Source organism: Colius striatus, chromosome 15 (genome assembly GCF_028858725.1).
Source record: "Colius striatus isolate bColStr4 chromosome 15, bColStr4.1.hap1, whole genome shotgun sequence".
Classification (NCBI taxonomy): domain Eukaryota; kingdom Metazoa; phylum Chordata; class Aves; order Coliiformes; family Coliidae; genus Colius; species Colius striatus.
The window spans coordinates 1,235,061-1,307,149 of NC_084773.1; the positions used below are offsets into that span (position 1 = coordinate 1,235,061).

The 72,089-nt window shown below is 42.8% G+C and overlaps 1 protein-coding gene across 1 annotated transcript; it reads left to right on the plus strand.

Annotated features, from left to right (window-relative positions):
* The first annotated feature begins 15,418 nt into the window (after nt 1-15,418).
* SLC6A1 (solute carrier family 6 member 1) lies at nt 15,419-34,248 on the plus strand. Its single transcript, XM_062008026.1, has 14 exons — nt 15,419-15,653; nt 16,393-16,524; nt 17,934-18,034; nt 20,245-20,354; nt 20,475-20,607; nt 21,853-21,987; nt 22,105-22,208; nt 22,950-23,074; nt 25,324-25,436; nt 27,488-27,619; nt 28,189-28,291; nt 29,500-29,600; nt 31,360-31,527; nt 33,877-34,248. Exons 1-14 carry the CDS (start codon nt 15,419-15,421, stop codon nt 33,979-33,981), a joined length of 1,797 nt encoding a protein of 598 aa, XP_061864010.1. The 3' UTR covers nt 33,982-34,248.
* Nucleotides 34,249-72,089: the final 37,841 nt, after the last annotated feature.

A 72,089-nucleotide genomic window follows, 5' to 3' on the forward strand; every position in this document is an offset into this window, starting at 1 on the left:
TCCAGTGTCCTCTCTGCCAGCTCAGAGCAGAGCTTTGGGATGGGCATATTTTACAGGTGGTGGTTAAGAGCAGGATTTCCAGATGTGCTTCAAGATCACACCTGAAACTGAATTATTTCTGATTGTGGAGAGTTATTGGCTTAAATACCATCTGTAGCTCTGACCCAAAGCAATGTTAAAACCCAGAATTGAGAGCTGCAGAACCGTCGTTGTTGGGTCACACTGGGGGCTTTTGATTATTTCCCTTACAAATACAAGTCTCATCTACATATGTGGTTTTTATCTGGGTTGGAATTCAATAATTTTAAATAGGAACAGTAAAAAATGTGGTTTCTAGGGTGAATCTGAAGCAGACTCCACTGATTAAGTACATGGCTTCTTACTTCTTCTGTTGTAAGGGGAAGCTTAAGTGATTGCTGCCTTAAACTGAGAGTTAGGCTGCAAGTGGAGTTCTTGGAGCAGTCCAGCTAGGAGGAGAGGTTTGAGCTGTGGTTTTATTACTGTTCATTTCATTAGTAGTAGAGTTGTTGTTTGGGAAGAGCCTAAACCCTTGAACCACAAGCTTTAAGTGCTTCAGCTGAAAGGTGCTTTTATTTACTCTGAGAATGTATTCATCGACATAACTTGCATTTCAGAGATTTTAATGTTGTTTTTATACATGCTTACAGTCATTAGTTTGCAAATGATGATTGAATTAGCAAATTGGAGTCTTTCACCCATGATAAGTGCCACAAACCTTGCAATTGCTGTAAATTACCTTGCTGTAGGGGGAGAATAAGCAGTTTCCAAAAAGGGAGAAAAGAGCCCCCACCAAATTGTTTGCTGCAGCAAATAAGATTTTGTCTGATATAATCAAAGATAGATAACTTTTTTTCTTTTGTCCTAGACAGTCAAATGGAATTAAAGAAGTTTCCAGTATTAACATTCCAATCCCCAGTGTGGATCTGGAAACAAGTTTTCTAATGTGAGGGTGAGGGAGCCCTGGCACAGGCTGCCCAAAGGAGTTGTGGAGGCTCCTTCCTTGGAGGACTTCAAGACCCACCTGGACATGTTCCTATGTGACCTGATGTAGGTGAACCTCCTTCTGCAGGGAGGTTGGACTAGATGATCTCTAAAGGTCCCTTCCAACCCCTACCGTTCTATTCTATTCTATTCTATTCTATTCTATTCTATTCTATTCTATTCTATTCTATTCCATTCCACTCCATTCCATTCCACTCCATTCCATTCCACTCCATTCCACTCCACTCCATTCCACTCCATTCTGTTGTTGTTCAGGTCAGGCAGCTGGAAATAAGACTGTCAGTCATGCAGATCAATGCAGGCTCATCCATTTTGAGAGCTAGGTAAGCCACAAGTGCACTCTTACCTGATATGAAAGCACATCTTTCATTTTTAAACTTCTTCCTGATGAACTGTGTACCTTTAGAAAAGGGCAAGCTTATCCTAATCTTCTCCAGGGAAAAATCAGCAAAGCTCGTGTCTCGTGTGTATACTGTGGGAGCTCAGGTGGCTTACTATTCCAATAAATAGAGAGGAAAAGGATAACCCTCTCCTTTGCCTCCTTGAGAAAGGTTTTTGCCTTCTAAGTCTTCAGCTTGGACTTGAAACTGAATAAATACCCCTCTTGAGACCGAGAAAAATGTGACTTGTGGTGACTGATAGTAAGTAATTACATTTTGAGCTGTCATCTTAGAAAATAAATGGTCAGTGGACTGAAACTGAAGGTTTAACACACTCTTTTTGACAAGGCCTGACACATTACTAACAAGGGTTTCTCAAGCACCTGCACTGTCTCAAAATGGCCCATTTGTGTGGTCCTTGTGAACAAAGAGCCTGGTACCTTTCTTACCCAGATGGAGGTTTTCTTGTTCTCTTGCTTGTTGGTCTGGGCTCATGATTAGCTTAATTATCCCAGTTAAGTACTAATCTAGTGTTGCTGTATCAGTATGACTAACAGAGGTCTTGCAGACCTGGCATGCACAAGTTCTGAGCCATAGACTTTAAGGGGAAATCATCCCAGATATTGACTGTGGGTTTCAGGTTGCAGCATTAGCCTTTGCTTCCAAACTGTCTTGTGTTTTCCTTGATGTGCTGATGTTCACCAGATGGTGTCTTACCTCTCCCTTTGCTAAAGGTAGCAGATTGATTCCTGACAGAAAGAAACACTTGGTGTTCTGTGGCTTTGTGACCCTCTCAGTTGGCCTTCAGTTATGAGTAACATCTGTGTTGGCACATGGGGGTCTTCTGGTAGCTGCACTGTAAATAAAAAAACCCATCACAAATAATTCCTCCATGAGGTAGAAAACTCAGCTTGTGTTTATACTGCAGTAAGTAAAGTGGCTGTTTTGTCTTATATTTAAAATGAGTGGCTTTGTGTGAGACTTAATGGTCCCAAACAAGAAGAATTATTAGTGGATATACAGGGGATGCCTAAGAAAATTCTTCAATCAGTTCACCTTGACCAAAGCAGCAAAACTTTGAAGCTTCTTAGTAACTAGAAAGCTAGAGATGGGTAAAAGCAAAATTAGTCATTGGTTTACATTGCCCATCTTCCATAATGGAAACCTTTGTACAATGTCTCAATATATTGAAAATAATCCCATGCTGAAAGCTGTTTAAAATCATCATTGTGGCCAGAAGGTGAAGAACACCCAGTTTTGCTATTAGAGTTATAAATGAAATGCCACACCATACAGCTATGACTGCCCTAGACTAAAGGAACTTAGGCAAGGGATCTCAAGTTCTCCCAGCTCAGGGTCTGCAGATGGCATGCCAACAAGATGCACAAGAAACATATATATGAGTACCAGCTGCACCCAGAACTTCAGGCTTGGTACTTTGCTAGGTCCAAATATGAGCCTCATTGTCATGTCTAGAAAGTCTAGTGCTGTGAGGGTATGGGGAATATGAGAGGAGATCACTTAAAAGACTCTTAATCACTTAAAGGATACTTAATTACAGAAAGCTGAGTTTGAGATGCCAGTGAATTGTTGTGAAGGGAGCTAGGGCTTAGACACAGAGCTGCAAGGTACACAACATTTCTTCAGAGCAATGCCAGTGGTTCAGAACAGACTCTGACCCCACTGCTTGTCTTGAGACAGGCTTTCAATGCAGGCTCAAAATCATTTGGGACAAGGATGAAACCTTGCCCCATTGGTACTGTAATGCAACAGAGCCATCAGTTAAACCCCACAATGGCTGGTTTGAAAACCTGAAGGTACTGAGCTTGCAGGATTCTCAAATTCATCTTGAACTTTTCAGTTTTACTTTTTAAGTGAAATGAAAGCAAATTGTTCCATTTATCTGCCACCTTCAGAGCGAGCTTCCTGATTGTCCTTATCACTTCAAGCCAGAGACTTTTACAGATGTGCTGGGCACCTCGGTGTTACAGCTTCAAGCTCATGATTTGGCAGGAGGGGAGAATTTCTTGATTCCATTTAAACAGTTTTCAGTTCAGAATGAAATCCCATTTCAACTTAAAGGCTCGGATTTAAGTTTGAGGATCAAAGGAAATAGAACAGAAAGATGTGGCTTTAGCTTGGAGCTGTATCTGAAAAGAGGGACCTCAGATTCAAGGCTTTTCTTTCTCCCTCTCTGCACCCCCTGCCAAAAGGGTATGTTTCTTCTAGTCTCTGCTGAAAGAGGCTTAACTCTATTAACATGTGCATGTGTCTGCAGCCTTTTGTTTGTTTGATTGGCTGGTTTGCTTAGCAGTATATGATAACTGCGTGTGAAAATCACAACTGTAGAGTCTTCCCTTATTCAGAAAATGGAGCTATTTAAAATAAGCCATGATCTGAAATGTAGAGGCAGCACCAAAATTAGAATCATTTGGAATTAGCAGTGTTGGCAGCTGCTATTGTCAGTCGATAGGCTTGTAAGCTAGGAAACAGAGCATCTGCCATAGCTGCCTCCCCTCCACCAGGCTTGGGGAACTTCAGGTCTGTGTTATGGATGGCTGCCAAAATGGGATCAGGGTTTTGTGGGGGCGTGGGAGAGGGTACAATGGATTGCAATAGTGAGAGAAATTGAAGGAAGCTTGGCTTGCATGAGGATAGCATACCCAGCCTCTAAAAATGAGGACCATTAGTTCTCTGCTTGTCAAAATGTATTTGTAGCATCGAATCTGATGCTTGGAGCTTTGTGGATCCTGTCTGTTGGGTGAGCCTCTAAGCTTGAGACAACATCCCACTCTGGATGTCATCTAAAGTGACTTGCCCAGTCACACAGAGCAAATATGATCTCAGATATGCCAAGATGTTATCATGTGAGGAATAACTTGGCCGTGGCACTTTTAGGCAGTTTCTTCAGATTCAAGAAAAACCCAGATGTCCCAAAATTAGAAGCTGAGGGTGGCAGAAGGAGTGCATTAAACAATGGAAACATCCAGCACAAAAGTGATTGGGTTTTCTTTGCCCAAACTCTCTTGTTTTCTTCAAGTGTGTTTCTTCAAGTTGTCTTCATCATCATTTTACAGAAATTGTTTTTCTAGTCCTTTTTCACTTCACAATAGAGCATCAAATTGAAACTTGTGTGGTATTTTTGAGGCTAATTAAAAGAACTGCAAACACTGTTTATTTCTCTCTCCCCCCACACCCCAATGGTGAAGGTGCATCTTTTCAACTGTTAGTTAACAGCAGACTTTTCAGCTTAAATATCCATTTTAAGATGCTATCTGGAGCTAAATTTTAAGATGCTATCTGAGCTAAATTAGGTACTGGGGATCACATGGAAAATTATGTCTGTGTGTTGCATTTAGTGAAGTGCTGGGTGTTTGGATCAGATCTTGTGAAGTTTACCTTTGAAAGCTTGGTCAGGGCATACACCTTGCAGGAAGCAGCGTTGCCTTTGCAGCTCCCTCCTTCAACCAGTAGGCTTCTTGTTGCAGTGCACCATTGTGAATGTTGGTATAAAACAGGAGACATTTGCAGGCTCCTGAGCAATAGTTGGTGCATGCATGAAATGTGGGGAAGTTCAGACTGGAACCATACCTTTCTGATGTATCCTGGCATGTGGAGCAGCATGTTTCTAACTCTTCTTGTCCAAAACAGCAACACTTCCAAAAGAAATGTACACAGTGACAGATGGGAGCTGCTTACAGACCTCAAACAAACCACAATCCTCAGAGACTCCATCAGCACATGCAGAAGGCAGGTGGAGGGGGTTGTGTTGTTTTCACAGCGTGTTGCCACCAAAGGGAAAATGTAGGTCTTCAGGGATGTAGCAGCTCCTTGTGAATTAGGCAATGTGTCTATTTTCATAGGCTTGTAATGTCAGTAACCTCCACATGATGGCTACCCCATGATGGTGTGCCAGACTTGGCCTGAGCTAAGGGCCACTGGCCTGATAGACCAGTTTTGTACAGTTAGTTCTTCCTCCTTTGTCCAGCAGCCTGTGCTAGCTGCAGACACCTAGCTGTCTTTCAACAAGCAGTTCTAGCAGCTCTCTGGTCTCACTAAGAAGGATGCTGCCATGCTCCAGTCCAACCTGTGCAGTGACATCCTTCCAGCAGCACTGCAGGGTGACCTCCCCCGTCTCTTTCACTAGTGGAAGGCCACCTGCTAGCAAATGGGGCTGTATCATATCAAGGTATTCTCTGGGAAGAGAAACAACATGCACTCCCCTAGACTAGTAAGAATTAAATAACCAGTTACTTACACAGAGATTTTCTTTCTCATGCATAGAGGGAAATTGTGATTTTTACTGTAGCTTTTATGTGCCTTTCTTTTCCTTCACAAGGCAAACAGTCTTTCACACCTAATTGTTTGTACATACTGGAAATTAAAAGTGTTGCAGAATCACAGAGTCTTGAGGGTTGGAAGGGACCTCAAAAGTTCATCCAGTCCAGCTCTCACTGCCAGAGCAGGACCACCTAGAGCAGGGCACACAGGAACTCATCCAGGTGGGTTTTGAATGTCCCCAGAGAAGGAGACTCAAGAAGCTTTAAAGAAGTGTAGGAATACTGAAGGTTAGAGGATTGCACTGGCACTCAAAGAAGCTCTGCTCTAAATTCTGTCCCAGCCTACTGCTTGGGCAAATTACTTTGCATTTCTGTTGTATTTGCTGCTCTCTTTTTCTATGCAGGCTTCCTGCATTGGTGTGTCTCCAAGGTCTGGTCTTTGTGCATCTCTCTGAGCCAGCAGAAGCTCAATGCTTTGAAGGCAGGAAGTCAGAACTGCCCAACTCCTGCCTGCAGCAGCACCCTGGAACTGCTCTGGCCAAAGCAGAAGCTATTAGGAAAACTGTGTCACAAATATCAAATAAGGATGCAGTGAGGAAAAAGGAGCCAGGGAAAAAAAAAGTAGATGAATGGGCTGTTTTACCACCCTCATCTCCTCTCAGTCAAAGGGGAGAGGGGTGGACAGGAGAGGGGGGTATGTAAGGGAAATAAGTCTGTGATTGGCAGTTCCTGTAAGTGAGAATCCTGATTGATTTCTGCAGTTCTGAGCAGGACAGTAAACCCACTGCTCCTCGACTCTATTGGGTTGGTCTTGCATCTGTGGCCAGGAAGGACCTGGTACGTTGGATTATTTCCTGGATGTCAGCAAGGGAGTGCTGGGATCTGCCTGAGCATTAACTAGAATGCTGCCATGACTTCTTGTGAACCTCTCCATGCCCCCTACAAGTTGCATTTTCTACACTGAAGGCAATGTGCTCTGAGGGAAGGCCTTTGGGTTTGCACAACACAGGTGTTTTGTGCCAATAATGGCTAAGGAATGATACCCAGCTCATGTGAAGGACAACTGGCAAAACCATTTTTACAGAGCAGTAACTTAGCTTGTTACCCTGCTCTATAAAATTTCAGATGAATGGGAGTACAACCAGTAGAAGAGTCCAAGAAAGTATGAGAATGCTGTCCTTAGCTAGACAGCTTCTCTAGAGCAAGTCTTATAGGTGAAGCTAGAAGTGAACACGTGGTTGCAGTGGATGGCAATGATTATGTTTTGTTGCAGTAGTCAGTCTAGGAGCTCATAACAGAAATTGTGACAAAGTCTTTATTGCAAAGAAATATAACAGCAGAAAAAACCAGAGCATTCAATAAGGTGGGAGTCACCAAAGTGTCAAAACAAGCAGGTACCTCACTGTAAGAGCCATTTGGTTCTGTTGGAAACATAAAGTTTGTCCCAGAATGTTTTTGATGTGTAAACATGGAGTAGTAGGAGAAGATTGTGCTAATGTGAGCCGAGCAATGATAATCAAACAATAGATAACTACCCACAGCCTTGTTAAAATTACCAGGATTGATTGGGAAGCAGTGTTAGTACAAAAGCCTTCTAAGAGACTGATTATTGGTTTCTCAGTTTTGATGTAATTCCATGATGGGTGGAAAAAGTTTCTCTATCCTTGCATCTCCCTCCACCAGTCTATTAAATAAAAATGATACAGGGTCCAAATGGGATTATCATTGCAGGCTTGTAAGAAAACGCTGCCATTTTTGAAACAGACTTCAAGCAGACTCCCAAGATTGTCAGGATAACTTTGTGCTGGTGGTGGAAGTGCTTTGCCATATCTTTACCCTGATGTTAACACGAAGAACAAAATTTGTTGCCTTTCCAAAATAGCCTTGCTATGGGCTCTATGGCCAGAACTTCTCATCATGTTTTTTCATCTTATATATCTTGTTTATCTTTTTTTTCAATTTTATTGTGGGTTTTTCTGGGTAAATAAAGGCTCCTTTATAGTGACAAAGAAATAGGAAACATTTTTTTGAGGAGAGTTGAGCAGTAAGTATTTACTTAAGGATCTGACCATAATATGTCCTGCTAGCAATTCTGTATAAGGCAAAGTCTTTCTGCCAGTTAGACCTTCAAATCTTTTACATCAAGAGTGAGTTCCACACCAGGAGATCTCCATGCACTACAGAAGATAGATGTAAATATGGTTAGTGAGCTGAAGCTGGACTTAGGGAGTACCTTGTTGTGCTTTGGACTCACAAGTATGCAGGTATCTCAGCCCAGATCTCTGTTAGCTACAGAAACCTGAACAGTCCTGGTGATGTTTGGCTTTTGGTTTTCATCTCTCTTTCTGAAGTGCTGAAGACTGGAAAACTGAGAAGTTGCTGGTTTTCCTTCTTGGTAGTGATGTGGCTCTCTTCAAGCTGTGGTTATACATGATATCCTTGTTGCTGCTTTGGACTGTTGTGATGACTTGTGTATCCCATGAGAGACAGAGAAGTGCTATAGAAATGTTAGCACAACTTAAGGAGAGACAAGGATACTATTTTACTTCTTTCCATCACATTCAGGCTCTACTGGGCAGCTAGAGTGGATTCTTTTCCTTTAAGAGTAGCTAGAATTTGGAGAAAGGAGATGGGGTGTCATGTCGTGTGTAAGAGCCCAAAGAGGTGTCAGCACGTTTCTTCAGGACTGGCAAGATCCATGTGTAAATGTTTACAAATGGGCAATGCAATGAAGCTCCTACCCCTTCCATGCCATTTCCCATTCCCTCCTCCAAACTGATGCCTTCCAGGCATGCATTCTAGACAGAGATGTGAGACATTGATATTTTAGTGGTACTGAAGGTGGTGCAAACCTACAGCTTGCATCTAAGGAAGCAAGGTGTATAAAATCATTTGACAGCCTGTTGCCTGCTGCTTTGCTCCCAATAGCTTCCAAACCTGATGAGCAGCGTGAGCTATGTTTGACAGTGAAGAATCCAACATTATAAAGACTTCTCCTTATAAGTTTCATAAAGTCAATCAGAGGCCAGAGATGGAAGTCAGTCCATTTCCTGAAAAGTTGCCATGTAGAAGCTTGTATTAAACAGCAGAGAAATCACATAAGAGCATGTCCCAAGACCAAGAAAATAAACCAGCAAATATCAGTCATACTGGATCCCACTGCAAGGTGCAAACTTGCCCAATGCTTAAAAGCATTCAAAACTGCTTCCTTTAAATGTATTCTTTGAGATACCTTCTTACTGATTTGATCAAAAGCCCATTGGGGTTTTTTTTGGCCACTCCTGCCTCTTGTTACATCCAATAAGTGATGTGACAGTATTTCTTTTTAGTTGTGTTACTGTATTTAAAACCCCTCCAGTCCAAGCAGCATTTTCAGGTAACCTTTTTGAAGTGGAAGTGGAGGAGGAATGTTGGCATACAGGACATGTTTGCCTCTGGAATACACTGTAAGTACATCTTACTGAAGCTTGGTTTGGAATCTTTTATTCAACCAAGGGTTCTTTCTTTTTTCTTCCCACCCAAAACAGAGCACCATTCATAAAATAAGGCCTTTTTACTGCAGCATGTAGCTTTTTCATGCATCTTTTTTATGCTTTTATACACCTTCTAAAGATTTTCCAGCACACAGCTCACCTCCTCTCAGCTGACAATGACACATCAGTTGACACCACCTGCAGATGCAGCAGCTTTTGTGGATCACCATTTCATATTTAAGCATGCCTAACTTTCTAAAATACCTCAGCAAGGTAAATAGATGGTGTATAAACAGTTAAGAAGAAAAGAGTAGAGAGATGCATAGGATGTCTATGTATAGCTCATGCAACCAGGTGTTCAGAGGATGCTGTTGTCAATGGTGAATATCAAATTTAGTCAGGCAGATGCCTGGATCTGTGGCACTCTTACTCCTGTGTATCAGATTTTGTTGATATTATTTGAAATAAAAAGGAAGATTATACTGAAGTGTAAATGTAGACTTCTAGAGAGACAAAGGAAGCTTTTAATTTGAGAAAAGTTGCTATGGACAAGCAACCAATCTCATTTAGATGCTACATACCCTCTGTGGTTTTGAGCCAAGTTCCAGCTAAGGTCCTTCACTTGTTGCTATATTATCTTTGGAACACCTAATCTTCTTCACTGATTGAGGTGGGAATTGGGGTGAAATTCTATCATGTTTTATTAGCCTCTACTGATTTTATGCAAACTGAACACAAGAAAGCTGTTACAGACAGGCTCATGCCATTAAATTCACTAAAATCCAGCAGTATTTTTCAGACAAGGTGCTGTTACTCCCAAGTTTTTTCACAAATAGGCATTTGCCCCAAACCTAGACCTTTTGTAGTTCCTTCAGGTAAAATCAAAGGGAAAATATGGACAGTATTTAATTACCACTATTTAAAGTTTGAAATTTTTTTGTGGCAAAAGTAAAATTGCCTGTAGTTCATCTTCTGGAAAAGTTATGCTTTTCCTGCCCACATTTGTCTTGTCTCTGATCATTCTTGCTGCAGTTATTAATTCATATTGCAAATTATCTGGCTGTGCTGCCAGTCAGTGGGATCTCGACCAGCTGGAGAGTTGGGCAGAGAGGAACCTCCTGAGGTTCAACAAGGACAAGTGCAGAGTCCTGCAGCTGGGAAGGAACAACCCCCTGCACCAGGACAGGCTGGGGGTTGAACTGCTGAAGAGCAGCTCTGCAGAGAGAGACCTGGGAGTCCTGATTGATAATAAGGTAAATATGAGCCAGCAATGTGCCCTCATGGCCAAGAAGCCAGTGGCAGCCTGGGGGCATCAAGCAGAGTGTGGCCAGCAGATTGAGGGAGGTTCTTCTCCCTGTCTGCTCTGCCCTGCTGAGGCCTCATCTGGAGTCCTGTGTCCAGTTCTGGGCTCCTCAGCTCAAGAAGAACAGGGAACTGCTGGAGAGAGGCCAGTGCAGGGACACCAAGATGCTCAGGGGATGGAACATCTTTCATACAAGAAAAGGCTGTGGGACCTGGGGCTGTTTAATCTGGAGAAGAGGAGACTGAGGGGGGATCTCATTAACATTTATAAATATCTAAAGGGTGGGTGTCAGGAGGTTGGGACATCCCTCTTTTCTATAGTAGCCAGCAACAGGGCAAGGGGTGATGGGATGAAGCTGGAACACAAAAAGTTCCACTTAAACATAAGAACAAACTGTTTCAGTGTTTCAGTGAGGGAGCCCTGGCCCAGGCTGCCCAGAGGGGCTGTGGAGGCTCCTTCCTTGGAGATTTTCAAGACCCACCTGGACATGTTCCTATGTGACCTGATCTAGGTGACCCTGCTTCTGCAGGGGGGTTGGACTGGGTGATCTCTAAAGGTCCCTTTCAACCCCTACCATTCTATGATTCTATCTAGTCAGCTTTGGTTTCCATTTGCTCAGGGGGGTTTGCCACAGCTCTATGGAGCACTCAGCTCAAGAACCAGGCGCTGGTGCAGACACAACTGGCATCATTGCTTTTGTCACAGTGATGCCAGATCCCACATATCCATCTTAAGAAATCAGAGAGCTGGACAAGCCCTATGAAACAGTTCTAGAATTGTGATGGCTTTTCATGAACAGCAGAGACTACAAGGAAGTTCATAAGAGGTGAACCAAAAGAAAAAGAAATTAACCTGGTTTGTCTCTTTGCAGGTTACATTTTTATTGATTGTTTGGGGTAGGGCTTTTTTTTAACCTGGACCATCTGTTTCAATGTGCAATTCAGCCATTGGACATAAAGGAAAATTCTCTGCTCATTAAGGAACCAAATGTTGTGTGGTGGCTGGTTGGTCCAATGAGTATTGCATAAAGTATTAAATCAAAATGAACACTTTGCAGAAGTCTGCATAACTGAGCTAGATTTTTTCCAAGAGACCTGAAGTACCAGTAGGAGAAGTTCACAGCAACATTCTTCAATGCACACGGGTTCCTGCTATATATATATATATGGTAGAACAGTCTCTGTGGTGTCAGCTGGTGTGCACACTATTTTGCTTATTACTTACAAACACTATCCCTCCTGTAAAAGAGTAATAAAACAAAGCTCTCCTTGTGGACATCTCAGGATGGAAGTCCAATGAGCTCAGCAGTCCTCCTTTTACGCTTTCTATATTTGAATCCCATTCCCTACGCCCCAGGACACTGCTGACATGGGGTATATATTTTGCTATGAAGCACAGCTTTCTCCTGACCTTATTGCCCAATACAAATAGCATCACATGTGCAAATAACAGTGTGCTCAACTGGGATCCCCCACAGGTTAGAGGAGTAATCCCAGTTTTACAAAGCCAGTGTGGCATTTTATATAACCACATTTCTTCAGCATTTCTTGAATGGAGCTGCCATGCTCTTGCTTTGTGTGGAAGCCTTGGAGCTGCTGCTCTCTGGGGAGGAGGAAACACAATTGGAGGGGAGGGAGTAGTAAACTCTGTACATAACAGAGGTTGAACATTTAAAGGAGGTAGGGTTTCCTGCTGTTTGTGTGCTTTTGAGCTGTTCTTTGGTATCACTTGCAAAAGATGATAGTAATATTGCTGTTCGTTTTCATGTGATGCAGCCAGTTCTAAACTCCTCAAATCCACTTTTATTGCAGACGAGGCAAGTGAAAAATGCTTTTATCAATTAAGTGGCACTCTCTTTGTTCCAGTTTCCCTGGCTGTGCTTATTACCTTGGCTGCTATGTGTGCTTGGCTCTCTTGAGTCATTCTTCTCTGATGTGGTGGTGATGCGGGACAACCACATGGTATCCAAACCCCTTTTTTAGAGGGCTTTCTCCTCTTGGCTGAGCAACCCTAGTAACCGAAGTCAAGGAAGCTCTATTGTGCACTGAGGAATGTGGTGGGAAGCTGCTGTGCCCTTCCTAGCACACTCAGTGTTGGCATGAAGCAACCGGGGGAGCAAAGACCAACTTATTAAAGAGATCTCTCCATCTCCTTCCCACAAAGCACAACGCTGCATGGTGAGTGTCATACCTGGCTCTGCTGGCTGACAGCTATAGTTTGTATTTCATTTGGCCTAAGCTGACCCACAGAGCTTACATAAGTGTCTTTCTGTCCCATTCCATGACCAATTTTAATTGAAAATCCCAGTGCTGTGAGATATTCCTTAATCAGATTTGACAGCACATAGCAAGTACCTTTACTGCTGCATCACCAGTCCTTCTAGACTGTCATAAGGAAGTCATAGCTTCTGCAGTATTACTGTGTGTTAAGAGTGTGGATTGGAGGTTAGAGGCTGCTTCTGTTGCTGTAATTTGTTATGGTTATTATAAAAGGCTTGGGGAAAATTATTTTTCATAGCATGGAAAAAACCACCTACTTTGAAGTCTCTGGAATGGAAGCATTTTTCCACTGTCAGATGCTGATGTGCTGTATCACCATATAGGCACAAATGTCCTTGCACTGACACCTCTGCCAGTAAAATCTCCAGCATGGTCTCTGAACAGAGTAATGGCATCAGGAGTAGTAGGGCAGGATGGAAGCAAACTGGTCAGTCTTCACCTCCATTCTCTCAAAACAAGACTGTGCTGAGTCTTAGGGCTTGCTGCTGCCCGTGGTTGCTGAGTACTTGTAGTGAGTGCGATGAGCTGTTTACCAGGGGTTGTGCTGTATGACAAACAGATAAGCACATCTCCTGTCTGGGGTGGTTTGAATTGCTTTCAGTCTCTTTGAATATCAAAAGCATGAGTTTGCCTGCCAAACCTCCCTCATCCTGGACACAGCCGTGTGCATGGCTGCTGAGTGTATTGCAAAGTTACAGCCTTACAGGCAGCATTACAGTAGTACTGGAACAGATCTGGGCACCTTCCCCTAGGAGGACTCACAAACTCACACATTCTTTGCTGTATTCATGAAGATTTTGTAACAAGCCCTCTGGTTTGTCTTTGTCATGGGCTCTTACACTGGATTAAATGACTCATTTTACTCAACAGAGGCTTTGGTGCATCCCCAAACCTCTCCAGGGCAAGCTCTGTGCCCTGTGTGCCCCTGCAGAGCCTGGTTATAGGTGTGAGGGAGGGAACTCATCTTCCTCTTGGCTTGATTGTTCAGTTTGGAGAGTCAGCACAAATCCTTGCCTGGAGTGTCAGCTGTGAGGATGAGTTTCTCCCTCTTTATGAGCCAAGCAAGAGCTACGCATACATATATCTATGTAGTGTTTTGTTTGGGAGGGGGTTATGTTTACTTGAGTTTCTTTTCCCACTCATCCTCCACACACTCAGCCTCTTCCACTACTTGGAAGCTCCTGCCAGAGATAATGCACAGCCTAAATGTAAACTGCAGCAACAACAATCTAATCTAGTACAGGACCTATGTGTAAAATAAGTAGAACACCGAGATGATCGGTCACTTTGTTGGCTGAAAAAAAGCACTTTCAGTTCTGTGTCTTCATCAGCAGGTGGTGCTGGCAAACTGCACATTGCAGCTGCAGACACCACTGACTGGAACCGAGTAGTGTGGGGTGGTGGAAGTGCCAACACGCTGCCCCAGTGGCCTGTGTTCCCTTGGGCAGAAGGGAGTGCGTTACCTGAACTACTCGAGTTCCTGACTACAGCCAGAAATGACATTTATTGTAAATAAAGCTGGACAGGAGTGGACTGAAATATGGAAAACTAAGTTCATGTTTTCATGAAAGGGAGAGATCTGTGTACAGGATGAATTGTGAGGATGCGAAGGTACACGGATGGAGTTTCTCTCTTTGAGTCCCATCTTGAAGTGGAACAGAGAGGAGCATTGCAAAGCACAGTCCTTGTTTCTCACCTCACCCCAACATACCTACAGCTGATTCTTCTTCAGCTTCCAGTTGGAAACTTTTCTCTTTGATTGTTAGATGTGTCCTTATAATAAATGTTGGCTTACAGTGCTTATAATTTAAGCTTAGTGAAATATGGGTGTGATTAACAGATCATTACAAACACATGTGAAAACACCATTACCCAGGACTGAGTTGATCACTGCTTGATCTGGTTTGCTGTTTAATTCCTTTGGGAATATTCCAGAGAGAGGTGGTTTAGATAAGTGCACACAGTCTACAAGTTTTAAAATTCACTATTAGAGGTAGCAAGTGCTATTTCTTGACAGTCACAACTTCTAGTAAATAAAGGAACTTGCCAATCATGGGGATTCCCCTTATTAAATGCAGAACAATTGAATGGAATAGTTTCCTTGCCCAAGTTTTGGGCTTTTATATCTATACTGTATACTGGGCTATTAAATGGAAAACTCATTACTGTCTCTTCTTATATATCTCCATCTTACCTGGGCACTACACTGTGTACAGTACAATGCTGCACTTTAGTGTGATTTTGTTTCTGTACTTCTATAGGGGGACAAAGTGGATGATCATGGCTCAGACCTTGTTTTGGGGGACTATTTTAGTTGTGCCCTGCTTCCCATTGAGGCAACAGGAACAAAGCCAAAAGGCAGAGCCAAGTTCTTGGGTCACAGCCACACTGTGGGCAGCGAGGTCTCTGCTCACTGTATGTTTTCAAGTTGCCAGAGGTGAATCTGAATCCTGCAATCTCGTGTTTTACAGATCAGTCCATCCAGAAGCTGGTGCAAGGTCTCACGTAGCTCACAAAGCATCCCGGCGCTGGGGGGGCTTGGAGGGGGTCGTGTGTTTCCTGCCGAGGCCGTCACTCCCCGGTTGGGTCCCCATCAGCCGCAAAGCTGCTGTCCACGTGGACTGGGGCCGACATCTCCCGCCCGGCTGCTGCCAGAGCCTCTCCCGCCAAACCCCGAGACATGGCCACCAACGGAACCAAAGTGGCAGATGGACAGATCTCCACGGAGCTTGATGCTTCCATCACCAATGACAAGCCTAAAACCTTGGTAGTCAAGGTGCAGAAGAAGAAGACAGACCTTCCAGACCGAGACACTTGGAAAGGAAAATTCGACTTCCTTATGTCCTGTGTAGGTTATGCCATTGGCTTAGGGAATGTGTGGAGGTTCCCATACCTTTGTGGCAAGAATGGTGGAGGTATGTTTGCCATTTCATTCTTACAGCCCTTCATACATTTGTATATTGGAATACACCATAAACACTGTCTGTAAAACAGAACTTGGCTTTAATGGCTTTCTTCTGCCCAGGGAGGGTGTGGAGGCTCCTTCCTTGGAGGTCTTCAAGACCCACCTGGACATGTTCCTATGTGACCTTATCTAGGTGACCCTGCTTCTGCAGGGAGGTTGGACTGGATGATCTCTAAAGGTCCCTTCCAACCCCCACCATTCTATGATTCTTATCTGTAGAGGTGTTTGGTTTGTTTTAGGAGTTACTTTTTACACGTGTCTCAGGGGGTTTGAACCATTTGGGAGTGTGATACTCTGCTTTGAGGTCTGCTCTGGAGTTTATTTTAACTTCTGGTTGGCAGATACTCTTGAAAGACCATAGCAAACGTTACCCTCCAACCCTTCAGAACCCTCTCTTTTGGTTTGAGTTTTTGAAACATGAAGGCAACACAATAAACAGTCTTTTGCATTTTAGGTTTTTACTGAAACAGAAAATACTTAAATGATGAGAGGATACATTTTTCCCCTCATTTTCACCCCTTGAAAAACTGGTTCAGAAGTGTACATGTGCTTCCCACTAACTTTTTCTTTAAGTTACACTTAAGAGGAACAAAAGTGAGTTAATTTTCATATATAATAGGGTTGGAAACAATGGAATCTCAGCAGTGGCTTTTTCCCTCTGTAACACACTTTTCGCTATTTCTCTTTAGGGGCGTTCCTGATTCCCTACTTCCTTACTTTAATTTTTGCTGGAGTGCCACTGTTTCTTTTGGAGTGTTCTCTTGGTCAGTATACATCTATAGGAGGCCTTGGAGTGTGGAAGCTTGCTCCCATGTTCAAAGGTACAGTATAAATTTGGATTACTTTCCTTTTGTTTCTCAGTTGCACGAGTTGCACCAAGTGATAGGAAAAGAAGGTTTTTGATGCCTTCATGTTTTTACTTAATCAGTAATTTTCCACAGAAAAGCCTAAATTTATGAGGTGTAAACAACAGTTTTGAAACTCACCAGGGTATTATTTATTCTCCATTTAAAATAGCAAGAGTTAGCCATTAGAATCTCAACAAACCTATTGTTTAACTTCAAAACTATTCAATTTTTGGTTAAGAACATGTGAGGACTCTCCAAAATAGCATTTTAAAGCTACCATAACTTGTCCAAGCAGTTATGGAACTATCTTCACAGCAATTTGGTAAATATTGTTTCTAGTTGAGGTCACAGGGATTTGCATCTCTTGTTCTTTATTGAAATTCAAAGGCCAGACTCTTCAAAGCTGGCAATTGCATACTGAATTGCTTGAGAGAAGTTCACTCCACTCTTAGATTTGTAGCTAGTTTGAGGGGTTTTACGTTGGTAGAACCTCAAGGGTTTGGTCTGGATTCTGCACAGACCAACAAACCTTACAAACTGTACTTTTCACTCTCTGGTCCAAAATCCTTGTACACTTCAGAGCTCTTGAGCTGACTCCTGGGCCAGAAGAGGAGCACATGGCTACACTTTGAGTTATCAATTGCTTCTTTGTTTAGAGTGGATTTTGTTCTGGGAGATTTTGAGCTGGGAAGACCCAGAGAGATGAAAATGTTTCTCACAGATAAGCATATGAACTTTGCTGGAGTTACTGATGTTGGTAGGAGGCACAATGCAAAGTACAGATTCTGCTTTGCCTTATACTGATTGTTTTGAGCAGTTGCTCATGTTGAATGTCATGTGGCAACTGACAACAGCCTGAATGTTTTCAAATAGTCCTGGAGCCTCCATGTGGAGTAGAAGACAATGCACCCTCATTGTGGAACCCTACTACTCTGAGAATAGATAATAACATTATCCTAAGCATCAAGAGCTTAGGTCAGTGTACTGAATGGCCAGCTGGTCTTATAACTCACGCTCCATTTGCATGCATCTGCCAGAAGTTTGTGGGACTGCTGTTTCAAGGAATGAGCTGATTTAGCTCTTCTTAGAAGTAAAATAAAACGCCTGTAAAATCTCAGAGGCAGCAGCAGATGTGACTGTTTACTGCAACACACAGAGAACTGGACACTGTGATTAAATTTGTACGTGACTGAGCTGTCACCCAAATTCGTGACCATTTTATAATGGTACCTCTGAAATTTTGACTTGGCTTCTACACAATTCAGGACATGGTGTCTGCCCCATGTGTTGTATTTGACCTTCTGAACTGCAGCTCTTCAGCTGACACATAAAAACCTTACTAAAAGTTGCCTTCTTTCTGTTTCTCTTTGTTGTCTTTGCAGGTGTGGGACTAGCTGCTGCAGTCCTTTCCTTTTGGCTAAATATTTACTACATTGTGATTATTTCGTGGGCCATATACTACCTGTATAATTCCTTTACCACTGTAAGTGGGGGGAGGGGAACTGTTTGTTGAATGTAAAGCAAAGTGATATATAGAGAGCTGATTAATATGTCTCACTGTGCAGGTTTGTTAACACATCTGTAGAATCAGAGAATCCAAGAATTGTTACGATTGAAAAAGATCTTGAAGATCATCCAGTCCAACCACTCACCTCACACTGCCAGTCTTAGCACTAAACTAACCTCAGTACTTCATCTACATGTCTTTTGAATATCTCCAGGGATGGGGACTCCACCACCTCCCTGAGCAGCCCCTTCCAATGCTTAACAACCCTCTTGGTGAACAAGTTTTTCCTCATCTCCTATCTAAACCTCTCTTGGCACAACTTGTATCATTCATAATTGGAGAGAAGAGACTGACCTCTACCTCACTACAACTCCTCTTCAGGTAGCTGTAGAGAGGGCTCAGCCTTCTCTTCTCTAGGCTAAACATCCCCAGCTCCCTCAGCTGCTCCCCATCAGACCTGTTCTCCAGACCCTTCACCAACTTTGCTGCCTGTCTCTGGACAAGCTCCAGCACCTCAGTGTCCTTCTAGTAGTGAGGGGCCCAGAACTGGACACAGTGTTTGAGATGCAGCTTATTGAGGACAAGCCATTTCTGACTAAAGGGAAACTGTTTTGTAAACATCTCTCCTTTATTTTTTTTCCCCACATGAAATATAGAATAGAAAACTGTGAGGAAAATACTCTGTTCCAAGAATGCCAGGGTAAAACATAATAATAGGTTATTTTGGAGCCAGAGGCTTCTCTTTCTTACCAATTTGTTTAGATTTCCTCATCTTAATCTTCAGAGCAACAGCTCTTGCATCTGCACCCTTTAGTTTCACTCATTCTCTGTCTCTGCCCTTTCATCACAAGCATGTCTGCCTACCTGCCAGGCAGCTGCAAGTCATGCTCTGGCTTTAGACAACTTGTCCTGGCAATGAGAACAAGAGCAGTGCAACCCTTTTGCCTTTGAGCCTACAGGCCAGTCTATCCCCTGACAAATATTGTAGTGTACAACTGGTTATTTTGTCTTCAATAGCAGCCACAGAAGTGTTAGTTCTTTGGGAAATAGTATCATTACAATGTGGTTTAATGGTGGAGGGGCTTCTTAAAGGCATCCCCATGGAGTGGAAGGTCTGTGATTTGGTCAGTTCTGAACTTCCATTGTCATTTTTGCTTTATTTTCTTTCAGCTTTATTTTTAGCTGCCTTTTTTCCCCCCCTCAAGGATGATTCATCAGCTGAGTAGGTCTTGTCTGCTTTGTGGGTTTTGGCCATCAGAGCAAGCATTCTTACATAAGTCTCAATAAGTAATGCGTTATTGTTGGTTAGTTGTTGCCTCTCTCACACATTTTGTTCACACTTGTACGTTCCTGGCTTTAAAGAATTGTCTCTTGACCAAATTTGCTTTAATTTCTGCCTAAGAGTGACATGATCAGTTCTTGTTTTTCTTTTGTTTCTGTTGTCCTGAGATTTGTTATTGATGTGGAAGGTCAGTCACAGCCTAGAAATGGTGCACTGGCCCTACTAGATGACTAAACTGGTGCACTGGCCATATTAGATGAGTATTGACTTCCAATTCCCTTGAAACCTCTTATCCTTGTATTTAAAACATGCAATTCCCTGATACAATGTTTTCTGGGAGAAGAGTTTCCAAGAGTGGCCATCAGAAGACTATATCGGAATTGAGACTCATTCTAATGAACATCATGTGGAAACGGGTTCTGTTTCTCAGAACATCTGAAGGATAAAGTAATGGACACATGTAGAAAACAGAAAGTTTACATTTTTCTATTTATCCCCTGACCCAAGAGGAAAATGGAAATCTCTGATCAATAACCATCACAGTTTTATTCCCTCTAGTGCAACACGAGGCAACAGGACCTCTAGGAGGTCCCTTATGTTGCCCTTGTTTCTTTTAGCACACTCAACATAGTCTCACATGCTGAGAGACATGTCAGACTCCAAAGTCTTTGTGCTGATATATTAAAGAAAGGAAGAAATGTTTTCACAATTGATATGAAGTTAGATAACTTCTGTGGCAGACACACACCCCAGGGTGCCCTGCAGAACTCCAGCTATATTAGTTCTTCACTCGTCATTTCTAGTAAAGAGAGATACCTGAGGTAAGGCTTACTTAAGAAGTAAGGAGGTCTTACTTAGGAAGTGTCTGATTGTTGAGGCTTTTTTCTCTCTCTTTCTCAAACAGACTCTTCCTTGGAAACACTGTGAGAATCCCTGGAACACAGACCGCTGCTTCTCCAATTATACCTTAGCAAACACCACCAACATGACAAGTGCCGTGGTCGAGTTCTGGGAGTAAGCTCCTAACTTTTCCCTATATCATTCCTGTGCATATGCAAGGATCAGCTTGTTATCATTCAAATACTGCCTTCTGAATTAGCTGTCCAACACACCAATTCTGTTGGCTTATTCTAGACGCAACATGCACCAAATGACCGATGGATTGGAAAAACCAGGGCAAATCCGATGGCCGCTGGCAATTACTCTAGCAATTGCCTGGATTCTGGTGTATTTTTGTATCTGGAAGGGGGTAGGCTGGACTGGAAAGGTAAGATTTAAAAGTACTGTAAATACCTTTCAATTTCAAAATGCCCTTTTTACTCAAATGTTCTGAAAATTCTTGAGGTAAGAGGCACCGGGGACAGCTTTGCTGGAATAGCTCTGTGAAGTGTTTCATTTCTAGCTGTCAGCACCATGTTTTTGAAAGAATTGGCTCCTCTGTAGCTAGGTCTGACCACTGTCTTACATAGTGTGTTCACTTATAGACTTCTTGTCTTTGCCAGGTACAACATTGCCTAAAAAATATGTCTACTTGTTCCTGGGATGAGTATTCTAGCTAGTTTGCATAGCAGTAGGGTGAGGATGCAATGTTTTGGCTTCAGTGAGAGAGGTCAGTGGTTCTTGCCACAGGCATGCTTGCATGCTGTGCTTCTTGGAGTCTGGCTGGTTTACAGAATTCACTAATGAGCTGAAGGAAATTAAACTATTGACAGACCTTTCTCCTGGAATGAAAGGGCCACAGCATCTGATATCGGTATATACCTTTCCCTCTCCTCAAAATGGCAGGAGAAACCCTTAGGGAAATGAAAAGATGCATCCATGAGGCTTGGTGACAACTGAGGGCTTGGGTTAAAAGTCTAGTGTAGAGGACTAGGATTTCTTCACACTGAAAGAAGGAGTTGTTAACTTTAACCAGATGGTTGTAACTGCGACCCACTTCCAGCTGCATGTTGAACACAGCCCAGCTGAGCTCAGATCAAAGCATTTTATTTCTCCTATCTGCAAAGAAAGTGGCAAAAAGAGGGCTCACTTTCTTTGCAGTCTGACTTCATACTGTCTTTTTTTATAGAGCTTTTGAAAAGGCAAGAGAGTAGGACCTCACATGTCATAACATAGAGGAGGGCAGATCATGAAAAGCACAACAGCAGCTGGGAGGTGAAATGAACTAACAATGTTCTACAAGCAGGGGGGTGGTGCCATGAACCTTGTGGTTTTGGGTGCTGTTGAATACAAAAGAAGGAAAATACGAGTCCCTCATGCAATAATATCATAGTCCACTCTATTGCACCTTCAGGAAAAGCTGCAACAGCCACCTGCCTTGTAGACATGGTATGTAGGGAATTCTGCAGTGGGCACTCTCCACACCAAGCTTTTGCATTGGTAAATGCTTCCATTTAAAAGCCAGCCTCAGCTGCTGCTACAGCGTTTTTAGGGAGCAAATATTTTCTGAAGTGTTAACAAGCACAGATCATTCTTCCTTCCCCACTTACAATGTCTTGTTTCTTCACATCAGGTGGTATATTTCTCTGCTACTTATCCCTATGTTATGCTGCTTATCTTGTTCTTCCGTGGTGTGACACTGCCTGGAGCAAAGGAAGGCATTTTATTCTATATAACTCCCAACTTCAGTAAGCTTTCAGACTCTGAGGTAAATATCACATCCTTGGAAACAGAAGTTTCACTGCTAACTGTTCACCTCTCAGACATATGAGCTGCTCCTCAAGTGCAGAAACAGATTTTTAAAACCATTATTTCCTGCAATCAGGTTTGGCTGGATGCTGCCACACAGATTTTCTTCTCCTATGGCTTGGGTCTTGGCTCACTGATTGCCCTTGGAAGTTACAACCCTTTCCACAATAATGTTTACAGGTAAGCAGACAACTGCAACTGTTGCAGTGGCACTTTCCTCTCTCAGCTGGGGCTGGATTCTGTTTTTATGTGTACTATGCCATTGAAATAAAATGTAGTGTCACATCTCAGTATTAAATGTTACAGCTCAAGAGGGACAGGGAACTGCTGGAGAGAGGCCAGTGCAGGGCCACTAAGGTGATCAGGGGAATGGAACATCTTTCATATGAGGAAAGGCTGCGGGACCTGGGGCTGTTTAGTCTGGAGAAGAGGAGACTGAGGGGGGATCTTATTAACATTTATAAATATCTAAAGGCTGGGTGTCAGGAGGTTGGGACATCCCTCTTCTCTATAGTAGCTAGTAACAGGACAATGGGATGAAGCTGGAACACAAACAGTTCCATTTAAACATAAGAAAAAACTGTTTCAGTGTTTGAGTGAGGGAGCCCTGGCACAGGCTGCCCAGAGGGGGTGTGGAGGCTCCTTCCTTGGAGGGCTTCAAGACCCACCTGGACACATTCCTATGTGACCTGATCTAGGTGACCCTGCTTCTGCAGGGGGGTTGCACTGGATGATCTCTAAAGGTCCCTCCCAACCCCTAGCATTCTAAAACTAAATTCTAAATTAAACTATGACTTGTCCAGTGTGAAGAGAACCCCAAATGGTGAAATCCTAACTCATGAAATCTTTTCTAAGGAGAAAAAGGCTGATGAAGGTAACATTGCTTTACCTACTGCTTAAAGCACCTTACCTTTGTTGCAGGGACTCCATCATAGTGTGCTGCATAAACTCATGCACAAGCATGTTTGCTGGTTTTGTCATCTTCTCCATTGTTGGATTCATGGCTAATGTCACAAAGAGGCCTATTGCAGATGTTGCAGCATCAGGTATCCAAGCTACTTTTCTCTAAGCTTTTTGATGGCATTAATTTGTTTCTGTTTGTAGGTTGTATGGGACTGCTTCTTGTAGTTGCTTAAAACCCCTCCCCCAAGACATTGCTCAGCCTCCTGCTGTTTCAGTGGCCCTTACCTCTTGCAAAAGCAGAGCATTATTTCAAACCTCTCAAGGCAGCATTAGCAACATTGCTCCCTGTGGAGCAGAGTGCCTGCCTGCCCAGTGCTCCCAGACCTTTGGTGTGGAGAGTGGTTGGCCAGACACTCAGCTTGGACTGGCACAAGGAACAGAATGAACACCACTTACAAGGGATGTGTCTACAGGAGGTGGCAGCACAGTTTGCTGCTTCACTGACATCAGATTATGAGTCTCTTGCCACTGAAATCCTTACCAGCAAACTGAAGGGTGGTCATTATGTTTCTGGAACCCATACTGTCAGATTCAATTAGGGTTTGAAATTCTCTTCACTGTTTCTGGAGATTAAGCCCTTGGAGGCAGATCCATTTCAGGCATGTTCAGACCTACAGCTATCAGACAATGGTTTGGGACCCCTTATTATGAAAGTCCTTTTACTTAGGGCAGTAAGATGTCCATGGGAGAATTCTGCTGTTCTTTGCAATTCCTCATCTTTCTTCCAGATGAAAAAGCTTAAAGTAGCAGAGCAGATGGTTACCCTAACCCAGCTGGTGTACCAGATCCTCATTTAGCAGCTCTGGCCACAGGGAGGGATCTGATAACTGAGAGCTTGGTTGGAAGTTGCTGGTGGACAAAATATGTCTTACTATACTAGCAAACATATCCCATTGATGAAATATTTCCTTAGTTAGAAAAGTAGAGAATTTAAGCCCTCAAAATGACTTTTAATGAATTATATATACAAGGAAATTAGGAAAGGAGTTATGATGGCATACACTGTTGTCAAAAACTGCTCTGGAAAGTGGGTGCATGAAATGAGCATCTTGGATTTATGAGTTTGGTATAGATGTCACTGGATATGGTATTAAGCTCCTAAAGACATTTTGAGGAGCCTAAGAGAATGGACTGCTGAAAGATGCACATGGCCTCCCGTGGCCACTAATTGCAATGGACATTTGGAAATCTGGCCTTTTAATTAAGGCTTCTATTTGTCCTAGCAAGGTCAGAAGCTGATGCTTTATTTTAGCACCCTGAGCCATGTTGTTTTGCGATCTCTTGTACAGCTTTGTAAAACAAACAGTGTTATGAAAAGCTGTAGGTGCAGTGTAGTGGAATGTGTAACAGAGTAAAATTAAACAATATCTTTATATTTAGTTTCTTTTGCTTTTGCTCCTGCCATTGGGAAGGCATTCCTATCATACCTGCTATTGCAGGCAAGTAATTGCTTCAAAACCTGTGAGGCATTTACTTTGACCATTGGGTTGTCTCATGCCCATCTTTGCTTCACTGATTCAAAAGCCAGAGGTGCCCAGACTTAATGAAAACTGAAAAATCAGATACCCACTTAGGTGAGGCACACTCATTTTACTTCTGTGATTGTTCAGTTTGCTACAGGTTTCCCCTTTTAAGCTGAAGTCAGCTGGCTTCCAGCCATGCTATGTCAACAAAGAGCTCCTTCCTTATCAACAGGATTTATATTCTCCTAACACTATGCCCCTCATCAGCAATTAGTAGGAACACAAATGAAAAGCTTTGCCTATTCACAACTATGTAGTTTATTAAGATGTGTGATTTGAGATAATTCATGGAGTGGAATAGCAAGCAGGAATACTATAAATGCTGGAAAGTGTCTTCTCCATTTCTGAGCTGTCTTTGTTTCTCTTCTGACCTACTTGGTGAAAAGCAGAAGACTACAGCTATCAGTAACTACTTGAGAGGAGAGAAAGCCAATCAGTACCTGAAGATGTAATCCTAGCCAAGGATAACATTCCCTGTCTTTGCTACACAAAGGTGTCTCTCGGGAGCAGCTTCTGAACCATGTCCAGTATTTTGCTTGTTTGCTTGGTTTTGGGGATTTGGGGTTGGTTATCTTTGTTTGTTTGTTTATTTGTTGGGTTTTGTTGTTGCTTGTTTTGGTTGTTTTGTTTTAAAAGCAAGATACATGCACTGACTTCTCTGTCAGTGAACACTAATCTGAAATCTCTGGTCAGATGCTGCATCTGTGGAGGAATCATTCAAATAAACCTAAATCCTGCATCAGCAGGAACAAATGATCCTGACATCCAATCAATCTCCTTGACATTTTCTCTCCTGTTTCTCCTACCAGGCCCTGGACTGGCATTTCTAGCTTATCCAGAAGCAGTGACACAGTTACCAATTTCTCCTCTGTGGGCAATACTGTTCTTCTCCATGTTGCTTATGCTGGGAATTGACAGTCAGGTAAAACTGATGTAAAAAGTAATAACAAAGACAAGTTTCCTGCAACTGTGTGGTATGAGGTTGGCCCCATTCTGTGTGTTCCACACTGCCAGCCTGCTAGTGGTGCAGACTGGTTTCTGGGATGAGCAGATAAATAACAGGAGGTACAAAGGAGAAGAAAGATGCAGAGGTTCAAGGAGCCTGGGATAAAAAACTAAGACACTTGCTTTTTCATAAACTGTTGGAAGCACATACAAAATGAGCAGGAGATTTACCCTGCAGACTAAGAACTGCTCAATCACAATATTAAAAACACCTTTGCAGCCTTCATCAATGTAGGAGATGCTGGCATATGCTTCACAAGATTTAGATGCCACAAATATTTCTGAAAAGCAACTTTCAAGCTCATCCCATGGAGCAAAAAAGATGCACCACACATTTCATTGTAAGCATATGAGTGTCAGGAGCAAAATCAAGAGGCAGTAGGCTCATTGCTGAGGACATTCTGCATCTTAGTGTGTTCTGAAATCACTTCCCAATCGTAAGGATGAAGACTTTGATGGTTCAGGCCTTAGCTGAGAGTTCTAGATGGTCTCTGATGACTGGAAAGGAATGGGAAGGCACAACTTAGAAGTTTTGCACATCCAAATAAGATATACTCCAGATTAAATAATGATTTAATTAGGTCATGCAATCATTAGAGAAAATAAAGTTTCTTGCACAATGAACAAAAAAGCCCCTAGAGCAAGAAGAAAGTACTTTACATGCTAGAAAGGACTATGTCCCACAAAGGCTTTTATCATTAGGTATCAATTTGAATACAGTTAGCAATTGTATTGTAAGCACCAAAGAAAGCACCCTCTTATTTGGCACAGCATACTCTGAGGACTAAGTCCCTTCTGCCTGCTGGAACCTTTGGTCACCTGTTTATACCAGTCGTAGGCAGATATGTTCATCTACAGTTGGTTGCAGTTGTTAAACCAGCATCTCACAGTTATTAGCAGCATCTTCATGTCACATAAAGGAACATGAGAATTACTAGCTTAATACTCTACTAGTCTTTGAGGAGATAGAAATCCATCATTTTTCTGTAAATCCAAGCTGCCTTCAGCCTGCAAGCCAAAATACAAAGAGACCAAGAGGGCATTTTACCCTGCAACATGAAAGGAAGCTGAAAACGTGGTTTTTCTATTTCTTTGTTTTCCAATAAGCTTCAGGCTTGACATTAAAACCTATTTCTCATTCTGGGGGGAAACACTGTGAAATTAATTGGGTCAAAAATATTCCTGAAAGAACTTGTCTCTAGGCAACTAACATCTGAGGAAGGTAGTGTAATGTTATCCAAAAGGAGTACATATACACAGGCTGTCTTGCTTTCCTCGTTTTCTGCCTGTCAGGGAAACATTTCATAGGCTTTAATTCATAGGCACTGTGACAGTTAAATTCTGGTTGTATGGCTGGAAATTCATAAAACTTGGCAGACTTTCTGGTTTTCATTATTTCAGCCACCATACAATAACATTTCTTTTTAATATGTACATAGAGACAAAAGCCAGAGTATGGCCATGCTCTGTGTTGGAAGACCACATCCCCAGCAAAAACCTTTTTCTGGGGATACAGAAAGTATTTGATTTATTCCATACAAGAATCAATCTTGTGTCTCTAAGCTGCACCCTGAAGCACTAAGCTGGTTTTCTGTGTCTGTTGGTGTTCACCTATGTGAGTAAATCACAGAGAGGAGACGTGTAAGTTTTTGAGGGATCCAGGGGTCAAAGCCTTTAATTGTGAGTGCATTGTCTTCTATCACAAGAACAAGCCCTTTATACTGTAGTTCATAGTTTGGAATTTGGAGTATTTTTCTTTAGCTGGAAACCTTTTTGCACAGCCCTTTTTAGACAGAAACAAAGATATTCAGAAACATTGCTTCCATTGAAGCCAAGTGAAACTTCGTTTATTGTTTAATGGATGCAGCCTTAGGCCAGTGATGGGGTACCATTGAGACCTCCTCCCCTAAATGTAATCCTGCTGTTGTAGTGCCTTGCATTGTGTTTTGTTTCCAACTGTACTTGCAGTTCTGCACTGTGGAAGGATTCATAACAGCTTTGGTGGATGAATTTCCAAAGTTACTGCGCAACCGAAGAGAAATCTTCATTGCTGTTGTGTGCATTGTTTCCTATCTGATAGGGCTGTCCAATATTACTCAGGTATGTCCTATAGCACAGTGTCACCTCATGTCTGATATTCAGCATCTCTTTTACTTCTCCCTTCCCCAGCTACAACCAGGAATCACTGCAAACCACTGAAGGGGTGGGTGAGCATCTATCAACACTAAGGGCTTCAGGCAGCAACCTTAACCTCAAAGTATAAAATGCCTGTAGTGCTTGGATGCAGTTTGTCCTACTTCATGGATCCAGTGACACAAAGATAAAGATCCCTACAGTCAGTCTGGTAGCCCACAAAGTGTTAGCTAGGGTTGTTCTCCATTGCTCCCTGTGATCTACTTAATTGCAAACTATTTGAGGGATATGGTTGAATTATTGAACAACAACAAAACAAAAGAGCAAAGTGAAATTAAAGCCCTTAATGGGATTCTGGCTTTTTTTGTCATTATTGACCTCAAGCACTGCAAGACTCTAACCTCTTAGCTTTAATTCGTTTGCATTAATTCGTCTCTGACCTATTTGCCACTGTTAGATTAAAATGCAAACTACAAACTATCTCGAAATTGGAGCCCTTGCTATTTATTTTAACACTTCTTTTTTCTATGTTTTAGGGTGGAATCTATGTGTTTAAGCTTTTTGACTACTACTCTGCCAGTGGAATGAGTCTCTTGTTCCTTGTATTCTTTGAGTGCATCTCAATATCCTGGTGCTATGGTAAACAACGGGTTTATTTTTACCTCAGTTTTGCACATCGTAAGGAGGCTTCATCTGTGATTTGTTCTTTTGTGTGTGCACATGCTGAGGGTAGAACTGAGATTAGCCTTTTACATGCATATAATTCCACTGAGGACTCGGAGTTGGATTCTGGAAGATACTTCTGCTGCTAAAACACCCTGTGTACACTCCTGGGAGGCACTAGATGATAAGTGTTTCAGGAATGCTTAAATAGGTGACATTCCTCATTTTCTCCCCATCCTCCTTCCTGGGTCTTTATTGCTGTTAGGTACTGCTGTCCTCAACATCTTGACTTAGCTCTTTTGTAGTGTTTTGCTTCCAGAAGTGACTGTCAGTGTTGGATCTTGCAGCGAGAGCCAGGTTCCTTGGGCTGCTGCATCTTGCATAATTGCCCTAAAATATCCAGAAGTCTGGACTGGAAAGATCTGGGTATAAAGATTGAAGAATATGTGTCATATTCTTGCCAGAATATTTGTGCATTTGACCTTAGTTCTGTGTTACCAGGGACCTACTCCCATGGTTACTAAGGCAGTTAGCTTATAGCACAAAACTGATTGAGAGAGATAACTGGAGTCTTTCTGCTGCCTTTTAATGGGTTTGGGAGGAGGGAACTGGGTTTTGTAGCGTAGAGAGATGCTGCACATGAATGCACCAAACAGGAATGGAAAAATACAGCAGCTAAATGAAGAAAACAGTTATAAATAATATGGTAGACATACCTTTTAGAAGATACTGGTGTGTTGGTATGTAACAGCAGCAGCAGAAGGGCTACTCTTTGCTTCCTGTGCAGTTTATCCATGTGTACATCCACGTGGAGTGAAGCTGGTTCACACTAGGATGGGGGTGTGTGGGGGGGTTAATTCAATTTGTAAAATACCATTCTAAATCACTTGTCTTAAAAAGAGAGTTGGAATTAACCAAAGACATTTGCTGCATCTGACCTTCAGGTGCAACAGCCTTCCTCAGCCTTTACATGGCAATAATTAGTTAATTATGATGTGGAAGAATGAGAACAAATGATGTCTGGTGCTTCTGAGCTTGAACATTTCTTTCCCATTCAGATAGGTGAAAAGTTCTGCTGGGGTCTGTGTACATCTTCCAAATGTACCTCGTCATTCATGACAGTGTCTCTCCAAGCCACTGAGCTTTTGATTGCATTTTCTACTGTTTCTTTTTTCTATATTTAGGTGTTAATAGATTTTATGACAACATCCAAGAGATGGTGGGATACAGACCCTGCATCTGGTGGAAGCTCTGCTGGTCATTTTTCACACCTATCATTGTGGCAGTAAGGAACTAACTTTTATTCTATGATTCAAAGGACGTAAACGAGTTGGCCTCATGTACTGCAGAGCTATCATTTCTACCCCCACAGGTTCCTGTTAACTCTGACCTCTTCCCTTTTTAAAGACCTCAGCAATATCATTGAAGGCACTAAGCAAAACCTAGTGTCATTAGGGAAGCCTGTGCCTAGGAGGAGCCCCTTGCCCGATTTCAAGATTTGTATTAGTTGTCTGGAAATGGTAACCAGTCAAGAGTTCAACTGGCAGGGATAGAAAACTGTAAGGAACAAAGTCCAATCCTTTCCTGTATTCACAGGTAAAGTTTAGCAATCTCTCTGATGTCTGTGTTTTCCATATACACAAAAATGCCCACATTTAGTAAACAGAATTGCTTCACTGTTCTGGCAACAGCAATGTAAATCTACCACACATAACATAGCCAACCCAGATGCAACATGAAAAACTGTAATCAAGTGGACAGTATTACCCATGACACAATGCATTTAACTGCTATTTCTCTCACATTGCCATGGAAGTAGCCATAGCAAAGCAGAGCACTCAAGAGAGGCACAGAAATGTGTTTGCATTGAGGGTTCCTTGACTCATCTGCCAAATGAAGGCACTTTTCGTACTTCTGAAAACAAGTATTCAGGAAGGCATTAAAAAAAAAAGCCTTTGGTTTATTTTAGTGGTATGGTAGGAAGAGGACCAACATTGTATGTGAAACTTCCCAGATATTTCCTGTCTTGCAAACGCTTCAATAGAATTTGTTGCCCGGTGCAAGTTCAGAGGTGGTGATGATGTGCTAATAGAAATCCACCCCTCTTCATTCTCCTCTCTGGGAATATGTTCTGCACAAAGCCTGGACCTGGGACTGGAATGAGCTTCTTTTTGTGCTGGTTCAGTTTAGCAGATTTCCCTGAGAGAGGCTGTTTTAGACACTTGAAAGGAGTCTTCCTTGGGAACTTAAAGGAAACAAATCATATTCACAGGTCATGTGTTTGAACTCAACACAAAAGCAACCCATGAGTGCTGCTGATCAATGGCACAGTATCCAGTGTGTGCAGGTGGTGTTCCCCAGGACCTCTATCTCTCCCAATAGCCTCCTTCCCTGTGATTTGGTGCTTGTGATCTGAGCCCTGCACCAGCATACCTGGATAATCTGAGGTGCTGGTTACATATGTTGAAGATATTGTGTTAATTTGAAACATCAGGTTTAGATAAAGAAGCTTCTTGGGAAACTCGGCTCTTCCTCTCTTGTTGATGAAAAAGAATCAAAGTGGATAAGTTCTGTTGTACAGACAAATCTGTAGCCACGTCCTGAACCTCAGGCTCCATTCTGACCACCTGTTCAGAGGGGGTGAGCAACGTCAGAGCCTTTGTGCTGAACATACTTAGGAGGTGATACTGGAGCAGAGGCTGATGTCCTTTTGGAAATTGCTTATTCAGAGCCTGCAGGAGTCTGTTGCTGACCAGTAGAGTAGAGCAGAGATAGTGGAAACAACTTCACAATTTCAGAATGACAGTTGTACCCCTGTGAGTGCTTGGGGCTGACATTTGCCTGTTTTCTGCAACCTTCCTCTGGCAGGCTGACCTGCAGGCCCAACCTACAAGCCAGTGCCCGGCAGCCATCACCAAGGACCAAAGGAACCCTTTGCTCCTTGCTTGGATGTGAAGGCAAGCTGGAGGCCCAAGTCAAGCCAAACTAAGCACAGAACACTTGGCAAATCTCATCCAAGTCTTCTTTTCCGCTGTGTTTTGCAGGGAGTGTTTCTCTTCAGTGCTGTCCAAATGACTCCGCTCACAATGGGAAGTTACGTTTTCCCCAAGTGGGGCCAAGGGGTTGGCTGGTTCATGGCTTTGTCTTCTATGGTGCTGATACCAGGCTATATGGCATATATGTTTCTAACCCTGAAAGGCTCCTTAAAACAGGTGAGTCACTCTTTCTTCTGACTGCATCATTTCATCCTGTGAGACCTGTGCACGCTGGTAAAGGATTGCTGGGCAGTTATGTTCCTCCGTGTGTGTCCTGTGGCCTCGCTTGCTTAGCCCAGTTCTTCTGTATCAAGTAAGCTGTTGTTAATTCACTGCATTAAATGTGGTCCTTGTCTCTGGGCTTTGGCAGCTTCAGACATTGGCATCTCAGCTCCTCACACCTAGAAAGCAAAGTAGCACCTTAAGAAATACGTAGATTTGTCCTTATGAATGCAAGACGTGCTGTGATGCAGCGAGTCAATGATCTAAGCAACTGGATTAAACTCTCAGGACCAAAGCCACATAACTCCTGGTCTCTGTGAGTCTGCTCACAGCAACCCAAAGAGAGATGTTGTGGCTCCTGTTCTGCATTATACCTGCTCTAAGTTACAATGGCTGCCTTGTTCTGCTCCAGCTGAGAGGAAGCCAGAGTAAAATCTCAGGGGCATATTTTATGATTATATTCCACTTTCCTTTAAGGGATTTTTGTGAACAGTTACTTCATGAGGAACATTAGGGACCTTTTTCTCATTGCACCATGCTCTCAGCCTCTCCCCGATTCCTTGTTCCGTTTATTAGAAGGAGATGAGGCTTTCCACAGGAGAGAGGTGTTGTATGGCTTAAATCTGTTTTGAGGTCCTCAGAAATGCTACTAAAAGACTGTGAAGCGTAATTAAGGTTGCTGATGAATACACTGTTTATAATAACATACAACAGGCATACTCAACTGTTTGTAATCTGGCTGCATCCTCAGTTTTCCCTCTCCAGCCAGCAGAAGACACTTCTTCAGCACAAGCAGTGAAACACACATCTATCTCTGTCCTCTGTGGCTGTGGGAACCCAAGATTGTCAAAACAAATTTGTCAGAATTTCTGGAATGTTCTAAAGAGCAGCTGGCAGAGCCACCCTTGCACAGGGACAGATGATCTTAAGCAGAATTGACGAACAGTGCATCATGCATTGCTCAGATCTCCAGCCAAATATTTTATCTTCAGCCAACTTTAAAAGATTCAACGATGCTTCAAAGAAGGCTACAAAAAATTTTCTGGGTTTCTTCCACCCCCTACTTGTTCTTGGGCCCCTCAGTTCCAGAAGGACAGGGAGCTGCTGGAGAGAGTTCAGTGCAGGGCCACAGAGATGATGGAGTGGAGCATCTCCCTTGTGATGAAAGGCTGAGGGAGCTGGGGCTCTGCAGCTTGGAGGAGACTGAGGGGTAGATGACCTCATTAATGTTTACAAACACATAAAGGGTGAGTGTAAGGAGGATGGAGCCAGGCTGTTCTCAGTGATGGCCAATGACAGGACAAGGGATACCAATGGAACAGAAGAGGTTCCAAATAAACACAAGGAAGAGTTTCTTCCTTGTTGAGGTGAGGGAGCACTGGCAGGGGCTGCCTAGATGGGCTGTGGAGTCTCCTGTGGAGACATTCCAACCCAGCTGGATGAGTCCCTGTGTGCCCTACTCTAGGTGGTGCTGCTCTGGCAGGGGGTGTTGCACTGGATGAGCTTTGGAGATCCCTTCCAGCCCTTGAGATTCTGTGATTCTCAGTGCTTATGTGTGGAATATTTTGCCCTTGGTCTCATGGAAACATTTACATGCAAATAAAGAACTCTGCTTCTCAGGCAGAGTTGTGTATGACCACAGGAAAAGCTCCCCATCTCAGGCTCGCTGTGGAATAAGATCTCATTTTCGAAAGCATTGACAAATGATGGTGAGATAAACAAGAGGAGCCTACACCATTCATGGACTGTGACAACCAAAGCCAGGCTCTGCTTCTCGACAGAAATGTGAGCTGGTAGACAAGCTTCATCAATGGAGAGCACGAAAGAACACAGAATAGAAACACAACCATCTTAAACACAATCTTAGTGTTTAGACTTAATCTTAAATACAAGTCTACTTTACCTTGGAGGTTGCAAATCACAGAGGCTGCAACCAATACTTTGCAATCCCTCCTGCTCCACAGGGAGGTGACCACCCCATCTGAGATGTGCCTTTGAGTCCCTGCTGCCCACTGCAAACTTTGCCCGTGGGCTGGCTGCAGAGTCTCTCCTCATTTCTTTTGCCTGGCCATGCTCAGTTGTTAATGCCTGGTGGCATCTACCATTTTGCATGTAGCTATGTCCAGAGCACAGGGTTTAATACATATGACTTAGTGCCTTTTTGGTCTCTTGGGAGACAAAATTTTTCTGTCTCTCTCTAATGCCTAGACAAGAGTATTTAGTATTGCCTTTAGAAAAAAAGCCAAAAAGTAAGCTAGCAACAGTTTTTTGACTGTCTCACATCTGTTCTTGTTCGTTAAACAGCGCATCCAAGTAATGATTCAGCCAAGTGAAGACATCACTCATCCTGAAAACGGGCCAGACCAGGCCCAACAGAGCAACTCTGCAAACAAAGAAGCCTACATCTAAACTCCTGTATTGTCCAAGTACCGATGCTACTCCACAAAAACAAAACAAATACGGTTGAATATGACCACAAATTTATGTCTGAGAATATAATTACCTACCTCTAGTGGAAAAAAAAAATAACCAACCAACCAACAAAACAAAACAAAAGAGATAAAAGGTCATCTCCACTCTAAGGGAATCGCCACGAGTACGATCCAACCGTTGTGCGAGCTCAGATGTTGACAGTGTTTCGTGTTCTCTGGCAATCCACAGACTGTTAATATTTTTATCCTTTCACAATAATAGTTGCATATCTTGGAGTTTGTAAATTGATGTGCCAAGACCTTTTTAATCTACCTTTTAGCACGACTATTTGAAGTTTTGTGCTGCTGATTTTTAGTCGTTTCTTACCGCTGAATCCCGAGACTGTTACTTTCTGACTTTGCAGGAGTAAAACAAACAAATAAATCAGTATATCATTAAGTTTGGAATTGTTTTGTATAAAAGAACGAAGTATTTTGTAAACAAGTGATGTCCAGTGAAAAAGCCCTTAAAATTTGTTCCAGTTGAGGCCACTTGAGGAGGAAAGAGACTTCCTTCGGCTAACAGCGGACACGGCCTCCGTCAGCATTCCCAGTGCAAGCGAAGTCGGTGGCTCTTTGTGGCAGTTTGGCACAGAGCGGCCGTGGCTGCTGTCTGCACTGAGCCTCTCAGGAGCAGATAAGGTCATAAATGTCTTTGAAAACACAATCTTTCTTATTGAAAAAATAAAACCAACCCACCCATATCTCTGTGAATCGATACAATGTGAATTACAGACGTTAGAGGCCAAAAGACGGCCTCTAACAGCTTTAGCAAAATGAGGAGTAACATCCAAGAGCTCCTAAAGTTCCCCAGGGGTTACAAAACAACACAAAGTAGTTGCAACTCAAGCTCAGAGCACTCGAGCTTTTTATTATGCTGTTATTATTCTACTATTATTGCATGGCCACCAAAATAGAAACCAAAACAATGGCTTAAAGATTGAAGCTTGTGGCTCTAATGTAGGGTTTAATTCACAACTGTTCTTTTTAACCCATCAGTTTCTAACAAGCAAATGACAAACACTACGGATCGTTAGCACTTTGAAAACGGTTTTCTTTTTATTTGTGTGTTATTTGTGATGAGGGAGGCAGGAGGGAAAGCTATTTCAGTAACATAAGGATCTCCTCTCTGGGCTCAGCCTGCATTTGCCCCTTCCACTGGTGGAGATCTTCCCCTGGGTGGGAAATGCAGCAGCCGGTCCCGGATGGCGTTTCTCGTTTGGCAGCTATATGACAGACACAAAGGGTTATGGCAAATGCAGGAGTTGATGTGTGATTGTAAATGACTGTGACAGAACTGTGCAATGAAACATGCTCTTCAGCAAAATCCTTTTTGTGCAACGTACAATGGTAGATAGCACAATTTATGTAGAACTACTACGTGAAAAAAAAACCATGTTAACTGTGAATGTTGGGTTCTTCGTTGTTCTCGTCTGAAGGTGACAAACATGTTCTTGCAATAAGGTATTATTCTCAGAATGTCAAGCACATTATTGTAGAAATAATATATATATATAACACACCTGTATTTCAAACTGCATCATAAAATCTCCCAGTATGTTTGGTAGGTTCTGTTTCATACATAGATCAACTGTAAAATATTACGAGACCGAAGCTCCATCCTGAATGGCTCCAGCTGAGATGCAAAAGCATCGTTGAGTCTTTGGGCTTTAGAGGGAACCCTTACATCCTCCACACATGGTACATACTCATCCTAATCGTGAATTTCATTAGACTAAGGGTAAAAAAAAACCTCCAACTTTATCGTTTAATGTAATCAAGTCCCATGTTGTTCTAAGAGAAATGCAGTATTTAATGTTTGATTGTAAACAATTATGACCGATGTTTGACAGACCTGCTCTTTAGCAAAAAGCTGTACAAACGTATCATATAGCACAAACTAGTGTTGTAGGACTACTGTGTGTAAACTGTGAATAGCTGTATCTTTTTTGTAGTACTTGCCCTCAAAAGAAGAAAAAGATTATTGTATGATCATATATGCTTTTTGCAATAAGGAAATACCTGAACACCAAGCAAATCTATCTCTATATAAAAAAATATATATGTAATATATACATATTCAAAAATATATACAGAGCCTGTTTAAAAGAGTACAGTATTATTTAGTAAATTGCAACCTGCTCTATGGACCAAATGTAAAATATTTATAAATTAAGATGCATTTTAAATGTCTATAAATGGTGTCATAATTAAAGCACGATTGTTATGTAAGTTTCCAAGAGTTTAGAGGAAAAAGAATAAAGGTTATATTATACATTACACCCTGGATTTTGCTGTCTTTCATTGGATAAAACTTGGTGTTGTTTTCTCTGAAGTGAGTTCTAAAGGTTTCATATATCTTCATAGATATCTATATAAAATATATCCTTCAGGTATCAAAATGCTGTATGGTCACACTTATGGCGTGTACAGTTCACCCATGTTCCTGCTGTTGAGTCAGACTGTGCTGAAAGCTCAGGAGGAGACAGCGAAGAGCCCTACCTGGCATCCTGCTGCTTTGGGAGGAGGGCAGCCCAGGACCTCAGAGCAGCCCCAGGAAAATGCCTGGATTTTAAAGTCAACGTTCCCGAGGTACATTTCTGCTGATACTTTGGGGTCTGAACTGCAGCACCTGAAGTCACCGATCCCTAAGCTGTTGTGGAGGAGAGTTCCATCCCAGGCTGAAGGCAGTGCTTTGGCCTTCCTCTGAACGGACAGGTGACGTGTTGCTACACAAAACAAAAACCCCAAACCTTTGTATCAGCTGCCCTGAAAGCTTGAGAAGATGCCAAGCAAGTGGCACAGCAGCCTGCCTCACAGGCGCGTCTCTGCAGCGCTGCTGAGGAGCTGAACGCTCCTGTGCTCGGAATTTAATTATCTAACCAGAAAATTGGAGCAGGACATCATGCTGGGAAAGAGTCTAAGCAATTTAGAGAACATGATTAGAATTGAAAATGCTCCTGATAGAAGTGTCTGAAATGATAGGCTTCAACTTCAAAGCTCTGACCTTAGAGAGGAGCACTCGAACCATGCCCCGGGAGCCGAGGCTGGGGAGGGGGGCTGGAGCGTGCGAGGAGGGGCACGGATCCTTCTGGAAACAGGGGAAGGAGCAACGGTGATGCTTTTCAAACACAGAGGGGAAAATATCCAGCCACCTTTAACATTCAGTCCGTGGGTGTTACATACTGTACTCACGGCCTGCTGCTTTCACCGTCCGCCGTGAGGAGAAGGATGAGGCTCACGGGAGGAGTGCAGCCGCTGTTTAGCGCTGGGTGCTGCCCAGACGGCAGCGAGGGGCAGGGGATGGCTGAGGAGAAGGAGCCCTGCTGAAGGATATTGCGTTAGCGCTGTGATATTTCCGTGGGCTCCTGGAGGAATTTTGCTCTTGCGGTGCTGCAGAAATCCCGACAGCAATTTGACAAGAAACATGCAAATAAGGTCACTTCTTCCCTACAGGACTGCAGGATGCCCTGGGAGAAACCCATGTCCTTGCTCGTCAGGAGTATTAGTGCAGCTACGTGTGCTTTTATTCTAAAATAACCCCATCTTGCTGTTGGGGCTTTTTTTGTTTGTTCTAAGCCTGATTATTTCCCTTTTGTTCCTCTCAGGCCACAATAGCATCACAATTAACTATTAAAATGACTCGACTCCCACTGTTGGCTGCTTCTTGGGAGGCTGGGTTATAACCCAGAGACATGGCTCTGCACCGGGGTGCAGGGGCCCTCAGGCTTCCCTTGGCCTGTGAGCCAGCCCCGAGGCAGCTGTTGCCCACCAGCAGCCCTTCAGAGCTGTGACTGCCTTAGGCAGCTGCCACTGAACAGAAGCAGCAGCAGAAGTGGGTTGCACTGAAACATTTGGACACTCACCTCTTGGACCCTTCTGCTTCAGGAAAGATTCCCAATGAAGAGGAGTCTGGTCACTTACATGGCCATCTACAAGCATAGACAGATATGAAGGAAGCACCAACACAAAAGCCCTGTTTCCCAGGAATCTGAATGGATTAACTCAGAGCTGAGTGTGAGCTGCAGCAACTGCCAACCAGCTGTAGCTGTTGCACCCACCTTAGTGCTTGTGAGTCTGCAAAACCTCAATGAGTAACCAGCTTCACTAGCTTGCTCACAGCAAGAAGGAAGCTACCAGGCTTTAAATTCCAAACTAAAGGTTGTTTGTACCTTTTCCCCACCCCCACTTCTTTCCCAGCTTCTCACATAGTGCAGGATGACAAATTGGGTGAAAAAACACCACCATCAAACCAAAAACCCACCTCCAAAACTAAATGAATTCTATATGATCTATGCACCTCTATGGCCAGTTATTCCTAGTGTCAAGACACGGACCTGAAGGGACAGTGGTAACTTCTGCTCTACATTCTGATCATCACCTGTACCTCTGCTGCTCCTCCTCACCTGTAATAGGGGCTGTAATAGGGGTAGATGGAATTCACTTCTTCTCCAGGCAGACTAAGCAGCCCTCCAGCATATGCATGGATAGAAAGTGATGACAAGGAAGAAGAGCAGTAGTCATGATTATCTTCATGACAAGTGGTGCTGACTGAATGGAAAGATGGTTAAAAAAAACAGGCTGAGGGAGGGGAGGCTGTGTTTACTGACATCTAACTTTTTCCTGCTTTTGTCCAGTCTCAATCAACCTCTTGTTCCTATGAAAAAAAGGAAAAAGAAGAAGAAAAAAGGAGATTATCAGAGCACAGAGGGGAATTAAACACAATATTAGTCCCTCCATCGAGCTTAGTCTTCTTGTGAAGCTGATGTAAGTATTGTCACTTCTCTTTCTCACCTCTACAAGTTGAGGCCAGTCAATTGTTCTGTGCTCTTTCCTGCTGAAAATTTTCTGGACAATGAGCAATTTTCCTGTATTTTCACAGAAATCCAGTTAATTTTTAGGGCTACAGAGTTGTGTTGTTGCACTTTGATCCAAACACAGAAGTCACTAACTCAAGCAGCCCAAGAGCTCATTGCGTGTCTGGCTTTCAGCAGGTGGGGTACAGCTGAGGGAACAGTCCCCAGCTGCCATCCCCCAGGCATGTGAGACAGTGTTTGCACACAGGTAAGTGTGTGCACACTTGGTAAGTGCATTTGTTCAAGACTTGCCCCCTGTTTTAAACTTTATGAATTGCTGGATGAGAACTTACACTATTTTAGAACCTAACATCTGGGTTTGCTGGGTTTTTTCCAGCTTTGGACATGGTCTCATTAAAATCAATGGCAAATATTCAGTTATTGGTTTTGAATACCAAACAGGCTGAAGTAATCCCATGTTATCTGTGAGTCATAAGTACATGGCAGTGCTAAATGTGTCCAACACTGCCTAAGAGGAGGACAGGACAGATCAGGACTTGTCGCAAGGACAAAAATTAATGTGTTTTGCCAGCCATGGTGCTTTAGTCATATTGGAATAGCTGTCTTTGGAGGTAAGTAGCTGAGAGATGTTTATAGACCTGTTAAAGCAACTGTGAGTAGAAAAAAGCCATACCATACACATTAAATTTGTCTCTGGACTCTCCTCTCCACTTTAACAAACTGGATACCCACTTAGTGCTGGGAAGAGAATACGACTGAGTGGAACAAGCCACTGCCTTCTTACATTACATCATTGCAATTTCTGGTCATTATAATTATTCTAAAGCAACCTGGGAACATCTAATCACATTCAGAATGAATAGAAAAGCCTAAGAGGCTAGTTTAAGTCTACAGAAAGGTTCCCCAGACATTGCTGGTGCTATCACTTACTGGCATTGCCATCTGCCAACATACAGCTGCTCTTATATCCCTCTCCTCCTACAGGTGAACAGCTGCCCCCACACACAACCAAGCCAAATTACCTGCATCAGGACTTCGAGTCCCGGCTCAGCCACCTGCTCTGGCACAGTGGCAGGACCAGAAAGGCCAGTGAAAAGCAAGAGCTTTGCCCCAGCCAGTGGCTCCCAAAGCACAGCCCTGGCAGCACAGCACACGGGGTTCAGCCTCAGCCTCTGCAGCAGAGCCCGGTGGTGCCTGAGGGGTGGTCTCCCCAGGACCAGCTCCAGAAAAGCAGCTGCAATTCCTGCTGCCAGGGCTGCACCTCTGAGCACAGTCCCTTGGGTCTCCTCCAGAGCTCCACAAACATTTCTGTCCCAACACATGCAATTTCTGAAGCAGGAAGCCACTAAATGTTACCTGGTGTATATAAAGCTATTGGAGGCCACAGGAAGGGAAACAGAGTGGAGTGACAGAGGATCATTTTGATGAAGATCTTTTATGAGTAAAACAATAAATTCCTCTCAATATAAGCCAGAGTGTCAGGTTGTGTTAGGGAATTATTTCTAGGTGATTTCAGTTCACTGCTCAGCACTGCAAATATTGCACTGAATGAATGACCAAAATGATTAATCCAAACGCCAAAGAGAAACACCAACTCACATTGTAGGCAACTAACTTTGCCCTAAAAGTGCCAGAGCTCAGCAGTTTTTAACCTGCTCTTTACCAACTGTCATACAGCAGCAGCACATGACCTTTACTGCTGAGCTTTCCCCTGACATATTCTCAGTCTGGGGGGGATGAGGATGACCTTTCCAGCTGTGTGCTCCTCCTGCTCGCAAGCTGTATCGTGACAGAACTTGCCTGTCAGGATCTGCTACAAAATTAGACTCTGATTTTGGTTAGAAAACACTCTACCTCAGTCCTCCCATGTCCTTAGAGCAAATGGATCCCTCTCTGTCTTCCACTGAAGACACTGAGCTCCCAACAACCAATCTGGTCCAGTGTCTCATCAGAAACAAGAAAGCACAAGCTGGAACTAAGCCAGAGAAGGAAAGATTTGTTCCTGCACAGCCAAATCTCCACTGTTAGAGCTTATTTGTGAGCAAGATCTCGTGTTAGCCAAGCCCATGCCTGCCAGGTGGCTCTCAGGACAGCAACACATTCAGAAGCTTCTGCATGAATGTAAACTCATGAATGTAAATTCAGGAGGAGGAAGGACTTCACTCATACTTACAAATGTTTGAAAGATGTGTGTCACAGGGACAGGGCAGCACATTTTTCTATAGCATCCAGTGACAGGACAAGGAGTACTGGAAAAATGCTGGAACACAAAAACTTCCACTTAAGGAAACACTACTTTACTGTTGAGGTGAGGGAGCCCTGGCCCAAGGAAGGTGTGGAGGCTCCTTCTCAGGAGGTTTTCAAAACCCACCTGGACACATTCCTGTGTTACCTGATCTAGGTGGGACCTGCTTTGGCAGAGGAGTTGGACTGGATGATCTCTAAAGGTCCCTTCCAACCCCCACCAATCTGTGATTCTGTGGTTCTGTGAAATGCACTGACACACCAACCCCAACATGCACCACATCAACACTCTTTACACTCCACAGCAGCAGCTCCATACTGGGTTGGATCTAATTGGCTCTATTCATCCCTCTACCATTTTTTGTATCAGGAATGATGTATTAGAAAAGATAATTCAGGGGTTCCAACTCTGATGAAATAAATGAGTGAGTGAACAAGGTCCTGGTGGTCTCAAGCAGTAAGTGAAATGGCAGCAAATGGGCCTTTTAAAATGAGAAAACAAAGGGAGAGGGGTCTCAGTCAGCTAATAGATCTGTTAATGAAGATTTCTTATACATCTGCAGTATTTGTATTAATTTGTTATATTAGCCTTTTTCTCCTTCTTTTCTTTTTTTAAGGTTTTTTTAGACCAGGCAAGGTAAAGCAAAGAAAACAAGAGTACACCATGACAGGGATTCTGGTCTAAAGCATTGCTTTATGGTACTGTTGGAAGGGGGTTTTAGGGTAAAAAATGACCTAGATTTGAATCACAATAAAATAATAATATGCAGGTAGAATATATCACATGTACAGAACATGAAGGTAGCAGTCTACTGGCTTTTGCTGTTGGAGGATGGTAATTGTACTCAGCTCCATCATTCACAGTTATCCAACATTCAGCATGAAGCATCATGTGAGTTGCTTTAAAGTTTCTCACTTTCACAAAAAAGCTTCTATGTATATGCTCAGGAAAGGGATTTTTCTCTTAATTCCTTACATAGAATCATAGAATGGTGGGATTTGGAAGGGATCTTTAGAGATCATCTAGTCTAATCTGCAGAAGCAGGTCCCACCTAGACCAGGTCATACAAAAACATGTCCAGGTGGGTCTTGAAGACCTCCAAGGAAGGAGCCTCCACACCCTCCCTGGGCAGCCTGTGCCAGGGCTCCCTCACCTCACAGTAAAAAAGCATTTTCTTATGTTTAAATTGAGCTTTTTGTGTTCCAGCTTCATCCCATCACCCATTGTCCTGTTGCTAGATAGAAGAGAAAAAAAAGTGTTGTCCCAACCTTCTGACACCCACCTTTTAGATATTTGTAAATATTAATGAGATCTCAGTCTCCTCTTCTCCAGACTAAACAGCCCCAGGTGCCGCAGCTTTCCTCAGAAGGAAGATGCTCCAGTGCCCTGATCATCTTGGTGGCCCTGCACTGGCCTCTCTCCAGCAGTTCCCTGTCCCTCTGGAGCTGAGGAGCCCAGAACTGGACACAGGACTCCAGATGAGGCCTCACCAGGGCAGAGCATTACTTCACATTCAATATTTTCTGATATGTTGTGTTTTCAGCTCATCCTTTCCCTTGTTGTGTCACAGGCTTCCCCAGGGGTTTCTGGCACACTCATTTTCTATTTTCACACCTTGCTTTGATTTTCTTTATCTCATGAAACTACAGTCCCCAAGACTGTGGAACTGGGACTAGTGCATGGGGGTTATTTTTATTTCCTGCTGGCTTTTCAGGAAACACTGAATTTAAAATCATCACTGTAGCAATAGTCTCATTAGCAGCTTCCAACAACATAAATATGCAACTGGAGAGTCTGCTATTGCCCCATCATGCCACTGTCCCTTTGAAAAGACCCTTTCTGCACCACGAGCCCGTGTCCCTCCGGCCTGCCCTGCTCTCTCTTGCTAGCAGTATTTCTGCAAAAGCCACTTTGTTCCAAGCCCCTGTGCTGCCACAGGCAGATTTCCACTGGCAACAGGGCCTCAGAAGGCAGCAGAGCTGTTTCTGGTGCAGCAGGGTGCTGGGGTGCGCAAGGAGCATCCCTCGGGCACGTGGGCCTCAGGCAGCGGCTCCGAAGGCCCTGGCGTCAGCACAGCCCGGCGAGGGGAGGGGAGAGCAGCCCACAGCCCACGGTACATTAACCAGGAAAGTTTGGGGATGTGAAACTCAATGGGCTGTCAGAACGATGTTCCTCCAATGCTCTGCACAGGCCAGCATTTTGTCAGTGTGAGTACAAATGCCAGAACTGGCTAAGTCTTCAAACAAGCCACGTACATTTTTTTAGTGACTGATGTAAGTAAGGGGAGACAGAAGAGGAGGAAAACTCATTTTCCTTACAATCACTAATAAATCCATATGCTGGGAGGCTGGGTGGCCCGTGGCCTGTAGCTCGTATCTGAGGGCTGGCTTGTCTCTTCACTGAAGTGAGATTAACAGTCCCAGCTCAGACCTCCTGGGCAATGGTCGCCATTTAACCTGCCTTCCCCCAGACCTTGCTGGCAGATGGTGCCCTCTCAGGCCCTAGCAACATTCTCATGAGTTTTAAAGGGAAAACCATTGTACCAGAGCACAGTCAGCCATACATATTTCCCTATGTAGCCATTCTTTGTTACCGAGGCAGCTGCCTGGATCTGCTCAGTGGAATTAGTCAATATTTCTCGCTGAATAACCCAGAGAGTCTCAGCTAGGCCAAAACTTCTCTTTTTTTTGACATTGCACAAACACAAGCCAAGAGCACTACTTTTTGTATTACCTCAGCTGTCAAGATGGGGCAAAATGCTCATTCACCAATCTGCATTTGTCTATTTGTTGCTGCTGTGCATAATGGATCCAAGCCCAAAGTCCAGCAGCAGCCAGGGGATTCCCAGGGCAATGTAACGTCCCTGTCTGAGGAAGGAGAGCTTAAAGGACATCTCAATTGCAGGAGTCTGTGCTGCAAGTTGCTCCTCACAAGATTCCTGTGATTCCTCCCATGCCTCTGTGAGGTGAGTCAACCCACAGCACCTCATCGAAACATAGAATGGTGGAGGTTGGAAGGGTTCTTTAGAGATCATCCAATCCAATACACCCCTGCCAAAGCAGCTCCCACCTAGATCAGGTCACACAGGAACGTGTCCAGGCGGGTCTTGTAGCCCTCCAAGGAAGGAGCCTCCACACCCTCCCTGGGCAGCCTGTGCCAGGGCTCCCTCACTGAAACACTGAAACAGTTTTTCCTTACGTTTAAATTGAACTTTTTGTGTTCCAGCTTCATCACATCATCCCTTGTCATGTTGCTAGATACCATAGAAAAAAAGTGCTTTCCCAATCTCCTGACATCCACCATTTAGATACCTGTAAATATTAATGAGACTCCCCCTCAGTCTCCTCTTCTCCAGACTAAACAGCCCCAGGTCCCACAGCCTTTCCTCATAAGGAACATAACCTCAAAGCTGGCTCAGTGCTGGAAGACTCCCTCTTGCACTGGTGTAACTCAGTGGACCTGCCCTAAAGCTGTGATGCAAACCAGATGAGAATCCTCCTCTTCATCTATAGCCCTTTTACAGCACTGTGGAGAACTCAGCAATCTACTGATAACAGCCAAGACCATCACCTTTGACTGGGTGCAGTCACCCTTTCCCAACCTGAGTTGTCCTTGTGGACTGCCCAAGCAGTTTGCTCATACATCTCATCTAAACTTTTTAAAGCATCCTGTCCTGTTTCCATGAAGGTATCTAAGGGAGCACTCAGACAAGTGGGTCAGCTGGCAAATAAGAGGGGTCAAGAAGCTACAATCGTGCTACACACATCTGCATCCTGGATAGAAACCCTTCCCCCAGCTCAGTTATCTGATGAATGCTCATCTGCCTGCAAACTCAGATGCCAACTCTGTTTCCAGATCAGGCCCATCAGACAGTGCAGTTACTGAGGGATTCACCATCTTCCCAAGGAAAACTCATCATGAAAACAAACCCTCACTTGAAAGAGACATTCAGCATGAGCCAGTAGTTAAATCCACTATCCACTATCCACCATTTCTTTAGATTTGACTCTCGGACAATGTTCCCTGACCTACAGACGTGGCAAGAAATGCAGAGGTAGGAATCAACTCCCCTGACTACTCCTCCTAGAAGGCTGCATCTTAATTGGAAAGCAGAAGAATATCCTTAACATTAGAGATGCTCAGCATCTATTAAAAATTGGCTCCATCAGGTTCAGGCTTTAGTTTTGTTTTTCATAGGAATCTTCTCCATATCCTCCAATCTTGCAATTTGCAGACAAGAAATCCTTCTCACACACCTTCCTCTCCAAGAGATCCTGTAAAAGCCATAGGATTTATGCCAACCACATGTGGTAAATACTCAGTATTACTGCACACACACACTCCAACATCTGCCCCCTTACTTCAGCAATTAATAGTGGCTCTGTACACTGTTTATTTTACATATAATGTGCAAAAATAACCCAGTCTTTAGAAACAGCAATAGGAGTGCTACTAGAGGAAGTAACAGGTGCAGCATGTCTGTTTGAATTATGTTGGTCTCCTCCAGCAAAGATGATTTATAAGTGGTTTTATTGATTGGAGAATAGCTGAAACACTTCTCTTAACACCAAAGTCTAGTATAATCACTCTGTCCACTCCCTCTCTGAACAATATGACATGAAGAGGTTTGGTAGCACACAGAGACAACTTGATTTTTAGACAGATAACACTTAATTTCCAGAGAGACTGAGAAACAGAAGCAAAAAAAGAATCTATACCAGAAATTGTTAAAGATGTAAAAATGAGGAGCCTGTTGTTCTCCCATCAAACAAGCAACTAAAACTCACTAAATATTAACACATGCTAAAAACATTCCTATGACTTTAGCATGTTTTACACTGTCTCCCATCTGCCACGTGCCAGGCATAGTTGATTGGGCCATGACTTTAACATGCTAAATTTCCTTTGCTGCTGGACATTAAGCTGGATTGCCTTGGGACACGAGAGATTTTGTTCAAAGAAATGTTTTGTGACCACTAAAAAAAAGTTAACAGACTAAAGAAAGGCTTTCTAGAGTTAAAAGGCATCAAGTTAACTCCCTTTGTAGCATCCAAGATTATTTGGTTTCAGAGCAGTAAGAGCATGTTAGAAATAACTTAATCAGATTACATTTGGTAATTTTTAAGAGGTAAAGATCCTATGAAGTCTTTTCCTATGTAAAATAAGGAACTCTGGCTGTTGTATGTGTGATCTGAGAGCAGCTGGGAGCCCCAGACAGGTGGTTTAAACCATGTCTGTGGTCAGCCCATAGGCTGATGAGACAGTTACCTTCTGATTCACACTGAAATCATCACCTGTGCAATTTAGAGGGGTTGTCAGAATGTCAGGAGTTGGCCAGTAGACAAACACCCATCACTGCTTGCTTGCAATGCACACCATGGCAACTGGAGTGGACACAGCCACAAGAAGTGCCTCCGTGAACAATCAGTTGCCGACTTGATACCAGTCTGTTTCAAGACAAAGCTGCTTCAGAGCCATGAGACAGCCCAGGATGGGCACAAAGCAAAGGCTCAGCTTTGTCAGGCCCAGTAAATGTGTGTCTAACATGGTACCAGAGGTGTTTCAAAGCACTGGCACTGGAGAGAGATGCATATAAGCAAACAGTACATTGTTTCTCACTAGTTGAGTCTTCCCTGGAGAGTTGCCCTTCATTCCTACAGCAGAATATGTGCTTTGGGAATTAGAGCTCCTCCATCCCTTCCCTCTCTGTCAGTGCCAGATTTGATACAACACTCTTTTTTGAAGTTGTTTCTTTTTGTTTAAAGATCTTGGCTATGCTTTTAATTCAACCCCAAAATTCGGCAGGTATAAACTTCCACATGAAGCCAACAGTAAAGCCACATGAAACAAGAGACTTTAGATTTGTATTAGCTATGACACAAATGCACAAGAAATCCTTGAAAGACAGTAAAGGCAGGCAGACATCACACAATACATCTCTAAACACCAGTTGTGCTTCCTAACACTTGTGAACCTCTAGAGAGGCATGAGATTCAGATGTGAAATGCCTTCATTGAAAACTGCTCAACTCTGAAAGGTTCTTAAGGCACAATAAAATACCTGTTTCTCCATTTTGCTGTCTGAGGCTTCCACTTCTGTCTCTTGCCCTTTCTGTCTCATCTACCCATATCACAACTGAAGCACAGCCTTTGAAAAGAACATAGGATTGATAAAGGCAGAGTTTTTAAACAGCAGCTACCCACAGATAAAGTTTGGAGCAGGCTTGGAAGGGAGGTAGTTGTTTGTGGAAATACTCTCTATGTGGTTCAGGATCTGGAAAAGCTAAAAACTGAAAGGTAACTGTTTTTTCTTTATCTGCAACTTAGAGGGACTGAGCTCTCTTCAGATGAGTCATTTGGTCCTGAAAGCTGTAAAGCTGGAAAATTCACACTAGGACTCATTCACTGTGCCAAATATCACTGTGCTGATATTTCTCATGTGCAGAACTATCTTACAGGGTGTTAATAGCACATTAGAAGTCAAAGAAAGAAGAAACTGCATTAAAAGCCCATCCACTCTTTCCAGAAAAAAGTGTATACCATGTGAACATGATGGGATTTGTTTAGAGCTGAAAATAAATAAGCTGAACTTTGAGTGCTTGCTTCCTTCCTATCTCCCTTTTTGCCCCAGTGCCTTCAGTAATTGCTTACAAGCAAAGCAAGAGGGGATGGGTTTGGGTGTCATGGATAAGAAATTCAGCTATTAAATGCCACAGGCAGATAAATTTATTCCAGTAGACAGATATTCTCTAGTGTGCTGTCCTTAGCAGATGGGTGCTGTCAGCAATAGCTGTAGATCAACTGTAGGTCCCTACTTAAGATAACACTATGAGCTACTTTATTACTTTAAGAGTAATGAGCATTTACTACTTGTACAGCTAATGATACAGACTTACAGCACATGTTCCTATTTCATAAGGACTATTGTTTATCTGAGGAATTAAAGACACCAGGGACTTTAAACTATGTGGCCTTGAATATACAGTGCAAGAAAAGACTGTCATTTTCTCCTATTGTAGTCATACTTACCTCTTTGTTCTAAACCCTAGTGCCACTAAAATCAATAACGGTTTTATGCTCAAAATCCACTTCCAAGCAAACACTGTCACTACATCCTTGCTACACTGGACTGACAGCAGTGTTGAACTAGGCTGCCTGGAAAACCTTACAAGGCAAATACCAACAAAGTAATGGTTAATGGTGTCAGATTCTGGCTCTTGCACTATATGTTGTGGTCCATCATGTTTGAATTCCTTACTTGCCTGTGTGCCAGAGGCATGGCAAAGAGGATGAAAAATGCTCTTTGTGTCTTCTGGTACCAAGTGTCCCATAGTAGTTGTCAACAGTCATCTCTTGCCACAGGAGGATGCAAAGGCATGGGGAGGGGAGGAGCGCTGCTGCACTGATGTGATGAGGTCCTCAACACCTTTCCCAGTAGGACAGAGAAGAAGAAAGGGATTTGTTTCCTTCCCCCACGGCTGAGTACATCCTCTAGGCAGCTTGATGTAAATTGGAATCACTCAAGAGCTCGGAGTGACAGCCTTTATGATCAGACATGAAAGGCAGTTTGATACAGAAGGATGGGTATTAGATCACTTTGTACTTCTTACTAATTATTCTATCATGAATGGGCGATTTTCTTTTTAAAGAAGCCAAAAATACAAAGATTTCCTTATGCAAATATTTCCCAATGTTTCAGAAATTAATTAGAATGAAAATGCTGTGAATCAGTTATTGTAGATGACATATATTTTGGCTTTTTAGGTGTATTCATGGTTAAAAAATAATACTTTCCTTTCGGAGAACCAGAGTAAAACATGCTCTTGACCCACATGAACTTGTTGCAAAGTTAAAAACTACTTCATGTACAAAGGAACCCATAGCTTGAAATGGCCTGTGGCAAAGCTTTGCTACCCTTTTCCTTTCTTTGAGAGGTGTATGTGGGGAGAAAAGACTGTGCTCTGAGGTGACCTGCAGGTGCTTATGATAAGCCATGAACCACTCAGACATCAGATCTAGTGATAGCCCATCATCATCACATTAAATCCTAACCATCATACCAAAGCCCATCATCAGTGAAACAGGGGCTGCTCATCACAGACTCTAGGGCCAGCAGCCCTGAAGAGCCCCAAGGAACTGAGCATGCTCTGGCAAAGGGATTGGCTCTTCCATGTTAGATAGCTTCAGTCAGTGGCATTTGGAGAGTGGAGAATACAGATGCAATGAGCTTGATGATGCCGACTGCAAGAACATTTCGAATCTCTGTTAGACTGTGAATGTGTGTTGGGGACAAAAGTGGTCTGGTAGTCTTTGGATGTGATAGGAGTGGTGGGATTTTCCTCTCTGCTTAGAAATGAAGAGGGTTATAAAACTATTAAGAAATGTATTCTTAATTTCAAGCACTATCTAACAGCTCAGTGTCCCTCTAGGGATACAAAATATCCTAGTGGTGTTCAAACAAAAGGAGCTAAAGGAATAATGCAGTTATAGAGTGGAGAGACAGAGGCAGAGCTTAGTTTAGAAGTCTGTAGTAATTTTTTTTCTTGACAAAGCTGAAACCTGGAAAATTCACCTGTACTAAACAGAGTTTCTGAGGGTAGAGCAAGGAATAGCAACTAAAATGGGCCTTCATCCCAAAGTTACCCTGGTTAGGGTAAGAGTTTTATCTCTGCTAAATGAAAAAGATCCATTGTGTAGGCAGGTGATGACAGTTAAACACAAACACAGGGGAGCATCATCTCTTAAAAAGCCACTTGAAAAACAAGAAAGCAATTTAGTAGGAGGAAAATCTTTTCAAGGATTCCCCTGCCTAGCAATACCACTGGAGAAATGTTACTCCTTCGTATAAACAATCTTGTACCTAGAGACCATATGCAAGCAATACTGTGTGATGGGTTTCTTTGAATTGTATCTAATTAAACAAGATTGCTTTGATATTTTTTCCTTTTCTAAACAGTTTTGTTTCCATTTGGTCTCAGTTCATACCAGAAGTAGTGTTGATTGACAGCATCCTTGAAGTCCCTCCTTCCTCTGAGCATATGGCACACGCTCACTCCAATACCCAGGCAGCAGCCAGGAGTTTGCTTGAGGTCTCTGCACCATTCCCTTGTTGGAATCCACATGTGTATGTTCTAATTTTGATCAATAATGGCGAGACCAGACGTGTGACAGCATTCAGCCTGATGGCAGAGCTCTGATTGGTCTGGTTCCTAAAAGGCCAACAGTGGGAACACAACAGAAGAATGGTGAGGAGGACTGTAAATACACTCAAGTGACCTGCAGCTGGAGTGATGAAAAACACATCTGTCAGCAATGCTAATTGTTGCTTAGCCCTGTGTGCTTGGCACGTAGAACATTCTTGTTGAGGTAATATAGGCCTGTGATGGGCTCAGAGGCACCTATCAGACATCCTCCAGATTCCTACCTTGCTGTGGGAATCATAGAATCATAGAATGGTGGGAGGGGAAGGGGAAGGGGAAGGGGAAAGGGGAAAGGGGAAGGGGAAGGGGAAGGGGAAAGGGGAAAGGGGAAAGGGGAAAGGGGAAAGGGGAAGGGGGAAAGGGGAAAGGGGAAAGGGGAAAGGGGAAAGGGGAAAGGGGAAAGGGGGAAAGGGGAAGGGGGAAAGGGGAAGGGGAAGGGGAAGGGGAAAGGGGAAGGGGAAGGGGAAGGGGAAGGGGGAAAGGAGAAAGGGGAAAGGGGAAAGGGGAAGGGGGAAAGGGGAAAGGGGGAAGGGGAAGGGAAAGGGGAAAGGGGAAAGGGGAAAGGGGAAAGGGGAAAGGGGAAAGGGGAAAGGGGAAAGGGGAAAGGGGAAAGGGGAAAGGGGAAAGGGGAAAGGGGAAAGGAAGATATGACCACAAATGAATCCTAGAGTGAAGGAGAAAGCATCAAGATCAACTCTACCTAGACTACTTGACTAAGTCTAGACTACTAGACTAATCTTGAATTAGATCCTTAAGATTCCAATTGCACTAACTTTGCATTCTCATCTTTATCTACAAGATATTTGTCCTAATTGTCCTTAAACAACAGTGCAACAGTCACTCCAATTTCCTCTCACCACTGCAAAATTGCAAACCAAGGCCAGTGCTTCACAGGCATTGACCTCCCTGGGGATCACATTCTGCCTGGTGAGTCCCTTCCCAGTTGAAGCAGTGTCGCTACAACATGCCACAGCCCAAAGCACACAGATGGAAAAGGCCTTTCCTCAAGCTGCAGTGAGCAGACAAAGGAACAAGATTTGCCTTTCCATGATCAGCCTTCAGGATGAAAAAATGAAACGTGCCTGGATGTGGTTGTTTCAAAATGCATTATGGGTCCCAATAGGAATAAAGTTCAGAAGGAAATTTAGGGGTTGAGGGGTAGGAGTTTGAGGAAGGTAGCAGGACTTTTCACATCATGGTCTTCTCCAGATGCTGAGCCAATCTATTTCCCACAAAGTGTGTTAAACTAGCTCCTGCAACATCATAATTTCCTTCATTAATCTGTTGTAGAGTCATCTTGGTTTGCCTACCAATTGAGCTAATAACCATATCATATGAGCTTTGCAGCTGGGACAAATTTGAGGTCTTGGGAACCAGCTGGAGTCGAAAACCAAATGGCACAAAAGGTTCCTTAGAGTACATGTCTCCATCAGTTTCATCCTGGAGGCTAAAAAAAGGCCCAAGGGTGAAGAATTTCCATTTCCTCAGAACTTCCCCAGCCTGCTACAGATGGTTGCTATATGCAGTTACATTTGTTCCATGCTCTTGAGGGGAATAGAGAATTGTGCTTTGACCATCAGATATTTTCTGGAATCCCAGTCAGTCATGTAATACTTCCCCTCAGTCCTTTCTGCCTTGGATCAAAGATGAGAGGCAGGAGTTAAGATACCTGCTGAGTAAGGTATTATAATCAGTTCCAGCAGAACATCTGGACTTCAGAATTTGAAAGATATGAAGGTATTTCCCACAGTAAAATGTTGCTGTGATCTTCCTCAGATGCACAAGATGAGAGTCAGAATCCATTTGGAGGGCAGAATGGGAGTCCTGTTGTAGGCAACACCAAGTATTTTTTTTTCTATGCATCTATTCAACAATATTTTTGTAGCAGCATCCAATTCGTGTAAACCAATGACATTTCTTTACCAATCCCTGCAACAGAAGCTTGCCCAGTGTCCAAACAAGATGCTGTAGTCGTTCTAATACATCAATGAGCAGCCACTCATTGATTATCTTGGCTCTATCTTTCTCTCTGTCAAAAGCTGTCACATGTTTTTCATCTAAATCAGGCAGTCTCTTTTCCTGTGCAGCTGCAGTTATTCAGATAGATAACAGTGCTTTGCTGTCTTGCACTGCAATACAAATATGAAATACAAACCAAATTTTCTGAGAAAGGTCAAAAATACTGAGGTTCATAACGGTTATCCTTTAAAATCACAGAATGGTGAGGGTGGGAAGGGCCTGCCAGAGCTCATCCAGCCCAACTCCCTGCACAGGAACGTGTCCAGGTGGGTTTGGAAACCTCCCAAGAAGGAGCCTCCACACCCTCCCTGGACAGCATGGGCCAGGGCTCCCTCACCTCAGCACCAAAGGGCTTTCTCCTCGTGTTTAAGTGGAACTTTCTGTATTCCAGAGTGTTCCCATTACCCCTTGTCCTGTCACTGGGTACTAAAGAACAAAGACTGGCCCCATCTTCTCAGTACTCACCCTTTAGGTATTTATCAGCATTGAAAAGGGCCCCTCTCAGCCTTCTCTTCTCCAGACTAAACAGCCCCAGGGCTCACAGCCTTTCCTTGTAAGAGAGATATAGCAAGGCTTCTATCTATATAAATGTGTGTTCTGTGTGAGTTTCTAAGAGCAAATGTGAAATGAGGCCATCACTAAAGCTAAGCAGGGACAATTCTGCTTACATAAATATTTTCTTTACTGCTTCTTTAAAGCATTTCCCTTTTCTCTTCAAAGCATGGCCACGAGAACCTGGGATCCCACTTCAGAATTTCTTTAGAGATTTTTACTTGTTAGGCTTGACACTGGGGAAGTAGAATCAACCACATGGCATTATATTTTATGCTAAACCCATAAATCTCCATGGCTTTCACTTCTTCTGAAACAAAACTGAGGTTTGAAATTAACATTTCAACCACAGGAAAGCAAAGATTCCTTAGAAAGATTTGTGCACTGTATTAAACCTCAACAAAAGGCAAAACAAACAAATCTGCCAGGGAAGTCTAAGACCAGCCTGGTCCACTCCTGCTGTTTCACAGAGCATGTAGTGATTTTTTTGTGTAGAATATTCAGCTTTCAGTGCTCTGATGCAAAGGTACATGAAGGAAGCCACTGCAGCCATGTCACTCATCTGCTGAATTCCACTAATATTTTTATACTTCTTTTCCTCCATTTATTTCAGCAATATTTCCCTTTGCTTTGGAAAACATCAACTCAATACTCTGAGAGCATGAGGCCATAACAATTACCCATTGTGTTATCCTGGACAGAAGTCCTTGCAGTGCACCAATGTGGGGCAAAAGTGAATGGACACATAATTGGGAGTACAGAAGAACCCCTTCCTTTGCAAGATCCTCTGTGGATAATGGCACAACACCACACACTTGGAGATCTGTCATAGCCTCACAGAAAAAAGATTAGGCTGAATAGAACCTCTAAAGGAGTTTGTCCATCCTCCTCAAGACAGGGCTGACTGTGAAGTCAGATCGTTTCCTGGGGTCTTGCCCAGTTTTGAGGGCAAGGTCTTGCCCAAGGGTGGAGAAACAACAAGACTGAATGACAGGCTCCAGTGTCACCTATGTTCATTGGTGACTGATGGGTTCCCAAGCATGTGCCAGGACAGAGTTTACCTTGCATTTCACAATTTCTTTAAAACTTTCAGACTTTGGGCTGCTGTTCTTAACTACACAGTCCTCATCAAAGCTATTCTGGGGCAAGTGGGTAGATCTAGCTACCCAGCTATATAGACTGAGGCATGATCCTACCAGAATACAGTCCATTGATACGATACATTATACAATATCATGGAAAATAACCATACAAAGCATCATCTGGCACCTGCAGCTCAGGTCCCAGGGCCTCAACTTGAAAGGAACCTCCCCTTCCTTCTCACAGAGCATGGATTTCTGCTCCAGCTTCAATCCTTCTGCCAAACACACCAGTCTGTATCTTCATCACATCACTACTCTGCACGTGAGCAGCACATCCAGGCAATATGCACTAGAGATGACTTCAGAATATATACAGTGCACAGAGTTTCCCTGTAAATAGTACTCATGGTGCCCTGAGCATCCTTGCTTTCTGCAATAGCCCTGGAATGACACCAATTGAACAGTCTGTGTTTGCTTGTGCTGGTATCCAGGGAGGCAAAAGTGCACGTTTTAAAAAAAGAACTTGGTTTCTGTTCAGTTTGCTGCTCTTGCCAACTCGGCACAATCCAGACACTCATTTGTGCTGCCATTTGCAGTCTTGCTCATGAAGAGGTGACTCCCCACAGCTCATCACAATCCAAGGTCCTCACATTGTCAGGATTTGTCTGGATGTTGAAAGGAAAGTAATCTGGTTATTTAGTAGAAGCTAAGCAAAACTGATACTGTGGAGTGTAACGTTGACGTGCACAACTTTCATCACACTAAAAGGAAACATCACCAAAACTGCCTTAAGGTTCCCTAGAAAGCTTAAGAACGGGGACAGGGAAGTGCTGGAGAGAGGCCAGTGCAGGGACACCAAGATGATCAGGGGACTGGAGCATCTTTCATAGGAGGAAAGGCTGCGGGACCTGGGGCTGTTTAGTCTGGAGAAGAGGAGACTGAGGGGAGATCTTATTAACATTTATAAATATCTAAAGGCTGGGTGTCAGGAGGTTGGGACATCCCTCTTTTCTACAGTAGATAGTAACAGGACAAGGGGTGATGGGATGAAGCTGGAACACAAAAAGTTCCACTTAAACATGAGATAAAACTCTTTCAGTGTTTGAGTGAGGGAGCCCTGGCACAGGCTGCCCAGAGGGGTTGTGGAGGCTCCTTCCTTCAAGACCCACCTGGACACATTCCTGTGTGACCTGATCTAGGTGACCCTGCTTCTGCAGGGAGATTGGACTAGATGATCTCTGAAGATCCCTTCTAACCCCTACTATTCCATGATTCTATACTGCCCATATAACTGATCTCTAAGGGATGATAAACTCCAACTGATCACAGACCACCGGCAGCCTTTGTACGGAGTTTATCTGCTGACTTGCAGCTAATGTTCATGCCTTTCATTTTAAACCAAATTATTCTATTTTCTCCTGACAATCCTTTTGTTTTAGGTAGAAACCTTAATATGACAATGTGACATGTATTTAAATAAATGACAGATTTAGTTAATCCAAGATGGGTTTATGATCAGTGCTGATCACATGTTTTAGCTCTTGTTATTTGATTAGTCAGTCTCAAAGAATAACACTAGCAGCTTCTTACTTCATCTTTTCTTGTCTTTTAAAAAGAATTAATCACAAGCCTTTTGTGTTTTATACCCTCTTTTGCTAAGCAAATCAGAAAAACATTGGAGAGGAATTTTAAAGCCTTCCTTACCAACCTTTCCCCTCACTATTCCCATTTTGCCATGGATTTCTTCCTTCCTGTCTAAAAACCCCTCAACAAAATCCAAACCCCAGCAACAGAAATCTTTGTTGTCACAAATGAACCTTTTTCAGAGTCTTTCAGAGCAAAATACAGTAAGTGTTCTTCACCTTACAAGCCTTCTGGCGTGGAGCTGACATCGTATATGCGTGGGGTTCTTTTCTGAGACTAGTCTCCAAGCAATCCAATAACAGTGCCAGTAAAGCTTAAGGACACACTAAGGTCAAAAGAAAGAAGAGTGAAGCAGACAGAATAGTACCAGTGAGGTGTAATCTGTTAAAAGATTTAACTGCAGACAAATGATTCTAAAACCTGGGCAAAAATAGTATATGTGTGGCTATTATCAGATGCAGTATGCCCCCACTGAGAAAAAATTCAGTGCTTAATTATGTAAAATGGAAAAGGCAGTTCAGATAAAGCAGAGCATGACATCACTCATCTAAATCTCATCATCCTCAAGTTTAAAGAGCCCTCTCTTTTTAAACAGAACCTACTGAGGATTAAGTCGATGCACTGAAATTATTCCAGCAAATTCACTGGTTGAGTTTCAATCTCAATTGTTTATATAAATCCAGAAAGAAATAAATCTTAATAACAAACATTTGCAACATTAGAGACTAAGGAAAACTGATCCCACACCACAGCTGTCAGACAGTCCAGAGCTGATGGTTCCATGTCCTTAGGCACGTGCTGCTTCGGGATCCTACTCTGAGATAACAGGACTGTTAAAAAAAAACAGCTCTCAAATGGCAAAGTAAAATAGTCAGGTAAAGTTCCCTAGCAATGATAGTCAGGTACAAATAGCCTTTCTTCCACTCAGTGGTTAAACTCCTCACAGCTTTTCAAAGCTCTAACATGGCCTCAGCTCCAAGGCAGGCAATGAACCAAATGTGAGAATCCAATAGTTGCTCATCACATGGCCTTTTCCACCCCTTGCACCTCTGCTGTTCCTCACATGCAAACACAAATGCAGTAGCAGTGTCCTTCAGTGTCCTTAAACAATACAAAACTGTGAGTTAAGAACTAAACACCATTGTCTCTGTATTTTCATAGAATGACAGAATGGTGGGGTTGGAAGGGACCTTTAGAGATCATCCAGTCCAACCCCCTGCAGAAGCAGGGTCACCTAGATCAGGTCACACAGGAACGTGTCCAGATGGGTCTTGAAGACCTCCAAGGAAGGAGCCTCCACACTCTCCTTGGGCAGCCTGTGCCAGGGCTCCCTCACTCAAACACTGAAATAGCTTTTCCTTACTTTTAAATGGAACTTTTTGTGTTCCAGCTTCAACATTTTCCCTGTAGCAATTCCCAAATCAAAGGTTCCCATCAGTCAGAATTTCCTGGTGCCAGCTGGGTTTCAAAAACTAGTCTGTAGGAAAAATCTGAGAGACAGAGGGTGGGAAAAATGGCTTGGTGTTGACATCTGTCTGGCATGCTCTCCCAGAAAGAGAAGTCTGGTCTTCTGTCATGGCTCTCCCAGAAAGGGAAGTCTTAAAAGTGAAAGGTTTCTTTTATCCCATCATTTTCCTGTCCAATCTTCCAGCACCAAAGGAGAGGCAAAGCTGCCTCAATAAGGTCTAGAATTAGCAGTTAGCACAGTATCATCCTGACCTTCCTTTCTCTGTATTCATTAGACATTATTTACAAGTTTGGACCTGCACTTCACTCCCTCTCGCTTCCAAAAAGAATACAATGCAGGCAACTCCAGCAGTTATTTTCTCAAGACATGGAGCTTTGTGCAAAATCTTATTCTTTGAAACATTTTGGTGGATTTTGCCTCATTGTGGAGTCATCCACCCAAATATAGGCACGAGCTCCTCTGTTTAGACACTGTTCTAAACTTCTCACAAAAGCTATCAGAGAGGCTTCCACTTGAACGAGACTTGAAAATAATGTGCAACCCATCCTCATAACTGCAGGAGTATTCTTTAGAAATAAATCAAGAGAGCTCAGTATTTCTGCACAGCAATTGACACTGCTTTGTTACACCTCATACCACCCAGCAGTACAAGCATTGCATACACAGAGCTCGCCATCCATCTTCATTAGCTCCTCTCCATTCAGCTGCTGCCACGATGCCACACTACTGACTAATGCATCCTGGGAGTACAAGAGAATTGGACACTAACTGGCTTCTGCAATCACATGGGAATTGTAGGTTCTTGCCATTTCCCTACAAGTCAGCAGCTGAAGACACTGACTACACCTTGTATTTTAATGATGAGAGGTGAAAGGCTCTCTCAACAACCCCTGAGTGGCAGAGACATTTAACCCCAATCACTGGGCACATAATGAATGTTGGGTTTAGAAGGAACTGTGAGAATATCTACTGGGCATTTAAAACACCAGAATTCTCCCCATGACCACTAACAAAAGCAGGGTTTCCATGTGCTCTTTGCAGAGCTGCCAGCAGAGGGTTCTTTGGCTCAGATCACCAGAATTATGAACATGCCCAGGCAGGAATCTGTCTGGTTTTTGTGGATCTAAATCTTAGGAATCCAGTGGGACAAAAGCTCATCTGGCTGCTTACTTGGCAGTGATCCTTGTATAAAATACCTGACACTACCAAGTCAGTCCAACTAGTTCTGTAGTCAATAGAACATTTTGCTGTCAGTTTACTTCACATTTGGTTTACAAAGCCACCGTGTGAATTTACTTTAGGAACATTCCATCCCTAATTCCCACCTGAACAGTGGAGTTCAGGAAGGACTTTGGGAAGCCAAGGCTGGAGTACCCCAGCTCAGGAGCATGCACCCCCAACATCTCGTATTGCTCAAAACTGTTCCAGACTCATTAGAAGAAGACAAGTATTTATTCTGATATTTTCTGGCAGGCAAGAAAGTAATGGGGTTAATGCCATGGGCTAGTTAAGTATTTTGATCTCAGCATGAAGTTATTTCACCTTATGTCCACTATATGTACAGCCAGAGCTAATTGTTAGTCTGCTCAGCACTCCATCACAAGCTCTGCTGGTACTGTTTTGCATAAAAATACTATTTACAGCCTCTTCTTCTGTCTCTCAGTTCTGTGAGGTAGAAGACCTGCATTTCAGCATATGCAATCAAAAATGGACGTGAATTTCCAACAGGACTACATTGCCCATAGAGCCTATGGGTAGGAATTCATTCTACAGCTCCTTCTCCAGAGCTTTTCATAGTCAGTGGCATCCTGTGAAATCAGTCACTGACTTAAATCTAGGCATACTACTTGCATCTGTAGAAAAAGAAAGTTGTAAGCAGATGCAATTTGTTGCTCTGAGTCTGTTTTGAATGGTCTCAGGTGTGATTCTACAGTTAAAGTTACCTGATGATAAAAAGCCTGGAGCAGATACCTTCTCTGGCTTTTCTCCTAAAATTTGTAAGGCATGAGCCAGATTTTTCCCTCTGCCCAGAGAATCTGGCAGAGTGACACACCATCCCTCTCTGGGTTCTTGACACAATAAAGAATAGATCAATGAAGATAATTTCAGGAAAGTCAGATCCTGAGACTAGACACTTCATGTGGGACTTTGTTAACAAGCTCTGCCTCCTCTAATAGCTGCAGCCATGGAAAGGACTTGTTCCAATGACCCCACTATTTGATAGGAGGCATCTCCTTCCATCAGTACCCCAATTCATTCCAGACTTTGCAAAGTTCAGCCCAAATAACTTAACCTTTTGCATCCCAGCAATCACAATTCCCTCCGGTGCCGTTTTGCTTGTTATTCACTCTGGGGATCTTGGACTCTTTTGGTCACTTTCCAAAGTGACCAAACTCCTTTACCACAATAATACATCAGCTTGGTGAGAAAGACAGACAAGGTACTTGTTTGGGGAACGAAATGCAGAATAAGAGAGCCTCAGCAAAAGATTTCCTATCTCATTTCCAAAATGAGCAACTGAAATAAGGGCCATATATATTCATGCTCCCTCTTCTTCCCCTGCTGTTATTTCTTTGCACAGGTTGTTCACCTCCAGTTGCTAAGCAACATGCTTGTCTCACACACTCTACATCCTAATGCACAGAAGAAAAAAGGACATAAAAAGATCCTGCAGGGGCAAAATTATGCTGACAAGTAGGGAGCATAAACTTTTTCCTTGCCTCCCTCCCTTTTCTCCCATGCTCAATGTCTTTCACACTACATTAAATCTCATCTCACCGTTCTCCACTAAAGCAAGCAGCACAATCCTTGGGTAACCAGAGTGTACTCCCAGGATGACTATTTAAAAAAGAAAAGCAGAAGGAAAGAGATCAGTTTGTGAACCATATTCTCCTCTGCTGAAAATTATTGAGATGTTCTTAGAACAAATAAGCAAGGTTCCCAAAGGACTGTTGCAGTTATAAATGCTTCAATCCTACACATGTTGCAGTAATCTAGGGCAGGTTATAGACACAGAATATTATCCATTCTGCAGTAATGTAAAATCCATTTTCTTTACTTTCCTTATTATCAAAGGCTTTAAAATTTGACTCAAAAGTACAATTCCTCCAGGCTGCAATTTATTTCTAACGCAAGGTCTCAGTGCTGCCTGAACTCGTTCACTCCTGTTACTCACCCACATAGACTAAGAACATTTTAAAGGAGTATTAACATATATATATATATCACTTAAGCTATTCAGCAAATTTGAAGTTAACATTTTCCCATGCTACACCATTCCTGTGCAATATGATCACTCTTGAGGAACCTCACAGAATCATGCAGAATGGTAGAGGTTGGAAGTGACCTCTAGAAATCATCCAGTCTAACCCCTCTGCTAAAGCAGGTTCCACCTAGATCAGGTCACACAGGAACATGTCCAGGCGAGATTTGAAAGCCTCCCAAGAAGGAACCTCCACACTCTCCCTGGGCAGCCTGTGCCAGGGCTCCCTCACTGAAACACTGAAACAGTTTTTCCTTATGTTTAAAAGGAACTTTTTGTGTTCCAGCTTCATCCCATCACCCCTTGACCTGTCACTGGATAAAACAGAAAAAAAGTGCTGCCCCAACCTCCTGACCCCCCCCAGTTAGATATTTATAAATATTGATGAGGTCACCCCTCAGGCTCCTCCAAGCTGCAGAGCCCCAGCTCCCTCAGCCTTTCATCACAAGGGAGATGCTCCACTCCATCATCTCTGTGGCCCTGCACTGAACTCTCTCCAGCAGCTCCCTGTCCTTCTGGAACTGGGAGGCCCAGAACTGGACACACTATTCCAGATGTGGTCTCACGAGAGCAGAGGAGAGGGGGAGCAGAACCTCTCTGACCTACTGCCCACAGCCCTTCTAACCCATCCCAGGATGCCATTGGCCTTCTTGGCCATGAGGGCATGTTGCTGGCTCAGGCTCATCCTGCTGCCCACAGCACCCCCAGGTCCCTTTCCCCTACACGACTCTAACAGTTCATTCCCCAGCCTGTACTGGTCCCTGGGGTTGTTCTTTCCCAGCTGCAAGACTCAGCACTTGCCCTGGTTGAATTTCATTAGATTTCTGTCTGCCCAACCCTCCAGCCTGTCCAGCTCTCGTTGGATGGCAGCACAGCTCTGGGGTGGCAGTCACTGCCCCCACTTCAGTATCAGCAGCAAACTTGCTGACAGTGCCTCTGTTCCCTCAGCAAGGTCATTAATGAATAGATAGAACAGTACTGGTCCCAGCACCAACCCCAGGGATACTCCACTGGATACAGGGCTCCAACTAGACTCTGCCCCGTTGATCACAACTCTGTGCCTTCTGCCCTTCAGCCAGTTCACAGTCCACCTCACTAATCATCCAGCCCACACTGTCTCAGTTTTGCTGCCAGGATGTTGTGGGAAATGTTTTACTGAAATCCAGATAGACCACATCCATTGCACTACCAACATCTACCCACTTGGTTATGTCTTCATACAAGGCTCTCAGGTTGGTCAAACATGACTTCCCTTTGATAAAACCATGTTGACTTCTCCTAATGGTCCTTTAAATGTCTGTTCAGTAGAACAGTTTTCCTTCCCTCATAGGCCAACAGTGTTTGACCCATGGCTGGGAATAGATTGGAACATGAGCCTGGTTCCAAGACTCAATTTTCTGTCAGTAAAATAGATGAAGTCCTTTGCTTCCCTGCTTAATCTATTAAAATATACAGTGTTCAGCACAGAGGATGACTTTTACTCTGACAACAGCTACATTTCCAAGAGATAATATATATTTACCATCTAAACTATCTGTAAAACAGAATCAAACTTGATGAATATAAGAGGTTCCAAAGAAACTTAAGGAAAAATTTGTTCCCTGTTGAGGTGAGGGAGCACTGGCAGGGGCTGCCCAGATGGGCTGTGGAGGCTCCTTCTCTGGAGACATTCCAACCCAGCTGGATGAGTCCCTGTGTGCCCTGCTCTAGGTGGTGCTGCTCTGGCAGGGGGGTTGCACTGGATGAACTATTGAGGTTCCTTCCAGCCCTTGAGATTCTGTGATTCTGTGATGTTTCTGCCCATTCCAAAACAAGACTCAAAAGACCCAAACCCTTAACTACAGAATGAAACCAACTGAGCACACTTCTGAAACGAAGCAACAAAGACAAATTTGTTCAATTCAAACTGTAACTTTCTAATTCAACTAAATGATTTTCAAACCTTCTGAAAATTGAAGGCTGAGACATTCATGGTTGAGTGAAACATTTTGCTTGGCTCTCAATTAGTTTCTGAAGAAAGAGTAGAAGAAGGTACAGCACAGCAATGGCACTTGATCTGTGAGTACCCCAGTGGCCTCACAGTTTGTATGTGTGTGAGACAGGAATGATTGGACACAATTACTAATGCAGAATCCAAAACAAAAAGATATGTCCCACATACCTTTTCTTTTTCACAGCCTTTTCTTGTCACCTAGTATGGCCATAATCAACTTGCTCTTACCCTTGTCTCTTCCTATGACTAATTGTAAGATGTGTCTATTCCTGAAGCAAGGAAAACTCCCCCAGAATTATGAAGGGATAGGATGTGTCTCCAGTGGTCATCAGTTTGTATCTTCTCATCTAAGAAATGCAAACTATCATCAGGGACCCGTGAGTCCCTGACCCTGAGTAGGGATCCTACAGCCCACGTGGTCTGAAGATCAGCCCAAAGTTGCTAAACAACAGGCCCTGAGTCCTTGGTTTCTAAACTCAGTCTGTGCATGCACTATCTGCCATACAAATCTTAAGTGGATTTATACTTCATGAGAACTTTAGCTCTCATGTGCTCCAAGAGACATCAGTCAACCTATTCATAAGCAAGCCTCTCTATGACAAGCTGTGCTTATATCTTGTAACACAGTGGCTTCATCACATCGAAACAGTAAATTCAGCCTTGTACTACTTCAGAGTACTTTAACAAAAAATAAATCTAAGAGGAAATAATGTGACTGAATCACATCAGACACTTGATTTTCTGTGTAATGTGAACAATGGGGAAAACAGAAACAGGAAAAGATTTAAGGTGTTTTGCCCACAGTCATAAAAGTGATCTATTTTGTTTTCAGATCTAGATAGTGGTCTCAGCCTGCAGGCCCAGGGAGACATTCCTCCATATAGCAGCCATTGTTCTTCAATACAACAATGTTCTGTTTCAGCTGCTCATTTAGTGAGAGAGTAACATAAATCTCACCTAGGAGCACAGAGACAGGCATTCAGCTCTGACAGTCCAGTGGTTAAAATTGATGTTTGCAGGAAAAATGTGTTTCACAGACAGTCTTTCAAAATAGGTGTGCAATCCATTGTGCATTCTTGTTGGAAAGCTCTTCAAAAGCACCAAAAGAGCTTGGTGGAGAAACAATAGAGATAATTTAAGGTGATTGGGGGATTAGTGACAGCGCCCACATCACAAAACTGTCAAGTCACACAAGAAGGTGTCTTCTGTTTAGTACTTCATACCAAAAAACTTTGAAGGAAGGCATTTTTACCTGTGTATGAAATTGTCTTCTCTCTATTTAATTCTATGGCACAGTATTTTAACCATATCTTGCTTAACAAAACATCTATCTCCAATATTTAACTGAAGCCAGAGTCCTTGTACTCAACAGTGAACAGCTGTTGGGGTCAAGCCAGTAAGCCAAAAGGAAACAAATGAAAACTTCCCAACCCTACCTACACCTGCATTTTCACTTTAATAAACAGCAGTAGAGAATACAGCAGAAAGTCTCCAGGGGTGCAGCAGGAAACCCCCAAATGCAGGGGTGTGGGGTGTGCTTGCAGCAGCAGCCACCCTCCCAGTGTTTCTGTTGCTACAGCACTTGGGGACAGCACCAGAAGACTGGAGATAAGAGTGGAAAAGATATCTAAAAAACCCAGTTTTCTTGGCAGGGGCAAAAAAAAAAGCAGTATCAGGTCAAAGTCTGCCATACAGTACACACAGATTTGGGTGCTGCATAATGCTATAATCATGCTATTTGGATATCAACCTCCCAGCCCCTTCCAGCTGTAACAAATTCTGCTTCCAAGCCTTCAGCCATCTGAGATTTCAAACACCAGCATGTCTCTGAAGACCATGAGGAATATGCAGAGTCAAGCAATGCTCATTACTCAAGTACATTGGGGGTTAAGACCAGAATTACCAGGAAATGAAAGTTTAAGCTTTTAATGAGCTAAGATAATTATTATTCTTAGACAATTTTTGTGCAGCTGAAGTAGGGACATATTTGAATTCTTGGAGAAACTAGAGGCCAACTCTCTCTAAATATATTGCTATAACCTTATTGACTTCACATCATCAAGAAAATAGTTTACCAGTCTACATTCTGTACTCCCATCCAATTATTCTATTGACTCCAACAAAATCATGTGGACACTACATTTAGAGAGTGTTCTCCCTAAGTTTCTATACAGCAAAAGTCTCACAAGAAGTGTTGCTAACACACAAATGCCCAGATATAGCAGGGAAGGTGAAAATGCTCTGAAAATAATCAAGGCTTGGAAGGCTGCTCAAGATAATTAGCAGCCAAAATACTAGTCTTTGCCATACTGCTCTGCTTTTCTTAAGACTCTCTTCTAGCTCTCACCTTCTTAGCTTCCCTTTACTCACATTCCTATGTAAGGAAAATGCATATCTCCTTTGGCCTACAACCAGGCAGTACTGATTGTGGCACAAAGACAATGAAGAAAAACCTTTGGAACATCACTTTCTCCTTTCTTTAATCACTTTTTTCCATAAACAAACATTTGCAAGTTGAGAACATCTCATCTTTCCAGAGAACATCCAGACAATCTTTGTATCAAGGTCATGCAAACTCATCCTTAGAACTTCTAGTTATAATTGTCTCTTCTTATGTATTGTTGAACAGCTCCTGGATTTGTTTGTTTTAAGGCTCTGCAAATTGTTTAGATAACTAATTCCCAGAGGAAAGGTTGTGGGTTTTTATCTCCTCTTTTACTATAAGTAGTTCAGCTGGTCATTTAAAACCCCACTGTATTACTCTTGTTCTCTTGATAGAATTCTCCCTTTCAAACAGCAGCTTGAAATACTCAAAAATAGTTGAAATCAGTAGTTTTTAAGGAGTATTATTCATACTGTTGAAGAAAAGATCATGAGCACCAAGTACATCTCAATACACAAATTCAACTCAACTCTTTCTGCACCTAAATATCCACCAAGTTTCTTATTTTTCATGATTTCATTTGTCAATAAACATCACAAGTGCCTCTTTTGACTCTTTCCATATTCTCCTGTGAGCTCCACAGTAGCTTTTTGTCAGTTCTTCCCCATCCATTGACTGACCTCAGTTTCTCACTTTGATTCTCTCTGATGCCTCCCCATTGAGTAAAGACGATCTTGTGTGTAGCATGGATTATATAACAAGGCAAAGAAGTGGTGGGGTGTTTCATATTTAGAGAACAGCTGGAAAACCAAGAGCTCACTAAAGCAAAGTAAAGCAGTCAAATGTTGGTAGGAGATACTTTCCAATTTACTTTATACATTTCTGATGGCAAATGCATTGGTACTGCAGAGCTGCTGACACTCATCATAGTTTATGGTGAAGTTCTTCAGTTAGCCCAGCTAGTCACATCTATTTCACAAAAGCACTACTATAAAGCTTGCTTTCCCCCTTTAACTCAAGTCTCAGAGTAGGCACCTAAAAATGGCACATAGGAAGCAACAGTGAGTGTAACTCTGGTAGCTTTCCCTCCTCCTGGGCAGTAATGAACTGGAGGAGCCTTGCACCATCTAAAACATTTCAGTACAAAAAAAACAAGAATCAGACACCACTGTTTTCTCTGTGCTTGACAGAGACACTCAGGAATATTATCCTCTCAATCCTGCATGAGAAAAAGAGCAGTTGTCACACAGCCCTGCCTGAAGCAGCTTCATCTTTAACACTGCTGAACCCTTCCTTGAAGAAATAGATAAGGATCACAACCTTTTAGGAAACTAAACAAGCATCAAGCATACCAGTTACTTAGATATAATAATAAGAAAGACTGTTCCATACATTGCCAAGTTCATCAACTAACTAACATATTTAGAGTTGATAAAATAACCCACTGTAAAGGATTGCCCCTTATGACACAGTGACACTACAGAACTGAAGCAGTGTGCTAAGGCTAGGCATTATCTAGGAAACTAAAATTCATGGGCAGAATTGTTTTGTGTCTAAACATGTCCTGGTTTGAACCCTTGAAGACAGCAAAAGACGGGCTCTGCAGTTCCACACCAGTTCAACTAGACAAAGAAAGTGGCATGTGCCACTTTGAAGGAGACTCTGGGAGAAAGGCTGAGAATTCAGCAAACAGCAAGAAGCAGCGTGGCAGCTTCAGGAAAGGGAAATCTGACAGCAATTCATTTCTTCTGAGCTGTTTGTTCTCCACTCCTTGGTCAATGACACTTTTCCAGGCACTGAGGGAAAAATCCACAAGCAAACAAGCTGCCTCTTCTACTCTAAAAAGACATTACACTGGTAAGATGGCAACTATGTCAACAGGTGAAAATGAGCTCTACATTAAAGCTCTAATTTAGTTTGGCAGAAAATCACTTTCAAATCAAGCAAATGTGACATAAGCATTTTCCCTTGTGTTTGACCATGTCCAGAAACTACAGGCACAGCTGTTTTGTTTGTCAGGCATCATACTCTAACGCAGTACCAGTGGAAAATAAAGCACCTTTTCCATCGCTACACTAGCTTCTGTTTAAGACTTATTTGAATTTTTCTTCCATTCAGGCTCAATCTTCTCTGCTAATAACAATAATCCTGATTAGCATCTTCACTACAAAACCTGAAATTGCTGCTTGATCTTCCTGTACAACACAAACTCTACGTTCTTTCCAATCTCGGTTCTTTCATTTTAAGCAGTGCTCATTTGAATAGCCTTCCATTTACATACCCTGTGGGTATAGCACACCTTGTGAAAGGCTGCCACTACCACTGTCCTGAGAATTCATTTTCAAAATGAGGGGTCACAAAGGATTCTTGCAGCTTCTCAGACTCCAGTAAAGTCTTTGACACCCGACAATGTCTGACGCCAATATGTACACATGGCATTCAAACTGACAGACGTCCCCAAAATACCAGATGCAAGGTGGAGTGAGATGGTTTTAAAAGCTAAGGCAGCTTTGCTAATCAGGATTGATTTTAGACATACTTATGTTTAAAATAAGTTTATTTTAAATATCAACCTTCACCTGGATTCTTCTGGTTTGTGTGTCACCTTGTCTTTGAACTCTCCTCTATACTCCTCTTGCTTAGCTGAGTGCTGGATGTCGACCTTTTATTGCAATGAGAAACAATGTCTTGGGCAAGGGAAGTACAAAAATAAATGGACCAAAGTAAAATCTGAAGGATTGCTTGAGTTATAACATCAAACTGATAATGCAAAACCTTATTCCCCATAAATCACTTTACCTCTCTGTACTCCTTCATGTAAATGTAGCCTTTTACATGTTGTAGTGTTACATTCTGAAACACAATTCCATCTGACTTTTCTAAGGGATGGTTTAATGCTTCCAGAGAAACTATGGAAGTGTTAAGTTCTTTTCCTCAAGTAGATGCTCTGTCCTTCTTCCATGACCCCAGAAAAACAACGCAGAGATACACGGTCACTGACGTGTATGCGGGAGGTTGAGCAACACAGTGGCCACTTCCAAGTGGGTACTGTTGAATGCTCCTAACAGGGCAGTTCCCCTCCAAACAATAAACAAAACAAAAAAAAAGGTGATTTTACCTGTTGATTTGTTTCAGAACCAGTGAACAAAAGCTATCCTGGCCATAAATCTCTGTCTCCCAGGAATTACAGAAGCATTGTGCCAGACAGCTCTGACCAGATCGTTTAGACATCACTTCATTCTTTCCAGATGTTGCTTCACAAAGTGAGTGGGACAGGTCCAGCCTGGCAGGAACACATGTAGAGAAGACTGCATGACAGTGCCCAAATAGGACATCCAATTGTTTCATACTCTGACCCCGACACTGTGAGGAGCAGGGGCAAGTCCTGCTGATGCTTGTTACATCAACCAACTCATTCTCCACTTCAGCAAGTCTGCAAGTATGTGGTGAATGAAGCAGTATCACAGTCTTCACTACCTATGTGGCAGTAAGAAGCATCAAAGGACTTCTATGAACAGAAATCTCCAGAAAGTTCATTTCTCCAGAGGACTCTCTGCTCAATTCCCTTTGCAGATTTAACAGAAATGAATGTTGAGCCTCCTTACAGAGTCACAACTGCTCCCTTTGTAGCCAGCAGAATTCCTCAGCTGGGAACCTTTGAGTTCAAGAAGCAGCTCTGTAATAGGTCCAGCATGCAAGACTGGATCTTCTTGATCTCAGGAGACTTATAATAATTAAATACATTCCATGTGTGTAAAAGAATTTAATCACTAGCACCACTGATTAGTCAGTGCTGTGCACTCTGATCAGGCTCCTGCTATTTGAATATAAACCAGCAGTTTTCCTCCAATGCCACATGCACTTCTGCTCTCACAGGTCAGACCGTTGTTCAGAGCAGCTTTGCTTGATTTGCCTTGCTCCCTTGCTATGGAAATGTTTGAGAGCTGGCATAAGCAGCTACTCTTAACAGGGTTTTCTTGGCAGCATGACTATGGGAAAACAGGTACTACTCTTTTAGGACCTTTGGTGTTGCAATTCATAGAGTGCCACAGCACCACTGCTCTCTCTCCTTCTGGAGAGGCCATTTTAGCCATCACTGGGTGATAGCTATTTCTGCACTGGAGTAACACCAGCTGTCTAATGGTTCTCAGCTTTATGGAGCCAACAAGCTCCATCAACAGCTGTGATAACCACCACTGACACTCAGGAGCAGTGGAATGATCTATGAACTGTGGAAGGTAACTGCAGCATCATAATTGTTCTTCCCCTCAACAATGAAGACACTAATATCTCATTAACTTAATCTTTCCTTAATGTCCATGTTATGTTTTCAGCAGACCATGCTTAATGTATTTACTCAGCTGACCTCTCTTTCTGTCACACACAGACAGCTTTTTATTTGCTGCCATGTTATCAGCTGTTGATGTGAATACTGAGAAGGGAAACCACTATGTTGAATCACATGGAAAAGAAGTTACAATTAAGTGGTTGAAAAGCCTGGTAAGTTGGAGAGTCAGAATAATACAGAAATTGGACCCACTTCTTTCTGGGTTATTAACCAAACCAAGTTCCCTAATTATGTTCTCATTAGTGTCCCTCTCTGCCTCCCTACATACAAAGAGGCATATATGTAAAACTAGGATATACTCACAGTTAGGTATAGATTAGAATACTCATTCCAAAGTGTTAAGGGATTTAACTGACACAGCAGAGAAACAAAAGACATTAAATGCCTAGAAATCAGTTTGGGGACATAACTAGTTAACTGGTTGCTCCCTTACAGGTACAAATCAATAGTGTACAACTAATTTACTGAAGCTTTGAATTACTAGCTGACACCAGAATTGGTAGTTTAGGTAAACACTTTAAAACCTCATATTCATTCTCAGAGGATGCTCAGTTGAAAAGTTTACCTTGATGATGGAAAACCAAAACTCACCACTAGTTAAATAAATAACTATTCAGGTTTTTTTATACACAGTAGCTAGTAAAATCAGAGTGATAATATGTGGTCTGCTGCTGCAGAAAGCCTATAATGCTGATAAAGTTGTTTAATCCATGAGGATTTAGGATTTCAGGCAGACAGGGATTTTAGGGAGAGGTACTACATATACATTTTTGTTTGCTTTTAGACCAATGGAGTTGAGGTAAGGAAAAATGCTCATCTTGTACATTAAAGCCTGCTTCAAGACTGAAATGGAAGAAGTCTTCAAAGTCAAGTTCAAGCTGAGAATGCTTGCTGAGGGGGGATCTTATTCATATTTACAAATATCTAAATGGTGGGTGTCAGGAGGTTGGGACATCCCTTTTTACTCTTGTATATAGCAACAGGACATTGGGTAATGAGATGAAAACACAAAAAGCTCCATTTAAACATAAAAAAATCCCTATTTGAATGTTTCAGTGAAAGAGCCCTGGCCCAGGCTGCCCAGGGAGGGTGTGGAGGCTCCTTCCTTGGAGGGCTTCAAGACCCACCCAGACATTTTCCTGTGTGACCTGATCTAGGTGGGACCTACTCGGGCAGGGGGGTTGGACTGGATGATCTCTAAAGGTCTCTTCCAACCCAATTCTATGATTCTATGTAAAGATTTGACTCTCTTCCTATAAAACAAACCCCTTATTTTCCTGCTAAAGGGAAGGAGGTAACATGTATGTGATGCAGCTACTAAATGAAGGTTGGGATTATTCATTGGTTTCTGCTAGGTCTTCAAACAAAACATAATCAACTTCCCCAGGAACCAACAAAGAAAGTTTCTCCTCAACCATGTTGCCAGAAAAGGAAAAAAACCTATCTCTTTTCTGTTAACTCTTTTGGGAGTACTGCAGGAAGCCCAAAGGGCTGAAGTGTCCTGCACCACGTCACACTTTCTGCAGTTCAGTCCAAGGCACTCTGTACAAATTCAGTAAGTGTTTCTTCTCTTAGTGCTATTCAATGGATAGATCCTTTCAATCACCTACTTTTACATCTTCTTCCAACTTCCACATCATTCTAAACACGTCTCAGACTATTTCCATCTTTTTTTCTGGATAGCTTTGGACTCTGACAAGTCCTGGCATATATAATACATTTATTTCCTGTAATATTGGAAGTTTTCCTGAAGCAGTTACTTCCAAGGGCATTCAGATGTCTGCCTGTATCTTTGGTGAATTCTTAGCTTATTAAGGTAGAAATACATGTGAGCTGCTGTCAGGGAACAGTAAAGTTGAGCCTGCCCTTAAGTTGCAGATGTGCAGTGACCAGGATCTATTTAGCTGCTGAATTGTTTTGCCAATTCCCCACATTACTTCTGAGTTTCTGTTTCTGCCAAGCAGAGCCCTGTTAATTGATGGTCCTCCTCTGTTGCTTTACTGTAAAAAGGAGGCTTTAGAGCTCTGAATAGACTTTTTTTTTCCCCACAAGTGATTATAACAAACATTTTTCAAGTACTAAATAATATCACTGCTCACTGGGGGTTATTTAAGCTGTGACACTAAGAACTATCTCGTAAAAGATCAGTCTCCAGGCAATCCTCAGCTCAGTCATGCAAAGTATGGACTGGATATACATTACTTTTCCTCATATGAAGTCAATGCCAATACAGGAGAGGTGAGAGAATGCATCTGGTGTTTCATGCCAATGTTTCTGCTGACATTAAATACAGACAGAATACATGTGTTAACTGTGAAAGCTGCCTCTTCATATACAACCCTGATGAAAACCAGTTTTGTTCTCATTCCTTAACTGCTCAAAATGTCTCAGAAATAAGGGCAGCAGATATTGTCAAAACTCTTTAATTTCTACAAAGCTAATCACAGATTCTATGATTCTGTGATTCGATTGACAAGACTCCTGCCATTCAAAAAGCTTTTGATTTGTGCTTCTTAGGGACCATAAAATGCTTACATTCTGAATCTACCCCCAGTCTGTTTTGTTCCCTTAGATTCACCTGACTCTTTTCTTCCTCCTTTCCCTGCTCCCCCAAGCAAAGGCTTCCATATCTAACAGCTACCATATTTGGCCATTTTTCATGGCATACAAAATGCCCTTCTTTGACAAATGAAAATGACAAGAAACTACACAACTTTACCTAGTCAGAATTACCCAACTATACACAGAACACATTTGTTATATTACTTTCAATCACCCAAAGAATTAAATGCAACTTAGTGATTTGGGAGACTAAATGATCACCATACAACGACTGCTTTGCAGCACACACCTCACTGTGTGAAACTCCTCCTCTCCACACCACATTAACTCATCATTTATCCTCATCTGGAAATGTGTCCTAAAATTCTATGTACTTATGTCTGTACACACAGTTATTAGTTACAGCAGCAAAGGTAGACCTATATACCCCTCTGAGAAATCCAATGTATTCTGACTGTAAAACAAAAGCATA

Coding starts and splice junctions, on each gene's coding strand:
- SLC6A1 (XM_062008026.1), top strand. CDS start 15,419: ATGGCCACCAACGGAACCAAAGTGGCAGATGGACAGATCTCCACGGAG. Junction 23,075..25,323: donor TGCAGATGTTGCAGCATCAG/GTATCCAAGCTA, acceptor TTCTCCTACCAG/GCCCTGGACTGGCATTTCTA. Junction 31,528..33,876: donor TGAAAGGCTCCTTAAAACAG/GTGAGTCACTCT, acceptor TTCGTTAAACAG/CGCATCCAAGTAATGATTCA.